The following is a 71641-nucleotide window of genomic DNA, read 5'->3' as shown; positions in this document are numbered from 1 at the left end:
TTAAAGTGTCCTGGCGGTTTACCGCCGGACGGGTCATAATGCCCAACATACAACCCGGGTTTATAACCAAGGCTGCACTTAAGAATAATCAAACATGAAATATATCATACCAGTAAGGGTGAATCACATCGTTGGTTTACAAAATTTTGTAGTAAGGGTGATAACCCCAATCTTGAGTACTGATAACTCCTTCCATATTTTGCCGGTTTATGATGAAACCGTACCGGGTTGTAATAAACACTGGATTATCCATATATAATACTGGCGACTTGTAGTCGAAACTAGACCGGGTCAATAAGCGCCGGATTATAACTAGTCATATATTGACAAATTGTAGTTGAAAACCAAGCCGGGTCAATAAAGTCGGTTTATCATAAGATATTATCAACCTCATCAAAGGAGAAAAAACTTGGCAAATAAAAGAAGAGAAAGAACATGCAAGGCTTTTCATGGGCTGTCAGGCCCAAAATCGAGGCTTTTCATGGGCTGCCAGGCCACTGAGTTAAACCATTTCACAAAGCCTTTTAAGATGGACCTCAATCATTAACCAATCATTGTTTTAATTTTGACAAGTTCAGGGTCTATGAGATTGACTTGTCAAACGTTCGGCAGGTCATACCAGGTTTACCTGGATGGAGTGGCTTACTTAAAGAAGGCAGGATAACCCGGGGTTTTAGGTGAATACACCTGCTTCCAAGCCTGGCTTGATAGCCTATTACAAGTGTAGACTCTTTGTTCGTTGCGAAGCAAAGAGCCCCCAAGCAATATTTTGAGTTGTGCTCAGTGGGTGCCTATGTTTGAGTTGTGCTATGCAACAGACTCTCTTTGGCCCCTGATGATAATATTGGCTTGATAGCCGGATTACCGAAGTAACCAGAGCTGTGCTCTTATGATAATATTGGCTTGATAGCCAGATCAAGAGGGTAGCAACGCTATGTTCTCTTTGGTGAGTACACCTATGTTTGAACAGGAAGCCCCCAAGCGATCAATAATATGATAAGCCCATAAGGCAGGATAACCCATGTTTGAGCCGCGCATCATGACAACAGGTCCTCATCGGCAACCTTTAACTTTGCAAGAGATAAATTCTTCCTGAACCGGAATTTTAAACCGGATTTTGAGAGCTTCAAAACTTTGTGGGAGACAGTTTCCTCTTAAACCGGATTTTGAACCGGATATTGAGAGCGTCAGAGCTTTGCAAGAGATAGTTTCCTCTTAAACCGGATTTGAACCAGACACTAAGGACTTCAGCGCTGTGTGGGGGACGGGATTTCCCTTAAACCGGACTATAAACCAAAAGCATCATTGTGAGCCGGAATACTTATGTCAGCCTTTAAATTTTCATCAATATAACAGTAGCCTCCGGAACCGGGCTATCTTTCCCTTCAACGTCCTGGGGCACTTGAATTTGCTGAAACTGGCAAGGCTTGCTGAGTCATATCATCGTACCCCCGAGTCTCAAGGTGACTCGAGGAGTTGGCTTGAGATTCTCCATATTTGACCGTGATATAAACCGGCATAAGTTGTATATCATTGGTATTGATAGCATGATGTGAATGCGGAGACGGCGGTTGATAATAATTTGCCTCCAATTTGTTGGAAGAAAACCAGGCTACCGAAACAGTGACTTGCTCATACGCAAGAAGCAGCCCATGCAGACAAGTGCGGCCCGGTGTGTTGATGTAGACAAGACCTCGGGGGCGGCAATTTGCGCACGTCTATTGAACAGCGAGCAAACGTGATCCCAGCAAGTCGATGTGGGCCAGACCGCAAGGACGGCAGCTTGTGTGCGTGCACTCATCACGTAAGATGTCCCGGACTATCGTGAGGCGGAATATTATCAGCCCGTGCTTCATAGCCATGGTACAAACCACATTTGTAATGAATAATGGTCCTGTATATAAAAATATAGAAACAATATGTGCTAGTAAAATAGGTTTAGAGATATATCACCTGATATATTCGGATGAACGATGATCCATATATACCGTCTTTGGATAATCTGGTAAAATTGTAATCCATCTTGTTTCTTTGTTTGATGCTTGGCCATCCCAACATCACCTGGTAGCCAATAAACAGACTAGCACAAACTGCTCACAGTAACTGTTTTCACCTCCGCAGACATAGGCAGTAGTGCTGCTTAGCTTTTAATAATGATTGTACTGGACCCTGCGCCCTTGTGAGCTTGTCCTCTCCATGTAGCAGGAGGATATTAAAAAAGTGCAACTTGATTTGCAGGCCTTGGTCTTTACGCCAGGGATCAGTACTCCATCTAGCCGGATTCCTCTGGACTTATGCGTGTACACAACCACACGCTGGCGAACAAGCCGAGCAGATGATCCGTGACCCAGTGATTTAATAGATATTGTATGCCTTTATAGGGTGGCGCAACAACGGAGATTGATTGTCAGTCTCGGCGGGTTACGGCTGCAGATGACACAATCCTTGATTGTTAGACCGCAACGTTCGCTAATTCCCTTCTCTTTTTTCTTCTTTGAAGTAGAGTCAGATTAGTAACGATGGTATGAATTAACAAGTCCTCCCTCCTCCAGGTAGTCACTTGTCTTGTTGTGTAGTACATAAAAGGCAAATCCCTTGGGAATCCGTAATGTACCGACAAAGCTTGCTTTTGGGAACCTAAACCGGGTCTGTGCAGGTCCTTGTTGGTTCTGTTTAGTGGAGCTGATCCAGCGCGGTTTACGCGCAGCGGACGTCGTTGCTGGCCCAAGTTCATCCAGTGCTCGTACTGTATGAGTGATGCCAACAGACATGACCCATTCAGGTAATGTGCTCAATCACTGACGAACCCTGTAGAGGCCAGTATTCTGATCTTTATATGCAGTCATTGATATGCCGCCGGTTCATAGCTGCGGTGGCAGCTCTCAACAAAAGTGGCAGAGGCGGGCTGAAACAACCGGCGGTTTAAGGCGCACCCATAGGCACAGAGAAGAGGCGCGAGGCAGCTTGCTTGGAACTGCAGAAAAAACCGTAGAGGCCAACAGATGTAGCAGGACCGGGTCGCAACGCGTGAGGCCGACGGGGGTCCCGGAGCGCGTCAACAGCGGTCGAGCTCAGAGGAGGAGCCCAGCAGGTCCGGGGCGGTTTAGCGCGGCTCAAAGACGCATCAGCAGGGGTGCCCCGAAATGATTTCGAGCAGCAACAGCCGGTCATGGTGACCCGGCAGGGCGGCTCACAGCAGAGGTGTCACCAAATCGGCGGCTGACAGCGTTGCAGAGGAGGCGGTTTCCGGCAGAGGTGAGCCAGGATGGTCGGCCGGCTCGCGGGCGGACTCGGCCCGCAGGAACGACGACGCCTCGGAGTAGGCAACAGCAGGTCGGTTTGATACTGCATCGCGTGGAGGCGGCTCGTCCGGAACGGCGATTTGATACTGCAGCTTATGGCAGAAGGAAACACTCGAGGCGGGGTCCAGGCGGCGGTTCACGGGTTGCCCCCGGCCAGGGCGGCTCGACCGGGCTGACCATTGCGGAGGTAGCCAGCGACGATTGAGGCGAGCGGCGGTTGATATGTGAGGCGGCGGCGGTTGTGGCCGGCTCGAGGAGGCGAGGCGCAGGCGGTTTACGACCGCAGTTTAGATGGGTAGCGGCTCAAGGCCGCAACGGCGCCTTGGAGGGAGCAGAGCGTGCGTGACGCGGAATGGCGCGAGGTGGAAGCGGTCTGCTCCAGGGACAGCGGCGGCGAAGACCACGGCGACAGCAGAGGCGAGCCGCTGGCTTGATATGAGGCTCGGGGTCCAGGTCAACGACAGAGTCGAAGCCCGTGGACGACCCGTTCCTGGGTCATGGGCTCGTGGCTCTCTTCTCTGTGTTTTTTTACTTCTTTGAAAATTACCCTGATGATGATCCGGCTGCCGCTCTTGGAATCTTCTGACTCATACGGAGGTAGTCATCTGATCTATTAGCACTTAAGTAAGAGTAATGCTAGTCTTGGACTTTGTGGACGTGGAGTAGTACTAGTCTTGGACTTCGAGTGAAGTCTAAAATAAACCTTGATGTTGTAGAGGCCAACACAAATAAACCCTCACTTTTCAATCCCTGAAGTTGATACCCCGTATTTACAGATCCCAGTCAATCATGACCCTACGTGAGTAAGATCTTATTTGGTGTAACAGGGAAGGCACAATCCCAGCCGGGATTGATCATTACTCTGGCTGACTACATTGGTGCACCTGCCATCTCAATCTTCTATCGCCAATCTCGTGAGACAGCATCAGTAGGCATCGGCGGCACTACCTCTCTCCGACAACAGCGAGAAGGAACTACGCGGCCTGGGCGAGAACCTGACGGGCCTGCATTGGAGTGGGGAACATGACGCTGACGCCAGCTACATCGGTAGTTCGGCCGGACCAACTTACTGCGGACGAGCCGACGGCGGCTGCGTGGCTACAGTGTTGCATAGACATAAGGAGGAGTAGCATGGTGAGACACATCACAACACAGTCAAACACCGAACAAGGACGCTGTCACACCCCCACCTATTACAGGGTGGTGTATAACAGGTCAGGTCCACCATGTTGCCATGTGGACTGAGTAGTAGGTGTGTGCGTGTGTGTGGTGCTTATCTACCCAACCCTTTGGTCTGTACTAATCCATCGAATGGAAAAGAGATGAACTGAGCTCAGCTCCTTCGTCCTCCTTCGGTCAACCCCGTACTCGCTCGCGAGTTCTGTGATTATCTAGCTGCTGCTAGGGACATCACAATTGGTATCAGACTTTGTTCGTTCCGCTACCCACAATGGCGCCGCGTTCACCACCAACCCCAAACGCCCAGACCCGATTCATCCTTCTTGAGATGGACGAGATGCAGAAATCCCTGCAGGAATTCTTCACCAAAGCGCTCGACGAGAAGTTTGCTCCGGTGACGGCCGAGCTCCGCGAGTTGCGCGCCGATCTGGAAGAAGTCAAGCGAGCGCGCTCTCCGGCTGCTCGTCCGCGCAACCCCGCACAAAATCAAATCGGCGGCACAGGCAACAGCGCCCCCCATCTGCACGCGTCGCTACCCGATGCCGACGACCCCGAGGATCACCTCCAGGGTCACGCCGATGAGGCGCGCAACCAGCAGTATGTACCTCGCGGTGAGGAGCTTCCACGCGGGCTACGCGAGGATCGCCGCGACGATGCCGGCTGCTACGAGCGCCGCCGCGACCGTGGCGATGTGAAGGAGCTCGACCTGCAGTTCGCCCCTCGGGGCAACGGGGTCCCGCGCGGACACCACGAGATCCACCGCGACCTCGAGGGCGCCCACGGGCGCCGCTTCCGTCGTGACGGTGACCACTACCGCGACCACCGCGACCATGGCGACAACTTCGACCCGGCGTACCCGCCTCGCGGCTACTGGTTGCCGCACCATCTAGTCCATCCCCACGACGACGACGCCTACCACGAGCGCCCCGTCCGCCGCGACGACGCCGGCTGCTACGACCGCCGCGATAGCTTTCACCTCAAGCCACCCAAGCATTCCTTTCCGGTCTTCAAAGGGCAGTTTCCATTACTCTGGATCGACAATTGCTACAATTATTTTGAAATGTACAATGTGCCAGATCGCCATTGAGTTAGCACTGCCACCTTGTACTTCGAAGATCACGCTGCTCTATGGCTGCAAGCATACAAGCGTACTCACCGGCAGATGAATTGGGATACCGATGACAAGGGGAACAACGTATGTTTTTATGCGGTTCGACCAATAAAGATCTTTGTAGAATATGTAGGAGCCAGTATGGGCATCCAGGTTCCGCTATTGGTTATTGACCAGAGAGGTGTCTCGGTCATGTCTACATAGTTCTCGAACCCGTAGGGTCCGCACGCTTAAACGTTCGTTGACGATATAGTATTATATGAGTTATGTATGTTGGTGACCGAATGTTGTTCGGAGTCCCAAATGAGATCACAAACATGACGAGGAGCTCCAGAATGGTCCGGAGGTTTCTTTTTTGAAAGTACGCCAAAGGCGTACCATATTTTTATAGAAGGCAGAAAGAAAGAAATATTTACAAGATACCAAGCCGAGATGCGAACATCTGGATGGTAGAAAACCCCACACCAACACCAACAAAACGCACTAGGTCCTCTCTCACAAAAGGATCTAAACCTCCTACACCAAAGCCAGCTAATTGCCAGTCCTTCACTTCAAGTAACACCTGGTCGACCAACTGTGGTGGTGACCTGTGTTCGTGCAATCTGTGGAACACCCTCGCATTCCGCTGCTTCCACAGGGACCAAGCGGTCGCAATCACGAAGGAATCAAATCCACTCTTAATCATGCCACTGCAGTTCCTTCTCTTGTTGAGCCACCATTTTGTGAAAGTGTCTGTCTGAGTGGGCGGTAGGATGTTGATGTGCAAGGCCTCAAAACATTTATGCCAAACTTCATGGGCGTACGGACATTGGGTGAGAATATGATCCACGTTGCCTTCCTCATATCTACTTTTCCAAACACTTTTGCCCTTGTTTTGGATTTTAACTTGTATGATTTGAATGGAACTAACCCAGACTAACGCTGTTTTCAGCAGAATTGCCATGATATTGTTTTATGTGCAGAAAACAAATATTCTCGGAATGACCTGAAACTCCACGGAACATCTTAGAAAAAACAATAAAAATCCTCGCCAAAGATGAAGACCAGGGGGCCCGCACCCTTCTCACGAGGGTGGGGCGCCCCCCTAGGGCGCCCCCCCTACCTCGTAGGTCCCCTGGAAACCCTTCGACGCCAACTCCAACTCTATATATTTGCTTTCAGAGAGAAAAAATAAGAGAGAAAAAATCATCGTGTTTTACGATACGGAGCCACCGCCAAGCCCTAAAACCTCTCGGGAGGGCTGATCTGGAGTCCGTTCGGGGCTCCGGAGAGGGGGACTCGTCGCCTTCATCATCATCAACCATCCTCCATCACCAATTTCATGATGCTCACCGCCGTGCGTGAGTAATTCCATCGTAGGCTTGCTGGACGGTGATGGGTTGGACGAGATTTATCATGTGATCGAGTTAGTTTTGTTAGGGTTTGATCCCTAGTATCCATTATGTTCTGAGATTGATGTTGCTATGACTTTGCTATGCTTAATGCTTGTCACTAGGGTCCGAGTGCCATGATTTCAGATCTGAACCTATTATGTTTTCATGAATATATGTGAGTTCTTGATCCTATCTTGCAAGTCTATAGTCACCTACTATGTGTTATGATCCGGCAACCCCGAAGTGACAATAATCGGGACCACTCCCGGTGATGACCATAGTTTGAGGAGTTCATGTATTCACTATGTGCTAATGCTTTGTTTCGGTTCTCTATTAAAAGGAGGCCTTAATATCCCTTAGTTTAACGAGTAAAGAGACTTGCCGGTAACTAATTGAAGAGAGGCGAATATGGCGTCTCCTCCCTCCCACCTCCCACCCCACCTCCGGCGATCTCCTCCCACCACCACTAAAACCCTAATCTTTCCCTACCAATCTCTCCGGCGTCTCCCCCTCACTCAGGGGTCATGGTTTTCTCATCTGGATCAACCCTTGGCTTGGACTTCTCCAAGGGTTTGGAGTTTGCGGATAAAGTTTTCAGATCTACTGGTTTTTCGGTCCACCCTACGGAGGACACAGGTCACTTCATGTTGGTGGTGTCCTTTAGCCGTCATGTTTTCAGGCTTGATGATCATTCTGTGGCGGCGGCTCTAGAGGCTGCTGTTGGTGGATCTGCGATCGAGTTGGGTGTCTCATGCTTACGTGACAAGGTTTATTCCTTCAACGTTTCTTCCAAGCAAGTTGGTTTTTCTATTGTTGATCTTCGATCTTTTGCTTGCCCGCAATTCAAATGTTATTTCAATCTTTGGGGCCATGGAGGACCAAATTGGGTTCGAGAGTTTAAACTTTGGAAGTTGCAAAGTGATGCGGAATGGATCTTAGTTAGCCCATCTAAGAGACGGGCGGCGCTTGGGATGATCGCTATGCATAAACCACCATCTAAGTCCTCTTTTAGATCTTCTGGTTCTGTGCAAAAGAAAATGTCTTTTGCAACGTTCCAAAGCTATGATGCATGCAAGGGTTATAGATATCCGGCCACACAGGATTGTATTGATACTCTTTCTGATGCTGGATATGTTGTCCCGGCAAATGAGCGTTTGATCATTCGACCATCGCCGCCGGTGAATCTCCAGTGGACTGTTGCTTCTCCGTCGATTACTTTCGGTTCTGTTGACCCGCCGCGGATTCAACGGAATTCACCTGAGGCGGTTAGTTTGTTCTCATCTGCTCTCGATTCTCCTGCATTCCATGTTGGGCCAGCCCTCCATGACGGACTACAGCCCACCACCCAGCCAATGGACATTCCGTCTACTCGGGAAGCTACTGTTTTGTTTGATGATATGGTCAATGACATGGTGGACCGAGTTCTAACTTGTTCCAACTGTCACCAGCGGGGCCACTTGTCGGTCTCTTGTCCTGTTTGCCTGGCTTGCTCACGTTATGGTCATCGTCGTCGGGATTGCATTAATTGGGCCTAGGATAATGGTTATGTTTGGAGAGTTAAACACACGAAACAAAATCCAGAAAAATCTCCACTGTTGGTTCCCATGCCCGCCACGAGTCATCCTACTACTCCATCGCCTAGGGACTCCTCGGGTATAGAGACGACCCACGCGCCGGCGCAGACGAGTCACATCACGTCTTCACCACTTCCCGTGCACCACCAACCTGCTCCACCTCCACCAAAGCAAGCCATGGCAAATTTTCCACTGGATCCTCTTGAGTTCCTTCCACCAGGGTTCGAGTTCATCGATGGAGGGCCAACCCGCGTGCCTCGGACTTTCTACTCTCCAGCCATTGCACCGGACCGTCGCCATGAGCAGTTTGCCATTGGCTTTGTTGAGCCTCCGCCGCCACCCGGACAGATCCATCACTTCAGGCAACTGGTTAGTGACTTTGTGATGACTCAGCTTCACCGTGATGTCCTTAGTGATCAACAATGGATTGAGGGTGTTGGTTTGTTTGAGTTCCGATCTCCTGCATCCAGGCATGCCATTATAAATCATCCTCCTTATGATCTTGGCAATGGTCACTTTGTTCTGTTTGTTCCTCATGATCAAGGCATCAATCACAGAGCTATTCAGGGTTTTCGTAGGGGCTGGATTATGATGTTAGGTGTTCCTTTGGACTACCGCACAACACAGCATATTTCTGAGGCAGTTAGCACCTTTGGTCGTTTTCATATCTGGCATCAGGATGATCCACGGCTAGTCAGGACTCTTGTTTATGTTTCTTTCCCAAGCCCTCAGCAAGTACCTAGGGATGTTGTCTATCGTGAGTATGCAGACTTTGGAGCTACGCATCTTTCTTGGACAGCACCTATCTATGCGCTCTCTGCAGAATTTGCTGACATTATGCCAGCTGATGAAGATCCGATGCCTTTCAATGGAAACCCTCATCCATTGCCCGGGAACATGCACTTTGAAAATGTTAACTTTGTCATGCCTGAGTTTCCAGAGCTGGGTTGGAATGAGGACCCTCATGCTCATAATGATGATCCACAGCCTCATAACCAGCATGACAATGTCATTATTAAGGAGATTCATGATGATGAAGCACTACCTGCTTCTCAAGAGTCAGTGGTTTTAGAGAACTCGGGGCCTGTTGATTCTACTGAGGGATCTGTCAATAATCAGCAAGGTGTTGTGGCAGCTTATGTGCCTCCTCTGATCCAGCCTCATGTTGTTGTTGGTCAAGTTCTGACAGTTTTCAGACCAGAGCTTCCTCCGGTAATGCAATGGACAAGATCTTTTCAGCGTATGATGCCAGTCTTTGATACAATGCACATTCCTCGAGGGTTATAGTTTTTCAGTCCTTTCAAACCAGTTCTACTGTCTAAGCGCTCTTGGGAGTTATCTTTTTCTTACTCTGCTATGAAGAACAAGCTGGTTTTCCATCCTTCACCTGTTCGTCGGATGGTAAATATTCAAAGGAAGCCTCATGTTGCTCGTGCACTTTGTTTTGACAATGTTGCTGAGGATTGTGCCATGGTTGACCCAGCGTTGTCTGTGGTTGAGATGTATGTCTTTAATTTCTCTGCAGCCCCAAGTCAGCGTCTAGCTCGTGCTCGTAAACCAAAGTCTGTGATTGTTGAGTCTGAGGTTAGGCGCAGTGCCAGGCTCTCAGCTTTACGTGATGGCTTCAGGCATTCTACTCCAGCCAAGTCCCCTATGAAGAAACCTGCAGCAAAGCCCCAGAAGAAGCGCAAGGTTACTGTGGATGGTGAACTACCACGGGCTCCTCCTCACGATGCAGATCAACCTACTGTGCCGCCGCCCACGCCAATCAATGTGCTGCAGCAGGTTGGTCTTCGCCTCGGCATTGGGCCAGAGAAGCTCACTAAGGAGAAGCTTGAGGCTTCTTCTTGCAAGTTTTCTGCTCCTCCTAGCTCCAATGATAGCTGATCATTTCATTTGGTGGGGTTTATGGTTAACCCTTGTGAAAACCATTTATCTGCACTTATCTTTTAGGCTTTGTCTGAACTTTTATGCTATCCCTTGGCTGAACTGGTACTGTCATTATGTGACAGTCTTTTGCTGTTACTTAATTATGGTCTGTAATGAACCACAATGATGTTAGAGATTGAAAAGTTCTCTATTGGAATGTGCGAGGTCTGAATTCAGATGACAGAAAGCGTGCAGTTCGTCAGAAAATCGATGAGAGTGATTGTTCCATTGTTTGCCTCCAAGAAACAAAATGTGAGGTCATTAATCAGCGTTTCATCCGTAAGTGTTGTCCACGAAGTTTTGATCAGTTTATCCATGTGCCTTCGTCTGGAGCCTCGGGTGGGTTGTTAGTCGTATGGAATACTACTTTGTTTGCTGGGAAGCTAATTGAGTCCAATAGTTTTGGTATTATGGTGGAGTTCATGTCTGTTCATAACTCCCAAACCAGGACTCTAGTTTCAGTCTATGGACCCTGTCAAAATCCAGCTAGAGATGATTTTATTAATTGGTTGCATGATATAACTATCCCTGATGATGCTAACTGGCTGTTACTGGGTGATTTCAATTTCATGCGATCAATGGATAATAGGAATAAACCAGGTGGTGATATTAATGACATGTTCATCTTTAATGAGGTTATTGGGCATCTGGGCTTAATTGAATTACCTATCAAGGGCAGAAGGTACACTTGGACAAATATGCAAACTGCTCCTTTGCTTGAACAGATTGATTGTTTTTTTACAACCCCTTCATGACATGTTCTTTTCCTAACACTATGGTCCTTCCTCTGGCTAGAACCACTTCAGATCATGTGCCTTGTGTAGTGCAAATTAAAACCACTATTCCCAAGGCCAAAGTGTTTAGATTTGAAAATTACTGGACTAATTTGCCTGGTTTTCTTGATTGTGTCAGTGAATCTTGGAATAGACCAGTTCATAAGAGATCTTCTGCTGCTATAATATCTGCAAAGTTCAAAGCTCTCAGGAAGGCACTCAAACACTGGCACATTAGCCTTTCTACCGTCAAGGCTCTAATTTCCAACTGCAATAAAGTAATTCTTTGTCTGGATGGTCTTGAGGAGTTAAGGCCTTTGTCTGGGCCTGAGGAAAATTTCAGGAAAATTGTAAAGTTACACTTGGAGGAAACTCTAAGGTTGCAATTTATCTACTGGAAGCAGAGATGTACCATTAGAAACATTAAAGTGGGAGAGGAAAACACCAAATTTTTCCATGCCATGGCCACAGAGAGATACATGAATAACTCTATTTCTAGTATAACTTCTGATGATGGGCAAGTGACCTCTGATCATGCATCAATTGCTGGATTATTTCTGCAGGAGTTCAAGCAGAGGATGGGATGCACAAATAATACACAAATGGGTTTTGATATGCCAAATATTATTAAGAAGGTTCAGGGACTAGATGACTTGACCAAGCCCTTTTCTGAGCAGGAAATTGATTGTGTTATTAAGGAAATGCCTCCTGACAGAGCACCTGGGCCAGATGGTTTCACTGGCCTTTTTCTTAAAAAGTGTTGGCACATAATTAAAGATGACTTTCATCAACTGGTCAAAGAGTTGTTTGAGGGGCACCTTGATTTGGAGTGTATCAACAGTTCTCTCATAACCTTGATCCCAAAAAAGCTTTCACCTGAGGGTTTGAATGATTACAGGCCAATATCTTTGACAAATACCTGTTTGAAATTCCTCACTAAACTTTTGGCAAACAGGTTGCAGAAGGTCATCCTTTCCTGTATTCATAAAAACCAATATGGGTTTATTAAATCCAGGTCTATTCAGGATTGTCTAGCTTGGTGCTTTGAGTATATTCACCAGTGTAATGCTTCAAAGAGACCAATAGTGCTGCTGAAATTGGATTTTACTAAAGCCTTTGACACTATTGAGCATGATGCCATTCTTAGAATCTTAAGATACAAGGGTTTCAATGAAAAATGGATCTCCTGGATGCAAACTATTTTGTCTTCTGGCTCTTCTTCTGTGCTTCTTAATGGTGTTCCTGGTAACCATTTTAAATGTAAGAGAGGAGTCAGGCAAGGAGACCCAATGTCACCTCTTCTTTTTGTCCTTGCCGCTGACCTGCTTCAGTCTGTTGTCAACGACATGTGCAGTAAAGGAATTCTGACTTTGCCAATCCCTTCCAACAGTCAGGATTACCCCATTGTTCAGTATGCTGATGATACACTAATTGTGTTGCCTGCTATTGATCACCAACTGCTTGCTCTTAAAGACATGCTCGATGTCTTTGCTGCGACAACAGGATTATCTGTAAATTTTACAAAATCCCTTATGGTGCCTATGAACTTGTCATCTGATGAAGCTAACAGGTTGGCCTCAATTCTTGGCTGTAGCATAGGAACCATGCCTTTTACTTACTTGGGTCTACCCATGGGGACTACAAGGCCCTCAATCCAAGACCTCATGCCCCTTGTGCATAGGATTGAAAGAAGATTGTCTGCCACTTCATGTTTTCTGAATCAAGGTAGCAGGTTGCAGTTGCTCCACTCTGTCCTAACATCAATGCCTATATACTTCCTGTGCACACTGGTCATCCCAACTGGAATTTTGAAGCAAATTGAAAGGATTCAGAGACAATGTCTATGGAGAGGAAACTCTGATACTCCGAGACAATCTCTGGCTGCCTGGGACTTGGTATGCTTACCAAAAACAAAGGGGGTCTTGGTGTGCTTAATCTCAGGGTGCAGAATGAGGCCTTGCTTATGAAGTTCTTGCACAAATTCTATAATCATCATGACATCCCCTGGGTTGGCCTTATTTGGAATGCCTACTATGCCAACTCTGTCCCTCATACTACCACGCTCTGTGGATCTTTTTGGTGGCGTGATGTGTTTAAATTGGTTGACAAATATTGCCAGATGGCTACTCCAGCGTTGGGTGATGGCAGGTCCATTCTCTTTTGGTCTGACAGATGGATGGCTGAGCTTAAGGGTTCCTGTCTCAGGGAAAAATTTCCCAGGATCTTCTCCTTTGTTATTGATGAGCAACTTTCAGTGTCTGATGCGCTTTCCCAGGAGTTTTTGTCAAATTTGCATTTGCCCATCTCTACACAGGCCTTTGCTGAGCTGGAATGTCTTCAACAGCTGACTCATGATTATTCTTGCTCTGCAACTCATGACGCATGGATTTGGCCTTTTCATAAGGGTTGTTTCAGACCCAAATCCTTCTATGTGTATGAGCATCAGCATATTGTTGTTGATCCAATCTTCCAATGGATTTGGAAATCTTCATGTACATTGAAAATCAAAATGTTTGGTTGGTTACTGCTGAGAGATCGTTTAAACACCAGAGACATGCTACTCAGAAGGCATTGGCATGTGGAAGATCATACTTGTGTCCTATGTCCATATCTGATCCATGAAGATCGTGCACATCTGTTCTTCTCTTGTAATTTTAGCATTAGAGTCTGGAATTACCTGCAGATTATCTGGGACCCACAGCCTGGGATGACAACTTACAACATGGCAGTAAAGGCTAGGAAGGATTTTGGGCATTCTTTCTTCACTGAAGTGGTCTTTACAGCAGCTTGGAACATTTGGATCTTGAGGAATGGCAATGTTTTCAGGAATGAGACACCTTCTTTCAGAGCATGGAGGCATAACTTCATCCATGACATAACCCTTCTTTCCCATAGGATAAAATGTAAATACAAGGATAGCCTTCTAACTTGGATCTCTAGCCTTCCTTAGGTAGTGTTTTTCTTTGCCCTGCTTGGGTTGTAACTTTGTAAGTATTTCTGTCTTCCTCTTTTCTCTTCTTGTATGGACTTGTAATAGGACTTTGTTCTTTGTTGTTTTCAATAAAGAGCTGTGAGGCTGTTGCCTTGCAGTACATATTCAAAAAAAATATCCTTTAGTTTCCAATAGGACCCCGCTGCCACGGGAGGGTAGGACAAAAGATGTCATGCAAGTTCTTTTCCATAAGCACGTATGACTATATACGGAATACATGCCTACATTACATTGATGAATTGGAGCTAGTTCTGTGTCACCCTATGTTATGACTGTTACATGATGAACCGCATCCGGCATAATTATCCATCACTGATCCGGTGCCTACGTGTTTTCCATACACCGGTTCTCGCTTATTTACTTTTCCGCTGCTACTGTTACAATCACTACAAAATACCAAAAAACATTACTTTTGCTGTCTTTACTTTTGTTGCCGCTACCGCCACTATCATATTACTTTGCTACTAAACACTTTGCTGCAGATACTAAGTTTTCAGGTGTGGTTGAATTGACAACTCAGCTGCTAATACTTGAGAATATTCTTTGGCTCCCCTTGTGTCAAATCAATAAATTTGGGTTGAATACTCTACCCTTGAAAGCTGTTGCGATCCCCTATACTTGTGGGTTATCAAGACCAATTTCTGGCGCCGTTGCCGGGGAGCATAGCTCTATTCTTTGAGTCACTTGGGATTTATATCTGCTGGACACTATGAAGAACTTGAGAGATCCAAAAACCAAGATCTATCCCTCAACTACGAGGGGAGGTAAGGAACTGCCATCTAGCTCTGCACTTAATTCACCTTCTGTTATGAGTAAGTTTGCGACACCTACACCTGCTTCTGCTATTCGTTCTGATATGCCGCATGTTATTGATGATGCCACTTCTGCTATGCATGATACTTATGATGAAACTGCTTCTATGCCTGATACTACTGTGCCCCTTAGTGAATTTCTTGATGAACAAATTGCTAGGGCTAGAGAAATAGAAATTATTGAATCTGAATACGATGATGATAGTGATGATGAAAATATGCCTGTTATTCCTGAGGGCTATCTTTTTGATACGGAATCTTCTGCCGCTATTTTTGCTTGTAAAGATAGATATGAGCTTAAGAGGTTATTAATTAAATGGAACAAAGAATCACTTAGAGGTAAAATGAAACCCGACCCTGCTTTTGCTACTTCACCTATATGTGTTCCTGATAAAGATTATGAATTCTCTGTTGATCCTGATATAATTACTTTGGTTGAATCTGATCCATTTTATGGCTATGAATCTGAAACTATTGTGGCACATCTTACTAAATTAAATGATATAGCTGCCCTGTTTACTAATGATGAGAGATCGCGTTACTTCTATATACACAAAATATTTCTGTTCTCATTAAAGGGTGATGCTAAGATATGGTTTAATTTTCTTGATCCTGGTTGTGTGTATAGTCCCCAGGATATGATTTATTACTTCTCTGCTAAATATTTCCCTGCTCATAAGAAACAAGCTGCTTTGAGGGAAATATACAACTTCATGCAAATTAAAGAAGAGAGTCTCCCACAAGCTTGGGGGAGGCTTCTCAAGTTACTTAATGCTTTGCCTGATCATCCTCTTAAGAAACTTGAAATACTTGATATCTTTTATAATGGACTAACCGATGCTTCCAGAGATTACTTGGATAGTTGTGCTGGTTCTATTTTCAGGGAAAGAACACCGGATAAAGCTAAAATTCCATTGAATAATATGTTGACAAATGAAAATAATTGGGCACCTCCTGAGCCAGCTCCTGAGCCATCTCCTGCTCTAATTACTGAGCCTATTCCTAAACCAACTCCGAAGAAGAGAGGTGTTCTATTTCTCAGTCCCGAAGACATGCAAGAGGCAAAGAAATCTATGAAAGAAAAAGGTATTAAAGCTGAAGACGTTAAGAATTTACCTCCTATTGAAGAAATACATGGTCTTAATTCACCGCCTGTTGAAGAAACATATGATCTTAATTATTTATTTACTGAAGAACCTCCTGATCCCGATATCCCGACACAGGTAGTAAAGGTAAATTCTCTCTATAGATATGATAAAGCTGAAGTCCCTCCTACTAAAATTGCTAGTCAGTGCTTGGATGAGTTTGATAATTTTATGTTTAAGCAAGACGACTTCAATGCTTATTTTGGTAGACAATTAAAAGAAAATGCTTATATGATTAGACGCTTGGGTGATTATATGGCTGATATTAAAGGTGAACTTAAACTTGTTAGCAAACATGCTTCTATGGTTACCACTCAAGTAGGACAAGTACTTAAGTCTCAAAAAGAAGTGCTTTGATGAAATGAATAGTAAGAAAAATGATTATGCTGTTAGAATGGCTACTAGAACTGGTAGAATGACTCAGGAACCTTTGTATCCTGAACGAAATAATATTGATGTTCCTAGTTCTTCTAAAAAGAAGAAAAAGAAAAATGATAGAACTGTGCAAACTTCTAGTGAACCTATTGCTGAACCACCTGATAATCCAAATGATATTTCTATGTTTGATGCTGAAACACAATCTGGTATTGAACATGAACCTAGTAAAAATATTAATGATGATGTTCATGATGATGCTCAACCTAGTAATGATAACGATGTAGAAATTGAACCTGCTGTTGATCTTGATAACCCACAATCAAAGAATCAACGTTATGGTAAAAGAGACTTTGTTGCTAGGAAACATGGTAAAGAAAGGGAACCTTGGGTTCATAAACCCATACCTTTTCCTCCAAAACCATCCAAGAAAAACGATGATGAGGATTTTGAGCGCTTTGCTGAAATGATTAGGCCTATCTTTTTGTGTATGCGATTAACTAATGTGCTTAAAACAAACCCTTATGCTAAATATATGAAGGATATCATTACTAACAAAAGAAAGATACCAGAAGCTGAAATTTCCACCATGCTTGCTAATTATACTTTTAAGGGTGGAATACCAAAGAAACTTAGAGACCCCGGAGTACCAACTATACCTTGCTCCATTAAAAGAAATTATATTAAAACTGCTTTATGTGATCTTGGAGCCAGTGTTAGTCTTACGCCTCTCTTTTTATATCGTAGACTTGACTTGAATAAGCTGACACCTACGGAAATATCTTTGCAAATGGCTGATAAATCAACTGCTATACCTGTCGGTATTTGTAAGGATGTGCCTGTTGTGGTTGCAAACGTTACTATTTTAACGGACTTTGTTATACTTGATATTCCCGAGGATGATAGTATGTATATTATTCTTGGAAGACCTTTTCTTAATACTGCAGGGGCTGTTATTGATTGCAACAAAGGCAATGTCACTTTTCATGTTAATGGTAATAAGCATACGGTACACTTTCCGAGGAAACAACCTCAAGTTCATAGTATCAACTCCATTGGAAAAATTCCATCGATTATAATTGGAGGTTTTGAATTTCCTCTTCCTACTGTCAAGAAGAAATATGATATACTTATTATTGGGAATGTGCATATCACCGTTGAGGTAACTTAGTGTTATTCAAAATTTCTCCGGTTGATTATCAGAACGAGTTTGTTAACAAGACTTGATCAACCTTGTTAGTGGATTCTTTTTGATGAGCATGAGATGGATGAAACTAGAAGTACAAACTTCTGTACCCCACTTTTACTTTCTGTTATTTATATTAAATAAAGTAAAAATAGTATTTTCTGTCTGTTTCCTGACTTATCCGTGCAATATAAAAATATCCCAAAAATAAAAGTCCTCAGAATGCCACACGCCTAGCTGCACATTTTAACATACCTATTAGGCATGCTGAGAAGGAAGAAAAGGTGATGCCCCGTGTTTATCTAGATCATAAAAGTATGGTGGCACATGATTTTATTGTTAAGAATAGGGCAGGAGAGCTTAAATATCAATTGTTCTTTAACAAACATCATCCTGAGACTATTACGTTGCCTGCTCCTTCTTTGTTTAATTTTGTAGGACCCTACCTCGTTACGTGGGCTGCCGTCCAAGCCTACAAGAACCCTGCACCAGCCCCGGAACAGGAGCCACAAGATGAGCCTCCACGACAATCTGTTTATTCTTGGGATCCAAAGATGACTGTCAGCCAGTGGCAGTCAGAGTCTTCTTCTTCATCACAGTATGATCCCAACTATTCCTCCTCATCACAGTACGACCCCAACAACTATTATTATGGATATCCGCCAGGCCAGCCGTGGCCATAGACCAACTTAGGCCAAAAGTCTAAGCTTGGGGGAGTACGTATTTCTCACCGACATTACATTTATGTTCACACACACTCATTGCTAGATGTCGGTGCTCATACTTTTTCACTGTAATATCCATGCTAGTTTATTTTCTTTTTCTTGCTTTCTTCTTGTGTGTTTGATTAAACCTTAAGAAAAACCAAAAAAATAGTAGTTGTTTATTTTTCTGCTGTAGTAGTAATAATTAAAAAGAAAACCCAAAAAATATTTCCCGTTCTTCTTTTGCTTGTTGGGAGCTTTCCCGTGTAAATAGTTTTATTTCTTTTCTTTGGGGATCCGTAGGAGAAGACCATAATTAAATTGTTGAAGTGGCTCTTATATGCATTATTGTTGATTTAACCAAGAGCCCATATTGCCTTGTCTTCTCCTGTTTATTGAATGCTCGCAGATTCCAGCTTAGTCCAATGCACGTGCACTCTTATTATTATTCACACCGTTCGGTCGTGCAAGTGAAAGGCAATTATGATGATATATGATGGACTGACTGAGATGAGAAAAGCTGGTATGAACTCGACCTCTTTTGTTTTTGTAAATAAGATGAGTCCCTCGTTCTGGATTCAGCTTATTATGAATAAACATGTTTGCAATGACAATTAGAGATCTTAGTTGCTTGTGCCATGCTTGATTAGCTATGAGTTATAATGATTTACCTTGTATGCCAACATGCTACTGAGATGATTATGATGTGGTATGATGGGGTGGTATCCTCCTTTGAATGATTTAAGTGACTTGACTTGGCACATGTTCACGCATGTAGTTGAAACAAAATCAACATAGCCTTCACGATATTTATGTTCATGGTGGATTATATCATACTCATGCTTGCATCCAATGTTTATTAATTTTAATGCATGTACATGGCTGTTGTCGCTCTTTAGTTGGTCGCTTCCCAGTCTTTTGCTAGCCTTCACTTGTACTAAGCGGGAATACTGCTTGTGCATCCAATCCCTTAAACCCCAAAGTTATTCCAGATGAGTCCACCATACCTTCCTATGTGCGGTATCTACATGCCATTCCAAGTAAATTTGTATGTGCCAAACTCTAAACCTTCAAATAAACATTCTGTTTTATATGCTCGAATAGCTCATGTATCAACAAAGGATGTCCTTATCTTCCGTGTTAGGCGGGTTATTCTCAAGAGGAGTGGACTCCGCTCCTCACTCACGAGAAAATGGCTAGTCACCGGGATGCCCATTCCCATGCTTTATGCAAACTAAATCAAAATTAATTGCAAACAAAACACCCCCTGGGACCTGATGTATGTTGGAGGCACTCGTTGTTTCGAGCAAGCCATGGATTGATGCTTGTTGGTGGAGGGGGAGTATAAACTTTACCATTCTGTTTGGGAACCGCCTATAATGTGTTTAGCATGGAAGATATCGCCATCTCTTAGTTGTTACGTTAACAATGAAAGTATACCGCTCAAAATACAATTTATCTTTCAAAATCAAGCTCTGGCACCTCTACAAATCCCTGCTTCCCTCTGCGAAGGGCCTACCCATTTACTTTTATGTTGAGTCATCACCCTCTTATTAAAAAGCACTAGCTGGAGAGCACAGCTGTCATTTGCATTCATCATTGTTAATTTATATTGGGTGTGACTATGATTGGATCTCTTTTACCATGAATTACAATGTCTAGTCAGTCCTTGATCTTTAAAGGTGCTCTGCATTTATGTTTTGCGGTCTTAGAAAGGGCTAGCGAGATACCATCTTGTTATATCATATTATGATTGTTTTGAGAAAGTGTTGTCATCCGAGATTTATTATTATGGCTTGCTAGTTGATTATGCTATTGATATGAGTAATTTTGAGACCTGAGAATTATTGCAAATGTGGTTAGTTATGATCTATGCTGAAAACTTGAATGCTAGCTTGACATAGTTACAACAACAAGAGCAAACAGAGTTTGTAAAAGTTTTTCTTTCTTTCAGTTTGTCAACTGAATTGCTTGAGGACAAGCAAGGGTTTAAGCTTGGGGGAGTTGATACGTCTCCGTCGTATCTACTTTTCCAAACACTTTTGCCCTTGTTTTGGACTCTAACTTGTATGATTTGAATGGAACTAACCCGGACTAACGTTGTTTTCAGCAGAATTGCCATGATGTTGTTTTATGTGCAGAAAACAAATATTCTCAGAATGACCTGAAACTCCACGGAACATCTTAGAAAAAACAATAAAAAATCCTCGCCAAAGATGAAGACTAGGGGGCCCACACCCTTCTCACGAGGGTGGCCCCCCCTAGGGCGCACCCCCTACCTCGTGGGCCCCCTGGAAACCCTCCGACGCCAACTCCAACTCTATATATTTGCTTTCGGAGAGAAAAAATAAGAGAGAAGAAATCATCACATTTTATGATACGGAGCTGCCGCCAAGCCCTAAAACCTCTTGGGAGGGCTGATCTGGAGTCCGCTCAGGGCTCCGGAGAGGGGGATTCGTTGCCGTCATCATCATCAACCATCCTCCATCACCAATTTCATGATGCTCACCACCATGCGTGAGTAATTCCATCATAGGCTTGCTGGACGGTGATGGGTTGGATGAGATTTATCATGTAATCGAGTTAGTTTTGTTAGGGTTTGGTCCCTAGTATCCATTATGTTCTGAGATTGATGTTGCTATGACTTTGCTATGCTTAATGCTTGTCACTAGGGTCCAAGTGCCATGATTTCAGATCTGAACCTATTATGTTTTCATGAATATATGTGAGTTCTTGATCCTATCTTGCAAGTCTATAGTCACCTACTATGTGTTATGATCCGGCAACCCCGAAGTGACAATAATCGGGACCACTCCTGGTGATGACCATAGTTTGAGGAGTTCATGTATTCACTATGTGCTAATGCTTTGTTCCGGTTCTCTATTAAAAGGAGGCCTTAATATCCCTTAGTTTCCTATAGGACCTCGCTGCCACGGGAGGGTAGGACAAAACATGTCATGCAAGTTCTTTTCCATAAGCACGTATGACTATATACGGAATACATGCCTACATTACATTGATGAATTGGAGCTAGTTCTGTGTCACCCTATGTTATGACTGTTACATGATGAACCGCATCCGACATAATTATCCATCACTGATCTGGTGCCTACGTGTTTTCCATACACCGGTTCTCGCTTATTTACTTTTCCGCTGCTACTGTTACAATCACTACAAAATACCAAAAACATTACTTTTGCTGTCTTTACTTTTGTTGCCGCTACCGCCACTATCATATTACTTTGCTATTAAACACTTTGCTGTAGATACTAAGTTTCCAGGTGTGGTTGAATTGACAACTCAGCTGCTAATACTTGAGAATATTCTTTGGCTCCCCTTGTGTCGAATCAATAAATTTGGGTTGAATACTCTACCCTCCAAAGCTGTTGTGATCCCCTATACTTGTGGGTTATCAGTTGGCTACTTGAATGTGAGCCGTGAAGGAGATTTCACCATGCACGTCTTATGCCCAGGCATTGTTGATGAGCGCCTGTTGCACCCTCCTGGTGTTGCGAGCGCGAGTACCAACCGGGTCGAATATAGCCGGGGCGATCTCCTATGCCGTGAAACCATGTATCCAGCGATCTTTCTAGAATAAGATCCTCTCGCCGTTGCCAACCTCAATATTTACCATGCTGTTGAAAACCATCCTGGCCTCCTTGTCTTCAATCATCGGGATGCCTTGCCAAGGCCTGGTGTGATCAACTCTTCGCAGCCACTCCCATCTAACACGTAATGCCAACGCTTGCAACCTGAGGTTTTTCACTCCGAGACCACCAAGGCAAGTGGGGTGAGCTACTACATCCCAAGCAACCAAACATTGCCCTCTGTTGACTTTCCATTTTCCTGCCCAGAAGAAGGAACGCAACCACTTCTCGATCTCCTCAAGGACCCAGACCGATGCATCAAGTACCATGAGTTGATGTATTGGTCGAGCGGCGATCACCGTCTTGGCCAAGATGAGCCTTCCCAATTTTTGAATAAGACCTCGCTGCCAGGCCGGCAATGACTTCCTAGCTTGATCCAGAAGCGGTTGCCAATCCATGTGACGAAGCTTCTTGATGGCCAGCGGAATGCAAGGTAGCAGCAGGAAAACACATTCAGCTGACAATGGTGAATGTCCATGATCCTCTGCCTATCTTCCTCTTCACCCTTGATGAGAATGGCTGCAGATTTCCCATAATTGATTCTGAGCCCCGATGCGACCCCAAAGAGATGTAGCACCTCTCTAACGCAGCACAGATCTTGCTCTGAGGGGCGAATGAACATTGCAATGTCGTCCGCAAAAATGGAGAGGCGCTGCACCGCAGAGATGCCATGAAAAGAACCAAGGACTCCTACCTGGCTCGCTCTGGAGATAAGCTGGGTCAAAACGTCCATGGCAATGACAAACAGCAAGGGGGTCCGGAGGTAAAGATTCATATATTGGATGATATGGTTAGGCCAAGGGGTCAGGCCCACGGGGCTATAAGTCGGTGTAAAAGGAGTTTTGCGGAGGCTAGGGGGCCAAACGCAGGAGACCGTGGCGTCTGGCCCTGGGCCAAACACCGAGGCCCATGGCGTATGGGCCAGATGCCAAGGATTGTGGCGTTTGGTCCTGGAGTCCGAGTGGGACTCTTGCCTTTCGGGTGAAACCGGCTTTGTGGAGGCTTTTACTCCAAGTTTCGACCCCAAGGCTCAACATATAAATAGAGGGGTAGGGCTAGCACCCAAGACACATCAAGAAACGCCAAGCCATGTGCCGGCTACCCCATCCCCTCTAGTTTATCCTTCGTCATAGTTTTTGTAGTGCTTAGGAGAAGCCCTGCGAAGATTGTTCTTCACCAACACTGTCACCATGCCGTCATGCTGCCGGAACTCATCTACTACATCGCCCCTCTTGCTGGATCAAGAAGGCGAGGACGTCATCGAGCTGGATGTGTGCAGAACTCGGAGGTGCCGTGCATTCGATACTTGGATCGGTCGGATCGTGAAGACGTACGACTACATCAACCGCGTTGTGCTAACGCTTCCGCATTCGGTCTACAAGGGACGCGCCCGGCCTATATCCGCCTCAGATTTGGGACGGATACGAGGGGTGTTGGTTCACCCGAGCGTTTGAGGTCGGTTTGAGGCGCCCGTGTAGGTCGGGTGTTTCTGACCGATCAGTGACTAGGCCACTCTCCCGGGCATTTGAGATTGGTTTGAAGCGCCCTGGCTGTTGATGCTCTAAGTATTGCACATCTAGATCCTATATTATTGATTTTACGCAAAGATTCATGTGGATATTTTTTTAATGTTTGATTGAGTCACTTATGTGCAATAACTAGGACACATCTTGTGTAGTAGTGAAAAAATCCCCTAGCGAAGAACCTAGGGTTTACATGTCCTCCGACGACCACCACTGAGAGTGTACTTTCTCCCTATGATCTTCCCTAGCTCTCCCTCGCCGCTACTCGGGCTGGTTCAAGGAGGCTGCTAGTCCCCTTCCCCGGCCTTGCTAACATAGGGTTAGGATTTTTGCGCAGATTCTCTATAGTTGCCATGGGCGACACGGGAGGATCAAGCAGTTTGGCCAAGAGAGATCAGATAGAAGATCTACCGGCATAGCTAATCCTAGAAGAGGATGAACATGAAAGTTTCATCCCGGAAGAGGAAATCGTCGAGCCACCGCCGGTTGTCAAGTGGTGATGGAGTCAAATCCAGCAGATCTCAGGTAGGGGGTCCCGACATGGTAGTCTTGGCACAATGGTAACAAGGACACATGAGTTTATCTAGGTTCGACACTCTTGAAGAGGTAATACCCTACGTCCTGCTTTGATTGTATTGATTTTGAGGGGTTACAGAGTACAGGTGATCTACCACGAGATCGTGTGTGTATGAGTTGTCGTCTACGGCCCTCACCCTCGGTTTATAAAAATATCGAGGGTGCCTAGTGTTTACATAGGTCGATTGCATCTAAGAGTAATCGTGTCGAAGACTATCTCTTAATATTTGAAGTACGCGCCAAGTCTTCAGAATCTTCCATCTTGGCTCCCCTAGTCCCGATGAACGAGGCCCACCGGTTTATCTTCATGGGAGGTCCTCGGCCCGGCCCACATGGCTGGGAGCCGAGGTGGCGAGCATTCCCTAGTCCAGGACACCCCTAGTCAAGGCTGTCGTCAGGAACCAGAAGGAGGCCGCAGAGAGCCATAAGGCGGCAAGCACGAGGGGGCTATGGCGCCCTTCCGTCATCTCAATAAGGAATATCATCGAGCCCCAGGATGCTGGATACCTCCCTGCGCCCAGGGATGTCGTGACTCACTCTCCGCTCATCAAAGGGTCGGTAGGCTGGTCCTCCATCCGAATTCCCGAGCCTCGTGCCAGTGAGCACATCATCTTCCTCTCTCATCTTCTCCAAGATCTCGGCTTTCCCATCAACCGCTTTCTCCGAGGACTGTTTTATTTTTATGGTATCCAATTCCACCATCTCGCACCCAACCCCGTCCATCACATCGCGAGCTACATCACTTCTGGTGAGGCATTCCTTTTCATCGAACCCATTTCGGTCTCTAGCTCAAACTCTTTTGCGTCAAGATGTACACAAGTGGCGACAAACCCAGGGAGTGCGAGGAAACCATGATTAGCAAGATTTCGTGCGCCAAATGGCTGCCCAAGAAATTCATTAAAACGGTGAAGAACTGGTAGGAGGGATGGTTTTATATGGCCGGCGTGCCTCTAGGCAACCGAGAAGGGATTCCAACAGCTTTCTCAGATGTTCCCTGGAGAGTCTTCACTCATGGAACCCTAAGAAACTCACTTGGCGAGCATGGTTCTGCAGCATAGTAATGTCGTTGTACCAGGTGGTGATCTCCCACGCATAGGAGAGTTCCTTGGTTTCGCCAACGAACATCTCCTCCAGAGCATGGTGCCATCCTAGGCCAAACGCCATGGAGACAGATGTTTTTATGTTGTGTGATGGTTTTCTATGGAAGTTGGATGGATAGGGCAGTTTTGGTGGAAGAAGAGGAGAGTGGAGAAGTGGAGTGGTCTTGTGTGTAAAGATGAGAAGGGAAGGGAGAAGTTAAGTGGTGCGGTTGGAGTGGAGTAAATGCTCGTGCTTATTTCCCAAAACAAAAGGTTAACTATGGAGAACATCTCAAGTAAAAGTAATTAAAATTGACACACAATTCAACCAAAAATCAGAGTAAATTTTTTGAACATTAAAAATCGGAGTAAATCCATACATGATTCAGACAACTACATACAGAAATGTAGACACAAGTTCAGACAGCTACAAATACACAGACTGGAACCCTATTTTCAGACCAACATTTAGAAAATGAGTATTCATTCCAAAGCAACATCTAGAAAGTACAAAATCAGACAACATTTCTAAATGAGTACTCATTCCAAAGCAACATCCATAAACTAGAAAATTCAGACAACATTTCTAATTTGTAGTCATTCCAAAGCAACATTCTACAACAGATTGAAACCCTATTTACATACCAACATTCAGAAAATTCAACCACACGGACAATAACCCTAATTTGACAGCAACATTCAGTAGCTTTAGACAGACAAGAACTCTAAATTAAGGGAAACATTGAGTACACTCAGACAGACATAAACCCTAAATTCAGACAGAAATAACACCCTAAAACATTCACACAACATTAGCTAACAGCAAATTCAGTCAAACATGATAGAAACATTCAATAAACTCATGACCCTAAATCATAAAAACATTAAATACCATTCATAAACTAGTATCAGATCAGCTCACAAGTAGTATTTCATACCCTAATTTACAGCTTTCAACCCTACATTCCAAATCTGGAATCCTAATTTGCAGCAATGAAATATAGACAGACGGGAGAGCTCGAGAGGGGAATGTAGCTCACGTAGGGGGGCACATTTGAAGTGGGTGGCTCCTCCACCACCCCGCGGGTGATATCCGCCGTCACCCATAATGGCGACGATGAACGGAATAAGCTGATGCTACAACAATCCTCCTCCTCGCTGTGGGTGCCCCTTGCCATGCTGCCATCCGCCCTTATCCGGTCTTGATGCTTTGTCCCCACCACACCATTGCCAATTGATCGTCTACGCCACCTTCGACAGATCTCATCGCCGCCATGCCCCGTGAAAGAGGTGAGGGAGAGCGAAGTGGGAGGAAGGGTAGTGCAAGTGAATGAGGGAAAGGGCGCGCGCTTTGGAGAGATAAGCCACATCAAAACATGCTCAATGATTTTTGCGATTGTCAGAAATACAAATAGATTTTTGCCACTATAAGAAATACGGTGTAGTGCAAAATGTCACAATTTGTAAAATGGTAGTTTTTCGCTAATCGTGACACGAATGTGGTGGTTCTATGCATTTTACTCTGTTTAGGCGGTAGTCTGACAGCGACGGTGACAGAACAACCCCATATACTGTGTATGCTTATGTTACATGCGTTTTGAACAATCACCCATGGTTATTGATCGTCACGACTAAAGAGGCTCTAAATTGCTAATGTGATCACATATAATACACTAGTTTCATAATTTGGCACGTAAACATATGTTAATTAGCTCGAATCCAAATGTCTAGAAAAGCATAAGAATCCCGCAAACAAGACACCCTTAAGGTAAAGAAGAGCAGGCGGAGTGTTGTCATCATTTGCACTTAACGCTCAGTCCTAACTAGCATCAGCATGACACCCAGCTGAAAATCCGCTGGTTGGATGCTTCATTTTACCCTCGCATGCATAACAACGAAGCGATCTCTTCCTCTTCTGCCCCACATCAACATTTGTGTTATACAAACAGCCTACAAAAAAGTGATTTCAGTAACTTAAAACATCTGCCCTCAAGAAATCAATCTTGTATTAGCAATCTACAAGATCCATAAGCTCTTCGTATAATATGACACAAATACAATCCTTCAAATGAGATCATCTAGTATGAACAAGTATCTAGCTTGCGCATTAGGTATCCTGGGATGAACACGACATCATAACATATTGTTTCAGGAGATGCCACTTTCGGGCCTTACTGCACATCCAACCATCCATACGGTTGGAGAACAGAGAAAAAGGTCTATTGAAGAACAGATGAGAGGCCTACTTACAGTGTTTTATCAACAAGAGAAAAAGGATATTTACAAATAAAATGATATTTCTACATAACCACCAGAATTATACCAAAATCTGAGCTCCATGATAATAAAAAGATGCGCAGAGATAACCTAACGCATTGTATCTAATCAAAGTACCAACAACAAACCATTGCCACACAATAGATATTCGCATATTTGGTATCTTCAAAGCAAAGTTAGCACCAGCTTCATCATCCACATGCTGTCTAGCTATTAGCATCACAGCTAAGAAAACTATATGATAATCAAGCAAAAGGACCTGTGCCAGTTGCTACAACAAGTTTGCATAAACCAATACACACCACAAACTAAAATTTGGATTAGGCTTGTGGATGATCAGGGTATTGATCTAATTTATTAATATGCCACCATCTCCAAAAACTTGGCTATATCGAAAGAGAAAATGAAGCTGAACATGGAAGACGAAATTGCCATGCTTGGATGAATTAAAATATATTCTTACACCCTGATTAGGAGCTTAGTTTTAGACTCAATACCCTTGTAAGTTACAGGCCCATTGTGAAGCACTCTTCTCAAAATATTTAAGAAAGGTTTGCTTGACACCCAAACAAGAACTTAGCTGTTCGGTTGGCCAGAAAGAAGGGCATATACAAGTGCAATGCTGTGAGAGGTATTTAGCAAAAGAGAACTGCTTCTCCATTTAAAACAGCATTGCTTATTTTGTACTGCCTCCATCATTCATCCTCAAATAGATGCAGTTCTAGAGTTAGTGCGGTCAACCATGATCACTGTCAGTGTGAATTCCAGCAGACCCCTCGGTAGGGTGCCATGACTAGCCAGAAACCCAAAAGGGAAACAGGAGATGATTTACCCAGGTTCAGGCCCTCGCTATGGAGGTAAAAAACTACTCCTGCCCTTATTGTATTGATTGATTGGATGGGGGTACAGAGTATAAGACAAACCTCAGGGACCGTAGGTATACCGAAGGGTGATGACTAAAAGCATGCATATCCACAGCTTATAAAGGATGCCAGGGGCCTAGGGTTGCAGACTCCTAGTCGGTTCTAAGGCTGGTGGTTCAACCTCCTTGTCTTGCACGGCAAGGATGCCGGCTACTTCCTTCTCGAGGCCAAGCCAGGCTGACGGCCCAAGCCATATAGCGGCCTAGGGTCCTGAGCCGGACTGGTGGGCAGACTTCCCGGGTCTTACTCTTGAGGCACCCCTGGGCAATGACACCGTTAGTAGCCCCCGAACAGGCTCAAGGATTTGGCATCTTCTAGTCTTCGGACAGTCTGAATATGCCATCTTCTGGTAGCTCGCCGAGGTCTTGGCAGGTTCATGAAGTTCCACAAAAGACAGGTTGCGCGTCAACCCGCCTTGAGGCAATGTGTGATGCAATGCACCGGTCTCATTTTGTTTCAATAAATATCCAACCTCCGCACATCTCTTCGTACGGAGTCAGCCTCCGCGAGCCGATTTGCCGGGATGCACTTTGAATTTCCGTGACGATGGCATGGGTCATGAGTCGCACCTAGCTTGCTCATCTAGTCAAGTCGAACCACCTCCCCTGACCGTCGGTCAAAGCGGAGGACGTGATGGGTCGTGGGGCCCACAAAGGCCACACCCAATCGACCAGAGGGATGAGACCAGAAGGTGACTCCTTAGGCTCAGGTGCCATTTACGGAGCACCTCGATTCCCGTGCCTAGTAGGCATATGGCAGAAGATTGTGGCCGCGTATCACGGCATTAACGGCAACATTTGGCCTCCCATCGGGGCTTTATAGGGAGATCGGCACCCAACCGTGCCACACCTCTCCCATTTCATCCCCCCCCCCCTCGTTCCTTTAGCCCAGGCTTCCATTTCCATGCCTCTGAGCTCAAGCTCCTACCTTTCTCCACTACCTACCAATGGCCCCCAATCAACCAAGGGTCGCGGCGACAACGAAATGAAGGGCAACACTTCGAGCAAGGGCAGCGGTGACGACAAGAGCAAAACCACCACCCCCTCGAATATGAAGGGGGAGTGGATGGCATCAACGGCATCCCCGCCTCAGCTCAACAGCCTCGTCAGACAGGGGCATAGGCTATTTGCTATCGCGGGACCACGTTGTCTGGAGGTCGCCGATGACAGCGATTAATGGCATGGCGAAGGTGTCTTCGGAGGCGCGCGATGTAGAGTGGATCTTGTATGTGCCCTTCCTCGTGCGATGTATGTCGCTGCCACAATTTTTTTGTGGCCTCCGTTACTTCTACTAGCTCCAACTTCATCACCTAACGCCAAACGAGATTCTACACATTATGTGTTTCATAATGGTGTGCGAGTGTTTCCCAGCAATCCAGACGCATTCGGGCTTTGGCGCCGATATTTCCAGGTCAAGCTCCAGACCAACGACGGCGAGAGCTGCGAGTGCGGCAGATTCGCCATCAGGAAGCGATACAGATCCAGGTACATCAAGTGCCCCCTGCCTGATTCCAATAGAAAATGGCAAGAGGGCGGGTTTTACTGGCAAACCTTCCCATAGGCGCTCCAGTCCGGCCCAGTCTATTCCCCTTCTCACCAGAGCCACGAAGCCGACATCAATCATGGAACCTAAGGTACTACCAAGGCAACACGAGGCGAGGTGCCTCTCCGGCGCTGGTTTGATGATGGCGGATGTGATGATGGCCTGCCTGGACACGCGGATCTAGCCGTCATGGCCCGGGCTTAACCGATGTATGAGTACACCAGGGAAACTGATTGTACCCAAAGCTTGACCAGGTTCTTCTAGGACAGATCGCTCTAGGCTACATAGAAAGACAAAGAATCTCCCTGAGGAACTCCGATTCCCGACTCATGTGCTCAACAAGGCGTCTGGCCATAAAGGCGAAGCTCGCCGCACGAGTCGGCGATGAATTCCAGGCCCCCGAAGAGGAGAATCTGGCTTGGCTTGTAGGTGTCAACGGCTCAATCTACCCCGCCATGTTGGTGATGCAGTTCATCGCCCGAAAGCAAACATCTGCCCAGGAGCGAAGGCAGCACGATTGATGTCAGATCCATCTGGATCTCAGTTCCGGCAAGCACGACCCGTGTCTGGCGCGCCACCGTTGGTGTGAATTCCGGGAGGCCCCTCGATAGGGTCCTTCAACTAGCTGGAAAGCCAAGAGGAGAAATAGGAGATAATTTACTCAGGTTCAGGCCCTTGCGCTATGGAGGTAAAATCCTACTCCTGCTCTTATTGTATTGATTGGATGAGGGTACAGAGGACAAGACAAATATCAGGGATCGTATGTATAATGAAGGTATCGATTAGCCCAACCACAAGATTATAAAGGATGCCAGGGCCTAGGGTTAAAGAGTCTAGTCACTTCTAAGGTGGTTGAAGGATCTCCTGGCGGTTTGGCCTCCTTGTCTTGCACAGCAAGGAAGTCGGTTCCTTCCTTCTCTAGGCCTCCCAAGTCAGGTTGATGGCCAAGCCGTATAGCGGCCTAGGGGCCCTCAGCAGTCTGGTGAACAAACTTCTAGGATCTTGAGGCACTCTGGGTCGTGACACCGTCAACCACTAATATATGTAAATCTATTTATATGCTTTATATGAAGATGGTACTACTCCCTCCGTTTCACAACATCAAACCCCTGGTCGTAACTACGAGATGGAGTCAAGTAATATTTGATGGAATCTTACCATACTTGATTCTATTTAAATAGAGAACGACTAATTTATCAATGAGAGCAAGTATGGTTGGATTATATCAAATCGTTTTTTAGTTCGGTACCTCCTAGATATGCATTTGGGATAAATATTGTGAAACCAAGTAATAGGTTTGTCAAAGTACTTTCATGTCATCATATTTTTTGTAACTTTAGTAACAAATGAATAGAGAAGGTAATGGTCGAAGATCCATATTGGTGAACATTTCAATGTCCAAAACAACAAGACTTTTGTAGCATTGGAGTAAGTCACATCAATACTTGAGAATACGCATGCTCTTAGTACGTTGCTCTTTAATAGCATGTCTCAGTATTTGAACAATTTTCTGGCAAAGTGAAAATTTCTGCAAGATTGTGGTACATAATTACTGCCGCTAAAATTTGGAACACTAATCGCTGCACAATTTGGTCACGATAGGCACAAGGCCTCAACACCTAACACATCAAAATACATAAAACTGCTTGCCATTTACTCCTAGAAAGAACTACTGTCATTAGCTCTTGGTCTTGTCTCTTAGCACACCATTAGAAGCTTGAGGGCTACAGCTTGTAGGGATCAGTAGTAACATTAAATTGGATTAAAGTACTAGGTTGATTTCTAGTTATAAGGCGCATAATAGTGAACAAAGGATGCATAGCTCAGCATCTAGTTCATCTAATATTCTGATGTAACCAAGTTCAACCAAGTACCGAACCATATGTTCATCTTAACTAGCCTAGTCCAACGAAGTACTGCACTACTGTTGTTGCAATATATTAATAAACTCGATAAATCTTTAATATTAGGAAAGTGCTCCTCTGTAAACTTTTACAAGTAGTGATCTAAAATGTCTTATAAAAGTTTACGGAGGAAGTACTTTTTTAGATATATCTACATCTACCAGTATCACGTGTGCAATCCTAATACCAAGAAAGATCTTAGGAGAAGTTCAGATTTTACAATTATTGACTATGTGTATCTCAAAATAACTCCCTTCTGTCAATATATGAACAAGGATTAATCCAAAATTAGAACTATTGAGAGGAAATAAAATATACCAGGACTGTTCTTGGTTATAGTTTTGCATGACAACAAATCCCAGGAACAATCATCATTCCTATTAGCTTCGACAAACTCCGCAAACACAAGCTGCGGAAGCCTTTCAGACTCTGTGTGAACATAGAAGTTCATATGGACATATTGCTTTCTGTGGGAAGTACTAGCCTCCTCCTCATCAAAATAACATACGCAGAGACGCTCAGACAATCTGAACTTGACCTTCTATAAAATAGCAAATGTCAATAACAAATCCAGTGCTTCAAATAGTATTTTAGTTTTGTTTTTACTATTGATTATAAGTTCAGAAACTTTTAGTCTTTCTATTCAAATTTCCACCATTAGCTACCTTGTACAGAAACTGAAATTGCGTCATATTGGTGCCTGCAGCAAACCTGTAACCGATGCAGAAACATCAGGAGACAAACCTGCCGGAGAGAGCGACACAGAGGAAGGCGGTGCATATGATGCCGGAGCAGAGTTTACGGGTCTTCAGCTACTCTTTTTGACACCAGATGAACGGATATCCCGTTGGAGGCGTCTATACAAGAAGAGAGCCAACATGTCCTTGGTTTTCTATCATAAGAGTCACCCTGTAAGCATTGCTTTATCTGTTCCTACATGTTTCTTCCTTTATCTGAAAAATATGTTCTGTTCATATCTGTGCTTTTCGCTCACATTCTCCATTTTGATTTCCAACTTATAATCTTTCCATCCGCAGGATCGCTATGAGTTTACACATGTGCGCTTGAACGATGTTTTTGATTTCATCGAGGGCTACTTCGCCTATTTGCACATGAACTTCAAGGCGAGGAACGTTGCCACAGGGTCAGAGCAAATCTTCTTTTCTGAGTTGATGGCAGAAATGGATAATAACGACAATGCCTCCAATGGATATTATCGCGTCAGTGCATGCGACATTGTTGATGATAACTGTGCTGGTAAGCTCCGTTTCTTTTTATCCGCGGGCTTTGATGCCATCATATTGTTTTTATTTTCTTTCCAGAAACTCTGGAATATGCATTGTTCTTGTACTAATTATTATGTTTCTGACCCTTGTGTAATATGCTAAACTAGTTTTGGACTGAAGTAGACCCTTTTTCTGTACCTAACTGTCATGAAAGAATACCATTTCCTTGTAGAGTACCATTGATGGAATGTTTGGCATGACTGGTTGTATTTACTTCTTGGAACCCTAACGCGGTTATTTTTTTCATAGGTGGCCGTAAACAAGAAGTTGAGTGTAAGTACATCCCAGGATATAAGAATGACATAGAAAATTGCTATGTATGTGCTGAGAAAATCAAGCACCCTGTCGGAAGTACATACAAAGGAGGCCATTCTGTTTCGGACTATGGTGTGGAAGAAAATTCTACCGAATGAACCATACAGAACTGCATTGAGGAAGAGTGCCGTAAGAAGATGTGCACACGGCGTCAGATAGTTTCGACGCCAGCTGCATCAGAGCAGAGAACTTTGTTATGTGTACTTGGGTCCGTCTTCCTTGTAATCGTGAAAAAATGAGGCCTTAAACTTTCTTCGAATAGAGAGGTTGCCTCTGGCATCCACATTGATAAAAAAAAGCATATTATGTGATTGCCTCTCTAACAAATTTACAAATTTACATATTTACATATACACATAAATAAATGGAATCAAGTGCGACGAAGTTCATAGTGTACAGTTGGCATATACAATAGTAACACCTTTGTCTCCCAAAAAAATCAAGAAAGAACAAAAACATTGGCAATACCGAAAGAGAAATAAGCCAACATTGTCTTCTGCCAATTAGATATGCATGTGCAGTACTCATTCTCACACTGTTGTCTGTCAATGGCTTCTCACTATCCCATGAACATCTGATGTTCTGTTCCTTGCGACATTATTGTTGGTTAAGGTTATTCCCAGGTGTGTACCTGTCAAAGTATGAATTCGTCATTCGCTGCAAGACTATATGGTATCACAAGCTCTCCAAAAATAGAATGCTCCACTAAAATATAATACTGTAGTACAATGTCGGTGATCACTCACTTGAATGTAATGCTCGTTCTGTTGAGGCCGATCGGAATGTTGCCCTGTAAATTGTTGTTCTGCACAAACCTGTTGAACAAGAATTCAAGTTGTCAGAAATTGCAACAGAGCTCAATTGCAACATAGCTCAATTGCAACATGTATGTCAATTGAGCAGCATCATGACTGGATAATGCAGCAACAGCCTGGCAAAGCATGGACTGCATGTTGAAGCCACTTACAGTTCCTGAAGTCTTGGAAGTTCTCCGAGCGACGGAGGAATCGGCCCTGCCAATTGGTTGTCCTCCAGGTGCCTTCAGGTCAGAAATGCAACCCGGATTAAGTAGTGAAATGGAACAGACAGCATCTTCATTTTGTCGACCAGTAGTAGTATAATTATGAACCTACAAAAATTCATTTTTGCGCAAATAATCATGTAGTATGTTTCTACTTACAGAGATGCCAAATGATGCAGGGAGCTCATAACTGGAATTTGTCCTGTCAGATTGTTCCCCACAAGCCAGCTGCAGCAAAACATTTCTTCAATCAAAACACTCAATCTTTCATTTGGCATGCAGATCTGACATCAGTTTGTGTCAAGAAGCTTACACACTGGAGATTGCAGTCAGATTAGCAATGTGGTCAGATATCGACCCTTCAACACTGAAATTGGTGAGGTTGCTGCAGCAGCAAATGCACAAAGCTCATTCTCCATAGTTGAGAGACTGAAATTGGCAAGAACATACTGATCTTGTTTGCAACTTACAGAGCAGTTACTCGAGCAAGTGCGCCTTGGCTGCAGGAAACACCGGTCCACGAGTTCCCCACGGGCAAGCAAGGATCGCCGCTCCAGTCCGACGGCGGGTTGGCGAAGCCTCTCGCGAGCCCCTCCATGCCGATCACTGCAGCAAATCGTTCATAAAATGCACGAATGGTTTACAGAGTTGTCGTGAGGAAAGGGACTGGATCAGCCATGGCGAATGGAAGGTGCTGCTGCATTGATCGGATCTGTTAGTACTACCATCTCTAGGATGCGTCCTCCCTCCGAGCGGAACAACCATCATGACCTCCGCCGCGTTGATCACCGGCCCGACCGGCGACCCCGGGGCGGGCGTCAGCGTGATCTTGGTCTGCCCGGACAGAGGCCATGCGGCGCCGTACAGCATTGACCCCGCCGTCGAGACATTCAGGCCGGCGAAGAAGGCCTGGCCGTTGACGGCGACGTCGAAGACCCTCCAGCTGAGCGGGCTCGGCGCCCGGTTGTCCTGGAAGTAGAGCGCCAGGTAGTAGCTGGCCTTGGGCAGCGGCGCCGGCGGCCACTGCAGCTCGAGGGTGTCCCCGCGGCTGGCCGTCAGTCCTCGCCGGAACACCTCCTCCGGTGGCTTGTTCCAGAACGCCGCCGGCGCCACGCTCCCCTGGCTCTCCACCACCGGGGCGCCGTCGCTGTACGGCTCCCAGTACCGGTTGAACTCATCCCCTGGCTGGCTGCAGAATGGCGCATTTCGCGTGATCAAGAATTCGTGGATGATCGAACACCTGTGATGCGGATTGCAGCGGAGAACAGAGGCATGGCAGCCATGGTGACCGACTGTTACCTGAGGGCGTCGCCGTGGTGGCCGAAGCTGTGGCGCGCGATGGTGCTGAGGGCGTAGGAGGAGAAGTCGGTGGCGTTGTACACCGAGTCGTCCAGCGGCACCACCTCGAGCGCGGAGATGAAGGGGCTGGACGTGGGCGCGGTGGCCGCGTTCCTGGCCAGGCAGACGCTGACCTGCCGGCCAGTGGCGCGCACGACGGCCTCGAAGTAGGTGGCGCGGCCGCGGGCGTAGTCGGCCGCCGTGTCGACCTCGCTCCACCGCGTGCCCTCGATGATCTGGTCGAACACGGGCGGCCTGTCGCCGCCGTCGAACCCGCCGTAGTAGTACGTGGTGCGGACCAGGTACGTGGCCTTCCTCGCGGCGGGGAGCACGTAGCAGTGCTTCCCGGCGGACGCGTCCGGGAAGTAGCGGAGCGAGGCGAGCATCGGCGGCATCCCGGGCGGCGGGGACGGGACGGCGGCGGCGTTGCCGGCGCGCACGAACGGCCCGTCCGGGACCCATGTCACGTTGCCGGCCACGCGCTCGCCGCGCGCGCCGCAGTTTATCTGGTACCCTGCGGCGAACGAACGAAGGAATGCCGGTGAGGTCCATGAACGGATGCCGATGAGGCTGGAGCAAGAACCTGGGATGATGGCCGGATTACTCCACCTGAGAGAGCGTGGGCGGCGTGGACATGGAGGCCGATGACGAGGAGGGCGGCGAGGACTCGGGAGAGCGGGGCGACCATCGGGGGGAAAGCGCCAACCGCGGGGGCGGCAACTGCGATGAGGGTCGAGGAGCCGGCGACGACTGGACAAGAGCTGTGGGCTGCCGGCTCGCGACCCCTGCGTCGTTTTGCCTCGGCGGGGCGGCAGTTTCTTCAGAGGTTCTCCGTCCAAATAAACAGAATATTTCTCGGTGGTTGGTGGCCCACAAGTTGAGACCCGTTCCGGGTGAGTGCGTCCCACAGCTAGGAGTCTGCTGCCGTGCGACGCAGTGTCCACGCACGATCTGCGCCCAGTTGGCGTCTCCCTGGTGTTTGCTGCTGCTGTGCGTGTGACCGTAACGCTGGGTTTGGGTGTCGTGGAATCGCCATTTGCCGTGAGGGTGAGGGTGAGGCTGCTGGGGTTGATTCGTTGCGTCTGGCGTTCCTCCCTGGACGTGGGTTTTTTGTTCCTTGCTTGTATCGATTCCATGTGTATTTTCCCCTTGCTTTTCTGTGATACGTATATGTGTAGAGGGTGCTCGTCCGATCGTTGGTTCCGTCTCAGGAGCAGGGCGACGTGCTCGCATCAACTGCCCAACGAACCTCCAGTGACCAAGGCAGGCAGGGCGTTCGCCGTGCGCGCGGCAGCCGAATCTCTGTGAAGATACTAGACGCGGATAAGACTTTGCACAGGCAGGCAGGCAGCAGCAGCGGCTCGGCACGCTGTACGCGGCGCGGAGATGTGTCAACACGACCCCCAGGAGGGTTCCATCGGTTCAACTGAACGTGGCAATGATTGGCACCGCAATCTCAGCCCCGCTGCCGCCGGAAACGCCGGACTAGGGCAGATTTTTGGGGCCAATTCAGCCTTGGACCCTCACCGGCCACCACGAACCCACTTTTTCCTCTTCATCCTTCTCCTCTCCTCTACCCATTAGACAAGCGGCCGACATTTGATGAACTAGAGGGAGGGATCCAAATCAGAATGAGGCAGGTCATCAGTAAGAATGCTAGAAACACCGGCATTAGAGAGGTTGCCAGAAATCTAAATCTTATACATATCAAAAGCATCAAATGCATACCCATAAGTTTCAGAAGGGCCACGAACCCTTGAAAGAGCCACGGCCTTGCATGTCTCTATGTCCTTAAAATGTTGAACGGTAAACTTTTGAAATCATGCAAAACAAAAATGTCTTGGCTATCAAAAGCTTTTAAACATTAAAAAAGAAACTAAAGCTGGAATAGCTCAGTTGGCCAGAGCGTGTGGCTGTTAACCACAAGGTCGGAGGTTCAAGCCCTCCTTCTAGCGTTTTTGCTGGTCCAATATTTTACCCCGCAGGAAAAACAGTTGGTCTTATAAGTAAATGATTTTTTCTCCCAATAAGAAACATAACGTTTTTGCTGGTCCAATATTTTACCCCGCAGGAAAAATAGTTGGTCTTATAAGTAAATGATTTTTTCTCCCAATAAGAAACATAACGTTTTTGCTGGTCCAATATTTTACCCCGCAGAAAAAACAGTTGGTCTTATAAGTAAATGATTTTTTCCTCCCAATAAGAAACATAAAAGTTGAAAATAATGTCTAAAGAAACTGTAAATAGTTCTTCAAAGGGCCGTAGTTTCATGAGCCGAACATTCCAAATTATGAGCAGGAGCATACGTAGGACTATATTCTAAATGAACATGAGTTCATCCTGTAGCTGTGCTAATGTCCAGGGAGAGGATAAATAATTTATCAGCAAGAACTTAAAAACAGTTGGTCTTATAAGTAAATGATTTTTTCTCCCAATAAGAAACATAACGTTTTTGCTGGTCCAATATTTTACCCCGCAGAAAAAACAGTTGGTCTTATAAGTAAATGATTTTTTTCTCCCAATAAGAAACATAAAAGTTGAAAATAATGTCTAAAGAAACTGTAAATAGTTCTTCAAAGGGCCGTAGTTTCATGAGCCGAACATTCCAAATTATGAGCAGGAGCATACGTAGGACTGTATTCTAAATGAACATGAGTTCATCCTGTAGCTGTGCTAATGTCCAGGGAGAGGATAAATAATTTATCAGCAAGAACTTAAAAACAGTTGGTCTTATAAGTAAATGATTTTTTCTCCCAATAAGAAACATAACGTTTTTGCTGGTCCAATATTTTACCCCGCAGAAAAAACAGTTGGTCTTATAAGTAAATGATTTTTTCCTCCCAATAAGAAACATAAAAGTTGAAAATAATGTCTAAAGAAACTGTAAATAGTTCTTCAAAGGGCCGTAGTTTCATGAGCCGAACATTCCAAATTATGAGCAGGAGCATACGTAGGACTGTATTCTAAATGAACATGAGTTCATCCTGTAGCTGTGCTAATGTCCAGGGAGAGGATAAATAATTTATCAGCAAGAACTTAAAAACAGTTGGTCTTATAAGTAAATGATTTTTTCTCCCAATAAGAAACATAACGTTTTTGCTGGTCCAATATTTTACCCCGCAGAAAAAACAGTTGGTCTTATAAGTAAATGATTTTTTCCTCCCAATAAGAAACATAAAAGTTGAAAATAATGTCTAAAGAAACTGTAAATAGTTCTTCAAAGGGCCGTAGTTTCATGAGCCGAACATTCCAAATTATGAGCAGGAGCATACGTAGGACTGTATTCTAAATGAACATGAGTTCATCCTGTAGCTGTGCTAATGTCCAGGGAGAGGATAAATAATTTATCAGCAAGAACTTAAAAACAGTTGGTCTTATAAGTAAATGATTTTTTCTCCCAATAAGAAACATAACGTTTTTGCTGGTCCAATATTTTACCCCGCAGAAAAAACAGTTGGTCTTATAAGTAAATGATTTTTTTCTCCCAATAAGAAACATAAAAATTGAAAATAATGTCTAAAGAAACTGTAAATAGTTCTTCAAAGGGCCGTAGTTTCATGAGCCGAACATTCCAAATTATGAGCAGGAGCATACGTAGGACTGTATTCTAAATGAACATGAGTTCATCCTGTAGCTGTGCTAATGTCCAGGGAGAGGATAAATAATTTATCAGCAAGAACTTAAAAACAGTTGGTCTTATAAGTAAATGATTTTTTCTCCCAATAAGAAACATAACGTTTTTGCTGGTCCAATATTTTACCCCGCAGAAAAAACAGTTGGTCTTATAAGTAAATGATTTTTTCCTCCCAATAAGAAACATAAAAGTTGAAAATAATGTCTAAAGAAACTGTAAATAGTTCTTCAAAGGGCCGTAGTTTCATGAGCCGAACATTCCAAATTATGAGCAGTAGCATACGTAGGACTGTATTCTAAATGAACATGAGTTCATCCTGTAGCTGTGCTAATGTCCAGGGAGAGGATAAATAATTTATCAGCAAGAACTTAAAAACAGTTGGTCTTATAAGTAAATGATTTTTTCTCCCAATAAGAAACATAACGTTTTTGCTGGTCCAATATTTTACCCCGCAGAAAAAACAGTTGGTCTTATAAGTAAATGATTTTTTCCTCCCAATAAGAAACATAAAAGTTGAAAATAATGTCTAAAGAAACTGTAAATAGTTCTTCAAAGGGCCGTAGTTTCATGAGCCGAACATTCCAAATTATGAGCAGGAGCATACGTAGGACTGTATTCTAAATGAACATGAGTTCATCCTGTAGCTGTGCTAATGTCCAGGGAGAGGATAAATAATTTATCAGCAAGAACTTAAAAACAGTTGGTCTTATAAGTAAATGATTTTTTCTCCCAATAAGAAACATAACGTTTTTGCTGGTCCAATATTTTACCCCGCAGAAAAAACAGTTGGTCTTATAAGTAAATGATTTTTTTCTCCCAATAAGAAACATAAAAATTGAAAATAATGTCTAAAGAAACTGTAAATAGTTCTTCAAAGGGCCGTAGTTTCATGAGCCGAACATTCCAAATTATGAGCAGGAGCATACGTAGGACTGTATTCTAAATGAACATGAGTTCATCCTGTAGCTGTGATAATGTCCAGGAAGAGGATAAATAATTTATCAGCAAGAACTTAGACCATAAAGTGTTGCCATAAAGTGTCCAGGGAGACCATAAAGTACAGCTAATTGGCTGCCGATCGATTAATTGATCTGTGTTTACTCGTATCTCTGTATGATTGCTCAGTGATCTTGTGGAGCGAATGTGGATCCACGCTGGAAATCATTGATCTTGTGGATATCATTTCGTGATGAAATTTGTCAAAGTTACAAAACATTTGTTGAAGTTTGCCCAGAAGAAATTTAGATTTTTTACTATTCATCCCCGAGCTCGGGGGCGCAGAAGAGGACTTTCACGAGCTTTGGCCTTTTTGAAGAAAGAGAAAGCAACTGCGTGCGACATGACAGCAGCTCGATGTTCACAGAGAACACCGGCCACTCACTCAGCTCGAGGCGCTGAATTCACTGCGAAGCAGTTGAAAGAAGAGAAATGCGAGAGTCTACGCATAAACAACGCAAGTTTGCATCTGACACAACGTCGTATACGTCCGTCGTTACTTGGATCGGCAAAAAGGTGAAACCCCAAAGTCTGCATTCCCCGTCAACTTTACTCGGCTGGGCTAGTGACTTCCAAGCATGCTCGGTTGAGCTCCTGCACAAGCAAGGCGCTCCATCGCGGCGAAGGAAGAATCCAATCAATGGAGAGCAAGCCGGCGACGACGCGGGTGTCCCGCCGGCCGCCGCCGCCGCAGCCACCGGCAGCCACGAGGAGCGCCGTGTGGCTCGTCGTCGGGCTGCTCCTGGCGCTCTGCTTCTTCTCCCTGCCGCTCTTCCTCGCGCTCTCCCCCAACCTCTCGGACGTGTGGCATCTGGGCGTCAGCGTCACCTCGCGCCACGGTACATGACACAACGATCGCATTTTCACACATGACCATGATCATATGGCATATATATGTCCACTCACTCACTCACTCCTTGACGAACGATGGTTTCCTTCAGAGAATGCGACGGCTCAGCCAGAGTCTTCAGCGGCGAGCCGGGACAGGCTGCTCGGCGGGCTCCTGTCGCCGGACATCAGCGAGGGCGCCTGCCTGAGCCGGTACGCGTCGTCCCTCCACCGCCGCAGGGCGTCGCCGCACTCGCCGTCGCCGTACCTGGCGTCCCGGCTGCGCAAGTACGAGGCGCTCCACCGCAAGTGCGGCCCGGGCACGCTCTCCTACAACAAGTCGCTGATGCAGCTGCCCTCCCCGCACAGCATGGGCCTCGTGGAGTGCCGCTACCTCGTGTGGGCGCCCACCTCGGGCCACATCGGCGACCGCGTGCTCTCCATCGCGTCCGCCTTCCTCTACGCGCTGCTCACCCGCCGCGTCCTCCTCCTGCAGCTCGCCGACGACATGGCCGGCCTCTTCTGCGAGCCCTTCCCGGGCGCCACGTGGGAGCTCCCCGCCGGGGGCTTCCTCGCCGACCGCATCAAGGGGCTCCGCCGCGGCAGCGACCGCAGCTACGGGAACTTCATCCGGCCCGCCAACAAGGACAAGAGCGACGGCGAGCCCACCGCCGGCTTGGGGTTGCGGGCGGAGTCGCTGCCGCCGTACGCGTACGTGCACCTGGAGCACGACTACCGGCAGGCGGAGCAGCTCTTCTTCTGCGACGACGACCAGGCCGTCCTCGGCAACGTCAACTGGGTGATCCTGCGCTCCAACCTCTACTTCGCGCCGGGGCTGTTCCTGGTGCCGCGGTTCGAGGAGGAGCTCCGGTGGATGTTCCCGGCGAGCGACACGGCGTTCCACCACGTCGGGAGGTACCTCTTCCACCCGTCCAACGAGGTGTGGCAGCTCATCACGAGCTACTACACGTCGTACATGGGCAGCAGCTTCCAAGAAAAGATCGGGCTGCAGATCACCACCTTCGCCTGGAACCCCGTGCCGTTCGAGGAGTACTTCAAGCAGGTCTCGGCATGCACGACGAGCCAGGAGAAGATCCTGCCGGCGGTCGACACGACCCCGGGCGTCCTCCATGAGGCGGCGGCGTCCAAGGCGGTGCTCGTCAGCTCAGAGCACCCGGAGTACGCCGAGAAGCTCAGGTCCACGTACTACGAGCACGCGACAGTGACCGGGGAGACCGTCAGCGTGCTGCAGCCCGTCGGCGGCGGCGCTGGGAACCTCTCGCGCAACCAGAAGGCGGTGGTGGAGATGTTCCTGCAGAGCTACTGCGACGTGTCGGTGGTGAGCGGCTGGTCCACCGTGGGGTACGTCGGGCACGGGCTCGCCGGGGTGAAGCCGTGGCTGCTGCTGGCGCCGAGGAACCAGACGGCGGCCGACCAGCCCTGTGTGCAGGCGGCGTCCATGGAGCCGTGCTTCCACGCGGCGCCGAGCTACGACTGCAGGGCCAAGAAGAAGGGGGACCTCGGCGCCGTTCTCCGGCACGTCAGGCACTGCGAAGACGTCGGCGATGGCCTCAAACTATTTGACTGATTTTTCAAATGGCCCCATAAATTTACAAGCAGGAAAGGGCTGCAGAGTGATTCAACGGTGTTGTGTGAACTTCTCTTGTTCAACCAAAAATAATAGTGTAGTTGTTTTGCTAAATGTTCTTACTTACTTTAAGCAAAAGGAATATAGACCCAACACATTTCATTTTATTATGGCTTTATAAATTCTCAGACAGCTCTGATGCCTTACTGTTTTTTGGACTTATTAATTTGCATTCTGGGAGCAGTAGAGCCTCTGGAAACCATCAGAGACAGAAATGCTCATGTGAAAGATAACAAATCGTCAAGCTAAATGACGAAAAGAAAACACTGTCAACAGGTTCAGAGGTATGCTTCTTCTGATTCTAACGAAGACAGCTTCATTGACAAAGAGAAAAGATTGCAAGGTTGGTGACAAGCTCAGACCGACGAAATCAGATTTCATTTCTGAACGATAAGTACAATCGGTGTGAAAAAAATTGTGTAACCTACTTGATACATGTACAGAGGGATCATACCATAGGAAATCAGCAAACTACGGAGGTTCACTTCGAATGTGTCTTCTTCCTATTCATGAACATCATCGCTATGGAGCGAGGGAAGAAGGACTTCCGCGCCTTTGGCTCTGCTGCTGCAGTTGTCGCGATGGTGTCGGCTCTACCTAGGCCTCCTCCTTGCGCATGAGAAGCAGACGATCCCGCTGCATCAAAAGAGCATGCACTATCATTCAGAAGGCAGACACCGGGAATCGCGAGATCGGCATCGCCCGCCGTGTAATGTTGGCCATGCTTGGCTCTTCTTTTCCTCAGCTCGTTCTCCATTGTCAACTTGTTGTCTTGTGCTGTGATGACTTTCTCATGCGCGTCCCTCAGCGCCTCCCTCCTTTCATCAATCTGTTTGGTCAGCTGATGCAACTTATCCAAGCTCCTCACCTCTCCCTCCTTGGCCTCCTTGATCTTCTCAACTGCCTCCATAACCCGCTTCTTAGCTCGGTCATCGGCTTCCTTTGCTCTCTTGTTCAACGCATCGTAGTCTTCAAGTGGTACCATCATGCTCTTGTCACTTCCTCGGTTAGCTTGGGGATCTATTTCTCCCTCCTCTTTGTATTCTTGCAGTGCATTTGCTGAGGCCATTGCAATCTCTTCTGATGCTTTAACCGCGAGTATCTCCCTTGAAACTGCTTCTTGCTTCAACTGGACAATGTTGACATCTGCCTTAGCTCGGTCTGCCTCTTCACTAGCCCTTGTAACCTCATCGCAGGCCAACCGAGCCTTCGCCTTTGCTAGTTGTGTTTCTTGAGTAGCCTTCTGTAGCTCTATGGGCATTTTAGCCGCTTCTGTTCTCTCCTGTACAACGCTGAGTTCACGCATCGTCTTTCTCAGTTCTTCCTGGAGAGACGAGACAGAAACTGTTGCATGATGCACTTTATCTTTCAATGCTGTGAGGTCTGCCTTCTCCTTCTCTAGATCAGCTCGTAATGCAGCAGCAGTATTCCACAGCCCTTTCACCTCATCCTTGTCCGTTTCGATGTTTGTCCTCATATCGTCAAGCTCTTTCCTGGTCTTTGCCAGCTTCATCTGGACACTAACCATGGATCGCACTTTCTCTCCAACCTCGCTTTCCTTCTCAGGCAGTATCCCTTCCATATAAGCAGTAAAGTCACTTTGCAGATTTGCCAGCAACGCAGAAGCAGCTTCTAGCTTAGACTCAAGATCTTTATTGGCCGAGATCTCGCCATTCAGCTTTTGAATCTCCTCCTCAGCTTGCTTCAACTCATTCTGCGAATCCAGCTTTTCTTGCTCATACGCCAAAGCCACATTTATTCTTCGCTCCTCTGCTATAATGTGGGTAGCGTGCGAAGAGGTAAGTGACTCTTTCAGTGAGATGAGCTCAAGGGTAAGGTCCTCCACGATCTTCTCAATCTCCTGAGACGCGGCAGTGGATTCATGTGCTCTAATCTCAGCATTCTCCCTATGTGTAATTAAAGCTGTGTGTTCCTTCTCAAGCTGCTCTAGCTCCTCTTTAACTGACTGCAAGTCTGCTAAGGCAGTCGCGTAGCGTTCTTTGGCAAGAACAATCTCTGCCTTCACTGCAGCACTCTCTTTGCGAGCAATACCCTGTTGTATCTCTTTGTATCGTATCTCAGCGAGCTCTGCATCTTGCTGTGCTTGCAATGCTCCAGTTTGTGCTTTCTCCAGGCTTAATTTCAGCCCTTCTATGATCCGCCTGGTGCTACACAGCTCCTGCAGAACTTTGCTTTTCTCAACTTCTTCAGCTATGAATCTTCTCTGGTACTCGGGGCCTTCTTCCCGCACCTTGTCAAGTTTGAGTTGAACATTTTTACGCCTCTGAAAAAGGTATTAAAATCATAAGCTTGTAGAGCCAAGACAAGGCAATAAGAAGTACAATAAACATTTGAGAAAAAGAGCCATCACCTCTTTCCAGTCAAGAATCCCTCCAAATTTGCTAACAGCATCTTTAACAGATTCAATCGGTGCTGCAGTTTCAACAAGAACTCTATTATCTAGAGCCTGAATGAAACGTTCGGCGATCTCCGCTGCCTTAAAAATGTTTCTTTCAGCTGAGTTATGGCGACTAATTTGTTGTTGTTCCTTCCCTTCAAGCTGGTCATGACAATTTTCCTCTACTTTGTTTGCACGACATTCATTAATTGTAAGGGAACCTATATCTTCACTGAAATTTCTATTGTGACCATTCCCCTTAGATTGGTTGTGGCAAATCTCCTCCCCATTCACACGTATATTATTAATTGTAAGCGAACTTAAATCTTCACTTAAATGTCTGTTATGACCATCTGGGGAACTTTCAGTAAAAACAACAGAAACAAGAGGCTTTGAATCAGTCAAGTTTTCCAGTGAGCCGGCAGTGTCTGGAACAACAGCTACTTGATGTACCCCTTTAACATTCAGTTCCTCCTCTTGCTGCACCCCTTTGACATTCAGTTCCTCCACTTTCTGCGCTCCTTCAACATTCAGTTCCTCCATCCCACGGCATGCAGGAATTACGCGATGGTGAGTTCAAATAATTATCATGGATAGCATTACTATTGGGTACCTGAAAAGTAACTAGCAAGTTAATAAATGAAACATTATGCTGATATATGTTCAGGAATCATGACTACCAAAATTATATGAGGTAGGTTAGCATTGCTTGACTGGCAACCAGAAAGGATGCATACACTTATAAATCTTAATAATTTCGTATGAGTTCAGCACTTCTCATATATCAAGTCAATTTATGTCAACTTTCATAAGAGGACAAGAGCAGTAGAGCTCTACCAGAAAACTCCATGCGCACTTTTAGTATTTACATCAATAGAATTAATCAAATATATATATATATATATATATATATATATATTTGATGGCAGAGCGTCTGCCCAATTCTTATTTGTGTTGTTAGTTGGCCCTTTGTGCTGGCAAAAATACACGTCTAGTCAAGTTGCTAGGTGAACTGCGTGCTGGCCATCTGATCTCCAAGCAGACGAGATAAGCTATGCATCTCGATGAACTCAGGATAAGGCACTTATATTTTGCAAATACTTTAGTTTCTAAGACGATAGCCACCATGACCTTTTGAGGGCTACTCTGGCTTATCTAAGCTTGTGCATTCACTTACATAAGATTGTGTAATACCAGGTAAAGAGCTTATAGTTTGAAAAGCATCAACCTGTACAATGTAATATCGTGTGCAATCCTCATCTATCATTTCACATTCTTCCTTACACTTAAAATTGTTGCCGAGATTGTTAATTTTGTTTGAAAAGGACTAACCAGGGGTCCTAGGCCGAGTGTTTGACAAAAAACTACCACTTTAGGGGTCGTCGTCCCACAGAACTACCACTTTTTAAAAAGTGGTCGAAAACTACCAAAAAATCTTAATTTTGTGACTAAAAACTACCAGTTTCAGGTAATAGACAGTTTAAACGATTTAAACATGTTGACCGTTCAGTTGACCGTTATTACAGGTGGGACCCACACGTTATTCTTCTTCCTCCTCTCTCTATCTTTCTTTGGCATTTTCACAAACAGCTTCTGTGCATGGGAGGAAAGGAGGTCAAACTCCGGTGACACGCCCGCCGGGGAGACGCCCCTGCTGCACGCTGTGGTCGCCAGATCCTTGCTGCCCGGCGAGGCGTCCTCCACGTCGTCGTCATCCTGGTTGCCACCGAAGGCAGGCTCTCCCTCCCCCGGAATCAGGACCACCGTCGCGGCGAGCCCTTGCTGCCGGAAGCTAGTCCGTCGGGGCTGGCGGCGAGCAGGTTGAGCAGCTCGTCGCCGACCAGATCCGCTGCCTCGCGTCCGCCGCCTCGCCGGAGTTCCCTTCGGTCGCCCCTCATCTCCGCCTCCCGTCGCTGGTGCCTAGCGCCGTCGCCCGCTTGTCTTGGTGCGCGAGACAGCCCATGCCCCTGCGCCTGGAGAGCTATCGCGTGTGGGCACTGGGCGGCGGCGGCAAGTCATCGGACTCGCGTCCTTGGCAGCCGGTCCGGGCGCGTCCGCTACAGGCCGGTGGCGCGCCTGCTTCTTGGGAGCCTTGGGCGCGTCCGTGACAGAGACGGGAGCAGGCGTCGGACCCCGGGAGTCCATCGGCGGCGAGACGGGGGGACGGGTCCGGCGGCGAGACGGGGGACAGGTCCGGCGGCGTCGATCTGCAGCGCGGGTGGGGGTGAGAGGTGGGAGGCGACGGCTGCGGGTGGGCCAGTCTCCCCTGGCATTGACTTTTCAGCCACATTAGCCCTGACGGGTGGGCCAGTTTTGTCAGTTTTCTGTTTAAATCGTCTAAAACGATCATCAAGTGAAACTGGTAGTTTTTAGTCACAAAATTAAGAATTTTTGATAGTTTTCGATCACTTTTTAAAAAATGGTAGTTCTGTGGAACGACGACCCTTAAAGTGGTAGTTTTTTGTCAAACACTCGTCCTAGGCCCAACTGAACAATTCCCATTAGGCCAGTGAAACGGCCAAAGTTAACAACAAAAAAGAGCAATTATAGCACAAAAAGGCAAGATTGTTAACTTCGCATGGGTCTTGCAACGATTTGACAGTTTCCAGCAAGAGAAAGCCCCACTCTATCCAGGTGAACTGCACAAATACATGGAATTTGTGCCCGGATTGAACAAATGCAGATCATGTTGTAACAGAAAACTACAACGAGCAAACAAATCAAGCTAATAGAAAGGCAGGACATGGAGAAAATTGCAATACCTCACATGAATCCCTTCTCCTTCCTCCCCATCTTGCCAAGAAGCTCCTCGATGGATGGGGAAAGGAGACGATTTGGGACTGGAATCGGGGCTGGGGGAGTCGGGCGGAGAAAGAGAGGGGGATGGTGAGGAGGCAATGCCGCGCGCCAAGCATGGAGGCCCCCGAATCCACCAAAAGATAAGCGTTCGCCTATTCTTGGGGTTCCACAATTTAACCATGCGAATATGGGCAGGAGGCTGCCTTGTTCGCCCGCTTGTTCCATGCTCGAACTCCACCACAAGCCTAACCCCATGTGCGGAGCGAACGGAGACCTTGAGATGCGCCGCCGCTTCCCAGGCCTTCGCCGCCGTCGCACCCCCCCCCCCCCCCCCCCCCCCTACAACATTAATCCCTCCTGTGCTCTCCGCCGCTGCTGATACTGCCCCCCGCCGCCGCACCTGCTGCCGATGGGTGTAGTGGCGTCTGTGCTCGGCATCGGCGCCGATAGCGTCGGCGAGGAGATTTGATGGGTGGACGGGGAGAGTGCGGCTTTAAGAAGTGCAACATCGGGCGAGGCAGCAGGCCGGCGTCGTGGGACGGCATGAGAAACATCGGCGGCGGCGGCGGCGGCCCTCGCTCCCTTCTTCGCGATTGGGCGATGTGGGGGAAAAACAGGACATGGAGTCGAGACGCTTAAGGTCCACACTGTTTTTTCTTTTGGCAACATAGCCAAAAATATACTTCTACCACTCCAAATATGTCTATATATTCCTAAAAATATTTGTCTTTTTAGATATTTTAACAAATGACTACACACGGAACAAAACAAAACGAGAGAATCTACACTCTAAAATATGTCTATATAAATCTGTATGTGGTAGTCCATTTGAAAACTCTAGAAAGATTTATATTTAAGGACATAGGGAGTAATTAATTAGGGTGAGCTGATAATGTGAATTTAGTTGGCCTTTTAAAAAGGATTGAATAAATAAAAAAGTTATTTCCATTTTGTTAAGTTATTTCTAAATCCATCAAAATTTACACCCTCAATATTGTTTTTTTTTAAACGAAGGCACAAGCTTCACCCTCAGTACCCATATAAGTCAGGGCTAGGCTAGTCGATAAGAGAAGAGCCATATAGTTAATACTTAATCTCTCCATCGTTATTGTACAACCATATACTCAGTCAATACATGCGAGAAAGAAGTAGGGTTTTATCTCCACCGTGAGGGCTTGAACCTAGGTAAATCTTCTCATGTTCCCTCTATGCTCTACTCGCCTAGCCATAATACCATAGGGAAGGATCTACCAAAAAATATTTCGACGGTGGCGCTCCAGGAACGAGACATGCTAGGCGAGCTCGGAGATCAGATGAGTTATACAGTTCACGTCGGCGTCTTCGCGCTAGGGCAGATGTTTGCGTCCAACGTGATGTGCTACATCACTGATTTGGTGGGCCGTATCGGGCTCGCCAAACCCTTCGTTGTAGGCCGGATTGTCGACTTCGGCAATCAGGAGTTCATCGCGGCGAGCTCATCCTCCAGGGCATAGCTTCTAGTCATGGCTAGGAGGAGCTGACAACCTTCAGAGTGTAGAGGGAACCAACAGGGTGGTCAGTGCAGTCCTAGTGGTTGAATGCGAGGAGGAAGGACACACATACAAAGTCTAGAGACCAGTACTATGTTTTCAGAGATGCTTTCTCCGTGCAAAACCAGATATTTGCAATATCAAAAGATCACATATGTGGAGTTTATGGCATCCCGAAAACTGTAGCACTTTTTTTCAGGCCTGCCCCATAACGGTAGAAAGCAAAGTCCCCCTGTCTGATGTAATCAACAACAGGGATGCGGCTGGCCTAACCGCTAAGTGGGCCTTGGAATTGCTGCCTTTCGAGATCAAACTTCTGGATATACTCAAAACCTAGAATTTTATCTCTCTGCATTTGCCATGGCTAATTTACGATAACAACATTTTATAGTTTGCCAAGTGACCCTCTTTTTCTCAAAATATATACATTTACCATGTCACCAATGATTTTTATTTCCCCATTACCATGTCCTATATAGATTATTTTTTTAAAAGTTGCCATATCTATTTCGTGATCTGTTTTTCCTAATTTTGCCATCATGTGTCCTACTCACATGGCAAAATTTACAATTTTTTTGTTTTCTACAATTGGCATGGCAATTTTTTTAAAGTAGCCCATGTGAACCTATTTGTCAAAATTTATACATTTGCCATGTCATTGATCGAATTTTTTTCCGCATTTGCCATGACTTATAAAGATTTTTTAAAGTTGCTATATCTTTATTGTTATTTTGTGTTTCCTAATTTTGCTATCATTTTAGAGAACATAAATTATAATGTTGGATTTTTTAAATAATTGTGTACTACTCAAATGGCAATTTTCATAAATTTTCCACATGGCAAAAATTATTTCCATAAATCATTGCAATTTGTTTTGTGTTCTTTTGTGTGTTTTGCTCAACGTATGAGTTCTATAGTTTTTATTACATATATAATGGAAAATTAATCATCACAATGATGGCAACTATTATTTCATGGCAATGTCCTTGTGCATGTTTTTTTGTATCTACTGGACCACGGGCAAATTATTTGTAAATAACATGGCGATTGATTTATTCATACCATGGAAATTGCAGATATCATAGTAATAATTACTGCATATGTCATGTGTTTTTTTATAGGGCATAGTTTCAGATATATTTGTCTTGTCTATTCTCAAAATGAACTTCGGGAAGGGTGAGAGGGGGAGAGGGAGGGCAAGAGTTTTGGTGATGGCAATTTTTCCTTGAGATCGGGCCCTGGTGAAGAATAAATCAGACAAAAATAAATTTACATGGGCAAATCTCCCATTTTTCCCAATGGAAATGGCTTTTTGTAGGGAGTAATCACCTCCATGCTACATTTTTCAGGGATGATTAAGGGTGTGTTCGGATACCCTATAAGTTCACAAAACTTCACAGATCCAGCTTCTCTTCGTAGCTTCTCACTCCATGCAGCGATTTCCTTCCGTTCAACAGCTAAATCAGCTTCTCCAACTGGCAGTGGTTGCTGAACTGTCTAGCACCATTTTGGGCCGGACAGCCCCAGACGACCGTCGAGGAGAGATGCGGTATCGATTCGTGGCGATACGTGGCCGGTGAGGTGTAACGCCCTCGATGCGGCTATATCTCCCACGTGTCGAAGCACGACTTAGAGACATAACCGCATTGAAAGCAATGTCGTAAGTGAGGTAATCTTCACACAACCCATGTAATACATAAGGGAAAGAGATACATAGTTGGCTTACAATCGCCACTTCACACAAATACAAGAATAAAGCATTACATCATTCAGATACAATCAAGGTCCGACTACGGAACCAAAATAAAAGAAGAACCCCAAATGCGACAAAGGTCTCCGATCGACCCCAACTGGGCTCCACTACTGACCAACTAGAACGAAACAACACAAAGGACAAGATCTTCATCGAGCTCCTCCTGAGCTTGGTTGCATCATCTACACGGACTCATCGACACCTGCAAGCTGGTTTTGGAAGTATCTGTGAGTCACGGGGACTCAGCAATCTCACACCCTCGCGATCAAGACTATTTAAGCTTATGGGTAAGGTAAAGGTATGAGGTGGAGCTGCAGCAAGCGACTAGCATATATGGTGGCTAACATACGCAAATGAGAGCGAGAAGAGAAGGCAAAAGCACGGTCAAAAATCTATGATCAAGAAGTGATCCTAAAACAACCTACGTCAAGCATAACTCCAACACCGTGTTCGCTTTCCGGACTCCGCCGGAAAGAGACCATCACGGTTACACACACAGTTGACTCATTTTAATTAAGTTAAGGTTCAAGTTATCTACAACCGGATATTAACAAATTCCCATCTACCCATAACCGCGGGCACGGCTTTCGAAAGTTCAAATCCCTGCAGGGGTATCCCAACTTAGCCCATGACAAGCTCTCACGGTCAACGAAGGAATAGACCTCCTCCCGAGACATTCCGACCAGACTCGGTATCCCGGTACAACAAGACACTTCGACAAGTTAAAACAAATCCAGCAACACCACCCAGATGTGCCGACAAATCCCGATAGGAGCTGCACATATCTCGTTCTCAGGGCACACCGGATGAGCAAGACGTCGGGTAGGCCAGCCCAGAGTTGCCCCTGGTAGCCCCGGACATCGCTCGGTTGGACCAACACTCAGAGGAGCACTGGCCCGGGGGGGGGGGGTTAAAATAATGATGACCCTTGGGCGCGCGACCCCCAAGGGAAAAGAAAAGGCTAGGTGGCGAATGGTAAGACCAATGTTGGGCATTGCAGGAAAAGCTTTAATCAAGGCGAACTATCAAGGGGTTTCCATTATTACCCAACCGCGTAAGGAATGCAAAATCCGGGACCATAACACCGATATGACGGAAACTAGGGCGGCAAGAGTGGAACAAAACACCAGGCATAAGGCCGAGCCTTCCACCCTTTACCAAGTATATAGATGCATTAATTAAATAAGATATATAGTGATATCCCAACAAGTAAACATGTTCCAACAAGGAACAACAACTCCATGTTTCGACAAGGAACAAACTTCAATCTTCACCTGCAACTAGCAACGCTATAAGAGGGGCTGAGCAAAGCGGTAACATAGCCAAGCAATTGTTTGCTAGGACAAGGTGGGTTAGAGGCTTGGTTCAACAATATGGGAGGCATGACAAACAAGTGGTAGGTATCGCAGCATAGGCATAGCAAAAGAGCGAGCATCTAGCAAGCAAAGATAGAAGTGATTTCGAGGGTATGGTCATCTTGCCTGAAATCCCGCAAGGAAGAAGAACGAGTCCATGAAGAAGACAAATGGACATAGACGAACGGGTCCTCACAAAAGCGACGTTACCGGAACCAACCCAAAGAAGCAAACACCGGAAAGAAGCACACAATATGGTAAACAACCAACATATGAACATGGTATGATATGCGGGATGCGGTATGCGATGCGTATGCATGATTTGCAAGGGAATGAAAGAACCTGGCCTCAACATGGAAATCCAAGTGTGTCACTGGAAAGATGAGATGAAATCGCTTGAAAACGATATAAAGAATGCCGGGATCGGAGTTACGGTTTGGAAACGGCAAGAAATTCAAATATGACCACGTACTGTGATTTACAGCAAGTGGCCACCTAAATGCAACGAGATGAACATGCTACAGCACTCAAACATGGCATAAAAATACATGGCAGGGATGCATTCAAGATGCTTAAAGATGAACACTGAGCTACGGTCAATTCATCCCTTAACAGGTTCAAACAAGCATGGCAAAAATGCAAACGGTAAACAGATCTCAGACTTAGTGAAATTAACACTTGTCTGGAATTTCAGATCAGGTAGCACACTTTGGAGCATGAAAACTAGATGCTACAGGAACTGAACATGGCAAAGTAAAGCATGGCATGGAGCTCCTCAAAGAGCTTAACAAAAGTCCCTTAGTGACCTTGAGCCAAAAGGGATCAGAAAATACAATTGCAAGCATGTGAACATGGCAAAAACACAATCAGTTCTCAGACTTAGTGAAAACTGGAGCATGCTGAAACAGATATCAAGTAGGCATGTTTACGAGCTCGATGCACTTACTACAGAGCAAGTCATGACAATCTAAGCATGCACCCATCAAGAATACACAAAATACAAGCTAGACATGGCAAGAACAATAACATGGCATACACGGATCAACTACAACATCCTCGGCAAAATCGCTAACAAGTAGACAATCTGCCCAGATTCACGAAATAGCAAAAGTAGAGCTCGATTGGCTCAAGTTAGGGTGCTCCATAATTGTAAACAAAGACATGGATGGATAGAGCACTACAATATTAACAAAACATCCTTACTGATCATCCTCAAAAGAGGCACGGATCACTAGGAAACAACATGAACATATGGCATAATGAGATAAACAGATCAAGGACTTAGTGGAAATGCCAAGTCCCTGAAATCAGCATTACCAAGTGCCTCACTTTGCAAGCTTGTGCTAGTCACCACACACATCACAAAAATACATGGGTTTCACCTCTGGAAAGATGGTAAAACCCTTAACAAAACATATGTAGAGCTCATGGGCATATCATGCACACAATAATCATGGCAAAAATGACAAATATCTAAATGGAGCAGCAGATCTGACAAATAAATCAAGTAGCACTCTTATAACAGAATTTCGGACATCAAGATGCACTCAAATGAAAATGATGCAATGAGATGAAATGATGTGCTCTCTGAGACAAACATTTTGATATGCTATATGCCCAAAACGGAGCTACGGATGCAAAGTTACGGCACGATGAACAAGGGCATATGGATCTGGGAATTTCGGGGACTTAGTGGAATTTATACCTCCGCGAAAGTCAACGCGGGATGGAGGGATCCGGGACATGGGGAAGGAGCCGTTTGGTTGGAGGGATGGGTGGATCTGATCTATCCCGACGAAATCTCGCCAGAGTTGGCCGGAGTTGCGCCGGAGATGGAGAAGGAGGCCGGAGACGAGGAGGAGGCCGGAGGAGGGCCGGATCCGGTGGCCGGAGAGGACGCCGGCGACGAGGAAGTTGCAGGCGGCCATGGCGAGGCCGGCGGCGCCGGAGTAGCGCGGTCGGGGCGGCGGATGGCCACGCCGGCGATGGCGCCCGAGGCGGCGAAGGGGCTCGCCCGCGAGCGGGAGGCGGCGCAGGCATGGGAGCCGGGCGGCGGTGGTTGCGGGCTCCTCCGCGGAAGGCGGTGGCGGCGGGCCATGGCTCCAGTGGCCGCTGGCGGCGGCGGCGAGCACGAAGGGGCGCGGTGGCGAGGCACCCCGGCGGGCGGGCGACGGCGGCGGTGTGGGCTCACGCGGGCCCGATCTGGGCTCCGCGGGCCGGCGACGCGAGGATGGCGGCGGAGGACAGGTGGCGCGACACAATTCGCTGCGGCGGGCAGTTGGACGTGTCCGGCCGCCGGGCGGACATGTCCGGCGGCGCGGGGAGGAGTGGATCTAGGGTTCATCCGCGAAATGATCCGAAATTTCGGGGAGGGGTGCTCTTTTATAGGTAGAGGGGGCTAGGAGAGTCCGAATGAGGTGCGGTTTTCGGCCACGCGATCGTGATCGAACGACCGAGATGATGGAAAGGGTTTAGGTGGGTTTTGGGTCAAATTGGAAGGGTGTTGGGCTGCAACACACACGAGGCCTTTTCGGTCCCTCGGTTAACCGTTGGAGCATCAAACGAAGTCCAAATGGTACGAAACTTGACAGGCGGTCTACCGGTGGTAAACCAAGGCCGCTTGGCAACTCTCGGTCCAATCCAGAAATGTTTAATCCCCACACACGAAAGAAAGGGTAGAAGTGACCACGGAAGGAGAACGGAGCGCCGGAATGCAAAACGGACAACGGGGAAAATGCTCGGATGCATGAGACGAACACGTATGCAAAAGAAATGCACATGATGACATGATATGCAATGCATGACACGCAAGCAATGACAAGGCAACAACAGCGAATAACTGGACGACACCTGGCACATCGGTCACGGGGCGTTACAACACTCCACCACTACGAGAGGATCTCGTCTCGAGATCTAGAATGGCACCGGAGGGAGAACGGAAAAGAAAGAGAAGAGGTAAAACTAAGTTGCTTCTTTGACGAACGAGTGAAACCCAAGAACCTTGGAAAGGTTAAGCCATTACGAGAAAAGAATACAACGGAGATGAACGAAGTTGAAAACATTCTGTTAGAAAAGAGGGACAAAACATTGTGAAAACCTTGAGGTTGAAGGGAAGATATATATAGAAAACACTCCGGTTAAGGAAGGGGATCAAGGAAGACCAAATTCGGGCAGCACACCGGTTGAAAAGAAAGAAATTGAATAAGAACATGGTAAGATGAGAAGATACTTGATGACATTACAAAACACTGCCTCCGGAACGAAGGGAAACAATATCTTGAGAGAGCATGGTTATAACAAATGCTAGAACGGAGTTGTTGAAAAACCAACAACGAAAAGAATACGCTTGATATGGTCTTATGGAATACATCTCAAATTATGAGGTGACAACTTGCCACTCACGGGAAAAGAATTGGATTGATATGAACAAGGAGACGAGAAACTATATCACCGGGAGGATAAATGAAGAACGTGGGTCATTTATAAGCACCATAGATAGCAACAAACCTTAGGGAAGGCTTTAGGTGAAATATAACCCAAGGTAATCCCAATGACGAGATTGGTGGATTTAAAATACCTCATTCTTAACAACACGTGAATCATGAAACATGAACTCAAATTATCAAGAATGACATAATACCACCTCCAATGATTCGGAAGAAAGAATTGCACTCCGGATAGCAAGAAGAAGAAAACTTGAGTTCCCCTGAAAAGAATCTTGACGAACACTTCGAGAAGGAATTAAATCCTTGATGAACCATCATGTAGAACCTTCATGAAGAACTCCGGTAAACAAAAGATAACGAAAGGAGAGAGAAGTTGACAACACAGGGTGAAACCTTGTGATGATTTAGATGGATCTCCGTGATAATTAGGGCTTGGAACTCCAGGAAACAAAGATGAGCACTTGAAACCAAGAATAAGTATAATGAGCCACTCCGGAAAACAGGAATTGAATAAACTCGATGAAGCAAGAATAAGAATTACATTATGCTTATCCTTCACCAATTAAATTGATGACAATCAATGGATTCGACATATTACTTACTCTCGTAAAAAAGATTAAGAGAGATATAGCGTCAAACTTGGGAAGGTCTTCAACAAACCACCGGTAGAATTGAAACGACCAATAAATTGATATGATACACGAAGGAAGAAGAATCTTGAACGAACCACCATAGGAATTGCAAATGAACGAATAAAAGATAACGAATCACCGGAAAGGAATTAGAGAACGAATGAAAATACTTGATGGAAATTAGATCCACGAGAACAAAAGATCATGAGCTGATTAGAGAATATTGAATGATGCACCGGTGAGATTTGGGGAACGAGAGCTGAAAGCTGAGAATGAACAAGTCTTCTGAAATGATGGACTCCGGATAATCGAACTGAAAATACCCTTGAAATGCTCCGGATGGGTGAAAAGAATTCTCACAATCGAATATCATTATGAGAGGATGGCAACAAGGTGGAATCACGAATCTTGAAGAGAATGGAGCAATATATGGAAGAACAAGCCTTCTTCGGTCTTCAAAATCTGAGAATGACGACGAGAAATACCATTATGACTTATTTAGGCACTCCGGAAGAATCAAAACGAAGAGGTTGAGCCAAGGATGAAAAGAATCTGAAAGATCTTGGAGAAAACATAAGACCGATGATGAATCATTCTTACGTCAAATTTGAAATGAATTTAGGATAGCTCCGGGAAAATAATAAGAGTCAGGTAAGATCCTGGAAAAAGACCTGTGGTTTAGGGCCCACTCAAAAGAAACACCGTTTAGGGATTTAAAAAGAGAGAATGCACCGGTTGAATTAAATGGCTTGAATGAGATAAAAAACCTCGAAATAGATTGAACGGATCTTGAATGACAACACGAGCCTTTTGAGAAAGCTTTGAGCACGCCGGAACAAATGAATAGTGAGAAGTGAATTGTTATGAGGTACACCGGTATGAGAAGGCATTGAAATGAGGAAAGGGGTAAGATCAACAAAGCTTGAATTGAAACCACCGGAGAAGATAAAAGAAAGAAGAATGATGAACTAGAAGCTCCGTTAGTATCTTCATGAGAATCACCGGATAAGAACATTGAAGGAAAAGAATGGAGAGGCTTCACATCAATAAGATGGATACTCGATTAAGAAATATGAGTCCTTGAAGAAAACAAGGGAGGGAGGGAGGGAAAACAAAGACAACTTGGGATGTGAAAGTGCGTTATATCGACTAGAGGGGGGGTGAATAGGCGATTTTTATGAAAGTCTTCAAAACATGGGAGTTATGAAGACAAACAGTGGAGATATGCCTATTACTATGCAGCGGAAGTTAGACTACACTAGGAAAGCCATGGTCAAGTATCAACAGAGTGAAAGCATAGTGACAAATAGCTGTAGTGTGATAAGGATCAGGTAGGAAGATACTATGAAGCCAAACAGATCATACACTCACGTTGTGAAGACAAAAGATAGAACAGACACGCAATGACTTCACAATGAGTGATCGGTAAGTAAAAGGAAGTGAAGATGAAACCAGTGACTCGATGAAGACAATGATGTGTTGGACCAGTTCCAGTTGATGTGACAATTGTACGTCTGGTTGGAGCGGCTAGGTATTTAAACCTTAGGACACACAGTCCCGGACACCCAGTCCTGAACACGCAGCTCAGGACACCAAGTCCTCACCGTATTCTCCTTGAGCTAAGGTCACATAGTCCTCGCCCAATCACTCTGGTAAGTCTTCAAGGTAGACTCCCAAACCTTCACAGACTTCGTTCACTGGCAATCCACAATGTCTCTTGGATGCTCTGAACGCGACGCCTAACCGTCTGGGGATGCACAGTCCTCAAGTGTAATAAGTCTTCAGATCACACAGACAGGAAGACTTAAGTGATGCCCAATTCTCTCTGGCTCTGGTGGTTAGGGCTTTATCCTCGCAAGGAATTCTCTCTCTCAAAGGCTTCGAGGTGGGTTGCTCTCAGACGACAAAAGCCGTACTCTCAATCTGAGCAGCCAACCATTGATGGTTGTAGGGGGTGGGCTATTTATAGCCACTTGGCAACCCGACCTGATTTGTTCGAAATGACCCTGGGTCACTAAGGAACTGACACGTGTTCCAACGGTCAGATTTCAAACTCACATGGCAACTTTACTTGGGCTACAAGCAAAGCTGACTTGTCCGACTCTGGACAAGATTCGCTCTCATTGTCTTCACTCGAAGACATAGGTTTTTGGTTTAGGCATCACTTCAGTCATTCTGACTGGTTCTCTTAGACCCCACTTAACAGTACGGTGGTTCATATGACTCAACACAAAAGAAAAAGAACTACGAAAGATCTAAGTCTTCGAGCTCCATAGGCTTCATATCATGTCTTCTCTTGTCATAGTCTTCAATGTGAATATCTTCATATACCACCTTTGACTTCAATGTCTTCATACATTTTTAGGGGTCATCTCTGGTAGTAAAACCGAATCAATGAGGGACTTCTACCTGTGTTATCCTGCAATTCTCACAAACACATTAGTCCCTCAACTAGGTTTGTCGTCAATACTCCAAAACCAACTAGGGGTGGCACTAGATGCACTTACAATCTCCCCCTTTTTGGTGATTGATGACAAACTAGTTGAAGTTTTCAACGGGAAATATAGTCTGTGAAATTGTAAAGGATAAGGAATTGTCTTCATAAGTTGCAAGGGCTCCCCCTGAAGATGTGCATATAAGTTAATTTGCTTTTGGAATGCAAATGCACATGGCAGGTTGTACTTGTGGAGATCCACTTCAGCTTATGATGACAATCCACTATGCATGTGAAAGTATATGAAGATAATGACATGCATAATGGAAAATGGACGTCTGCAGAATGAGATAAGTGCGGAATTTATCTTCGCAAAACAGGGTGGCAAACAAGTAGCAGACGACCATCTGGTTTAAGTGTTACAACTCATAAGAACCAAATGTAGCAAAAACGAGAGTTGTAAGCACGAAGCAAAATATAAGACACCCGCCCATATGAACCCGCTTGAAGACTATCAATCTCATATGCTTCTCCCCCTTTTGTCAGTAATGACCAAAAAGGTTTGAAGACATAGAGCCTCTACTCGTTCCCATGAGGAGTAGATGAAGTAGCAGGGTTGTTGTTGATGTTGTTTGGCGGTGCAGAAGAGCTTGGAGGTGCTGAAGAAGATGGTGGTGAAGTAGCATCGTCTTCTTCCTCAATGATTCTGGCAGTGACTGTGGCAGCAGAGGAAGAGAACTCAGAGTCTTCAAGTGATGGAGTTCCTAGCAGCACAGCTCTTCGAGGAGGTGTGGAGTCAAATTTGAATCTCTCAGTGAAGCCATCCTCTTGAAGATCAGCTTCAGAAAGCATCATCGTTAGCCCTTTCCATGTGCGGCGACAGGTTTCATGTGCAACGGATGCATTCTTGGTGGCAAGATTTCGGATGTGATTTACATCCACCAAGAGGCTTTTCATCTGTCTCTTCAACCAGTCATGATTCCTATCCTGCTTTTGATGAAGGGCCACAAGAAGCTCTCGGTCGTTGAGAACACGAGTGCGCTTATTGGGTCTTGAAGCAGTGGCACTGTCAGTGGCTTCAGTTGAAGCAGGATGTGGTGCACGGGTAGTGCCAGCCAAAGGATACACCCTGGAGATGGCTTCAACACCTTCAACGTTTTGAGTGAAGCTTTGGTGTTCTGCATTCTGAAGACTCAGAGGTTGCTTGGCAGGTTCAGGATAGGTGGCTTCAGCAGAGGTATCCACATCAGGCAAGAAGATCCGATGGTTGCGGGCTGAGGGCTGATACGAGATGGCAGAGTGAAGTTTGATCAGCCTCATTACCCAAGGAGCATACAACTTTAAACCAAACAGATCTGAGCCTGATGCAGCTAGTTGGCGTATGAAGAAATCCCGTGCGTTGAAGCATTTGCCATGAAGGATACAGAATATCAGAGTCTTCATTGCACCCTCGATCTTGGCATTTGGAGAGTGTCCTTTAATGGGCCAGAGAGTCCGCCGGATGATGTGATAGATGGTCCTGGGTAGGTACTCAAGGTCTTCAACGAAAAACTCTATGGGATAAGGAGCATCGTGGGGCAATGGCTTCATCATGGAGAGCATCTGACTCATATTCGGTTCAGGCCTCTGAAATATGCTCTCAATAGCTTCAGTGTGTAGCCGACAACCTTGCTCGAAGAATTCGCCTGGAGTGGGCAGGCCAGTGAGCTCAATGATATCAAATGCATTGGCTTCGTGATGAACATTGCCGGTCATCCACTCCAGGACCCAAGTCTTCGGATCTCTGTTGTATCCTTTGATGTGCAGTGTGGCATAGAATTGTAGCAGGAGCTCTTCGTTCCAATGCTCTTCATCAGTGACAAACTGCAGCAGACCCACTTGTTTGAAGCAATCCAACGCTTCCTCTAGACAGGGCAGACCAGCAATAGCTTCAACATCAAGGCGCTTGTGCGGGAAAATGCGACCTTGGTTGTACAGTATGCAAGAGTAGTAGCTGCGCTGAGGATAGCTCCAGAACCTATGTGATGAAATCCTTTCCCTTGAATAGGGGTTCTTGGAGCTATTGAAGAAAGTATTATCTTCCCTGAAGCCATTGATGTTGAAGGAGCCAGGTGCTGATGCAGGACCTGAAAACCTTGGCAGTCTTGGGATTGGCTTCTGGACCTGAGGCCTGTGCTCAACATGATAGTTGAATTGGGGACCTGCAGTAGACTCAGGAACAGAAGTTGTGGGTTCAGTGGCTTCGTTGTCATCTGAAGCTTTGGTTGGGGAGGGCTCCACATTAGCTTCGTTGTTGGTTGTGGCAGCCTCAAGATTTTCATCCTCCGCTTGACTAGCAGGAGGGTCTGTCACAAGCACGTTCTCCTGGAGAACTGCTTCTTGGTGGAGCAGAGGAGTGGGTTCTTGTGGTACTTCTTCTGCGGCTGATGCAGCCAGAATGTCTTCAGCATAGACTTGAGGCCTTGGACCTTTGCGAAGCCTGCGGAACACAGACGACGCCTGTGGGGTTGGAGTGGGCTGGGCCTCATAGTCTTCTTCCTCTTGAGGGCGATCCGCCCATGAAGCATCCTGTGCAATTGGCGTCGGTGGACGACCAATGCTGATGAGTTCGCTGTGTTCTAACTGAGGAAGGGTTGCATCATCTTCTACATTGTCATGATGACCAATGTCTTCAGCAGCGATGGGATCAGCTGCTGGAATATCTTCAGCTTCAGGAGTCTCTGTGGAAGCAGGCTCATGAACCGTCAGTTGACGTTCATCGTCAGGGTGAACCATAGAGATGGGTTCAACTATCAAGGGCTCTGTGGGAGCAGCCCGAGTTTTCTTGATCTTTCTCTTTTTCTTGCTGGGGGCAGTAGGAGAGGCTTCAGAGCTTTTCCTCTTCCTGGCTTCAGCCTCAGCAGTTCTTGTCTTCTTGAGCTCTGAAGCTGTTGATCGGCTCCTTGGCTTCGAGCCAGTCGTTGCAGTTGGGAAGACAAGCGGATCTACTTCCTGCCTTCGTGCCTCTGGTTCAGCTGGAACAATCTTCTTCTTTTTCTTTGTGGCCATCTTGGGGTCGATGCTAGGACGCCCAAGCGCCTTGCGCTTCTCAGCCTCATTGTAGGCTTGCACACATCTGTCAGCCAGAGTCTTCATCCGCTCACGTGAACCCTGAGCTTCTGCATGCTTCTTCAGAAAGTTTTCCTTTAGCTCATGCAACATGATCTTGAAGCTCTTCACTTCTTGCACGCTGAGCTTGGCCATATGCTTCTTGAACTGAGCCTTTTCATGATCAATTTTCTGCTTCAGTTCAACTATGTGCTGGGCAATAGCAAGTTCTGAAGCAATAGCGCCTTAGAAGGCGATGCTGAGGCCAATGGGCAGCTGTAGATCTTCAAAGCTGATGTTTGGTGTGGCAAACCACTCGTCAATGAAGTTGTGGATGATGGCGACATCAAAGAGAGGCAAATTGTTGAAGATTTCTGCTTCTTCTTTGCTCTTGATGAGTTGCTCAAGAGCGTCATCTCCAAGATCTTCATCACTTGACAGATCAATGGCTTCGCTACGCAGGATGTCAGCAGCTGTGAGCTCTTTGCCAGTGTGAGACAGAGGCATCTTGGCCTTCTGGTGCCTTGAGACGCGAGATAAGTCTTCAGACTGCACACTGTCTTCAGGAGGTGCAGTCGCCAATGGCTTCACCCTTGAGATATTTGGTGAAGGGGCCGACTTTGAAGCTTTTGACTTCTTCGATAGCTTTGGCTTTGGTACTGCAGGCACTGCAGGCGCTTCATGAGACTCAGTATCAGCTGCATGCTCATTCACTGCAGTCCCTTGAACCAAGATGTAGGTGATGAGGCCTTCAAGGTTGGCATACGGACCGATGACATTGGGTTCTGCTTCTCGTGTGCCATCCGCCTTTGGTGCTGAGGGACCAGGGTTGAAGTCTAACCCAAATTTCTTCTTGTTCTGCTTCGCTGAGTTTTGGGCAAACTGGAAGTTGTGCTTGAACAGATTGTCGTCACGACACGAGAGTAGTGACGACGGATGTGCATCATCAGGCTGTGGCCCACGAACCATGCATGGATAGAAGCCTTGGGCAATAGCTTCATCTCTAGACCTGGGTACAAGATTCTTGTATAAGATGTCTCCCCACGGTCTTTTTATGGCACTTTTCTCAGCATACTCTTGGGTTGTGAAGCGGTATTTGAACCATTGTTCTGCCCAATAGCGTCGAATCCATTGGATTCGGGTCTTGCGCTAACCATAATTCTCTTCAGGATCTGTTTTATACATTTCTGCCAGTTCATCAGGCAGATCTTTGGATGTTCCTCCACGTCGCTGTCTGCCCCCCTTCCTTGCTGCTGTTTCTGAAGCCATAAACTTTAACTTGGAAGGCTTCAAGACGTTCAAAGGCTTCAAAGGCTTTCTCTTGCTGGACCAACAGGAACTGGCTTCAGGAGAATTTATGTGATGCTGTAAGAATTCTGCAAATGAATGCAGACTATGAAAACCAAAGGATTCTCCCATGGACATGTACCTGTGACAGCATTAAGGTGCGAGGGAAGGGGAAGAGGTCATATGCATTCTCAGAAGATTTTGAAGATAAATCAGTTTAGAAGACATTGACCTCATCGTGCGAAGACATTCACTCATAGATAAGAAGTTGGTTCCAGATTTGTACGAATCCACAGATCAGTACAAGTGAGGAATCTAACTACTTTGTGAAGCACAAGTGAATATACTAGGCATGTTAAGAGATGCAGTTTGAGAGAGATCTAGCTTGTGTGAACAGAAACTACTTATGGTAGAAAGTGACAGATCAATAGGATCAACGGTGCTGTAAAAGGGAGTTTTATTTACCACACTGAGAACTGCTAGACGAAGTGGGAGATGAGGCCGAGCAGTTCACTCGTCCATGCCCTACCTTGGCGACGGAGGAGACCTATGGTGACGGCGGAGAGGATGATGTCCGCGGTCGGCGTGAAGACGGCGTCGGAGAGGTTGCGGCAGCGAAGCGCTTCATCGCCGGCATCGTCGAGAGCTAGCGGTGGCGCTAGGGTTCGTGCGAGGGTGGAAGAAGAGATAGTTACCGGAGTGAGTGTGTATTTATAGGCACAGTTACCGGAGTGAGTGTGTATTTATAGGCACAGGGGCGGCACTGTGCTATTACACAGGTGCCCCTGGCGATTCGCATCTGAGGAACGCGTGGCCAGTTTGCGGAAGTTTGGGGTTTGTTCCACGTCCCACGCACGCCTGGATTGTCGGGTGGTCGTTCCTACTTCTCCGGATTTTATGTGGAGGAATGAGCATTGAAAACGGACTTAATGGTTGTCTCTGTATCTTCTGCTGACAAGGACGCAGTGAAGACATTCGACAGTTTCAATAGAATGCATATGACTTGGAGAGATAGTATTTGAGATAGGAAGCATAGAGAAGTTGGGGTCCGATCACATTCACTTAGTTCAAAAGATTCAACACGAAGACATAGCTATAAGTGAACGCTGTAGAGGACAGAACACTAGCATATATATATATATATATATATATATATATATATATATATCTAAAATCAACATAGTGAATATAATCATGAAAGTATGTTGAGTTCGAAGCCAAACCAAATGTGAAGACATTGCAAGGTAACGCCATGAGTGAAACACTTCAAAATAGAACGTTTGGTGGTGGCGTTACCCACCGTATAGGAAGTATTAGACCGAGACACGGCGCACAATTATCGTGGCGCTCCGAAGTCAAATTCCACATTAATGTATTCACACTTAGAATGTATGTCTTCATTGTTTGAAGATATACTTCACTTCGTGTGTTGCACATCTAAGTCATCAATATGCATAAGGGTTAGGATGTGTGCCTGATCACAGGACATTTGAGGATTCCAGGATATTTAGCTCACACCGTAACTTGCAAAACCTCTTCTCATCCAAGGGCTTGGTGAAGATATCTGCCAATTGCTCTTCAGTGTTGACGTGTATGATATCAATGTCTTCCTTCACAACATGATCTCTGAGAAAGTGATGACGAATTTCAATGTGCTTTATCTTCGAGTGCTGAACTGGGTTGTTGGCAATCTTGATGGCGCTTTCGTTGTCGCAGTAAAGTGGCACTTGCTTCAGATGAATGCCATAGTTCTTGAGTGTTTGCTTCATCCACAGAAGCTGAGCGCAGCAAGATCCAGCAGCAATGTATTCAGATTCAGCAGTGGAGAGGGATACACAGTTCTGCTTCTTTGAAGACCAACATACAAGTGATCGTCCCAGAAAGTGACATGTGCCTGATGTAGACTTGCGATCAACTTTGTCACCAGCATAATCAGCATCCGAGAATCCAACCAAATCAAACTCTGAGCCCTTTGGATACCATAATCCTAGAGTTGGGGTGTGAGCCAAATATCGAAGAATTCGCTTCACAGCTAAGTGATGCGACTCCTTTGGTGCCGCTTGAAATCGAGCACACATGCAAACACTAAGCATAATATCTGGCCTAGATGCACATAGATAAAGTAAAGAACCAATCACGGAGCGGTATACCTTTTGATCGAACTCTTTACCATTGTCGTCAGGACCCAGATGATGTTTGGCTGGCATTGGTGTTGTGAAGCCTTTGCAGTCTTGCATACCGAACTTCTTCAGACAATCTTTGAGATACTTCTCTTGAGATATGAAGATGCCATTGCGTTGTTGTCGTATTTGAAGACCAAGGAAGAACTTCAGCTCCCCCATCATGGACGTCTGATATTGCTCTTGCATCATATATCCAAACTCTTCACTGTACTTCTGATTGGTGCAGCCGAAGATAATGGCATCCACATATATTTGGCACACAAACAGTTCACCATCATATGTCTTCGTGAAAAGAGTGGGATCTAGGGAACCAGGTATGAAGCCTTTGCTTTTCAGGAAGTATTTGAGTGTGTCATACCTGGCCCTAGGGGCTTGTTTGAGGCCATACAGTGCCTTGTTGAGCTTGTATACCATGTCAGGATGTTTTGGATTTTCAAAGCCAGGCGGTTGTGCAACATACACTTCTTCTTCAATCTTGCCATTGAGAAAGGCACTCTTCACATCCATTTGATACAGAAGTATGTTATGATGATTTGCATAGGCCAGCAGTATGCGTATGGCTTCAAGCCTAGCCACAGGAGCAAACGTTTCATCGAAGTCAATGCCTTCCACTTGAGTATATCCTTGAGCAATGAGACGAGCTTTGTTTCTGACAACTTGACCATGCTCATCTTGCTTGTTGCGATATATCCATTTGGTGCCTATTATGTTGTGCTTCCATGGATCAGGACGCTTAACTAGTTCCCATACATTATTCAGCTCAAACTGTTGAAGCTCTTCTTGCATAGCTTGAATCCATTCAGGTTCCAAGAAGGCTTCTTCAACTTTCTTGGGTTCTGATATTGAGACGAATGCGAAGTGCCCACAGAAATTTGCCAGTTGAGTTGCCCTTGAACGAGTGAGTGGACCTGGTGCATTGATGCTGTCAATTATTCTATCAATCTGCACTTCATTGGCAACACGAGGATGTATAGGGCGAAGACTTTGCTCTTGCTGATCTATGTTGTCGTTGGGAGGAATGTCTTCAGGCTGAGCATTGTCTTCATATGGATCAGGTGCTGAGATGATAAGTTCTTGTTCAGGATGAGCTTCAGAAGGTATAATCTCTCCAGTTCCCATAAGCTTGATTGATTCACTAGCTGGAACTTCATCTAGCACATTTGGCAGTTGCTCTCTTTGTGACCCATTGGTCTCATCGAACCGCACATCCACTATTTCAACCACTTTGTAATGAAAGAGATTGAAGACTCTGTAGGAGTGCGAATCCTTTCCATATCCAAGCATAAAACCCTCATGTGCTTTTGGTGCAAATTTTGAGGTGTGATGTGGGTCCTTGATCCAGCACCTTGCGCCAAATACTCTGAAGTAACTGACATTTGGCTTTTTTCCAGTAAGGAGCTCATAAGATGTCTTGTTCAGAAACTTGTGAAGATAAACACGATTGATTGTATGGCATGCAGTATCAATGGATTCAGTCCAGAATTTTCTTGGAGTCTTGTATTCATCTAGCATCGTTCTGGCCATCTCAATGAGTGTTCTGTTCTTGCGTTCGACGATGCCATTCTGCTGTGGCGTGTACGGAGCTGAGAATTCATGTGTGATGCCCAAGGTATCAAGATATGTATTAAGGCCAGTGTTCTTGAATTCAGTGCCATTGTCACTTCTGATGTGCTTTATCTTGGCGCCGTAATTGTTCATCGCTCGATTGGTGAAGCGTCTGAAGACATCCTGCACTTCAGTCTTGTAAAGGATTATGTGCACCCAGGTATATCTAGAGTAATCATCAACAATGACAAAGCCATAGAGGCAAGCACTAGTAGTAAAAGTTGAGTAGTGAGTGGGACCAAAAAGATCCATGTGAAGCAGTTCGAAGGGTCGAGTAGTGGTCATGATTGTCTTCGAGGGATGTTTTGCCCTCGTTATCTTCCCTGCTTCACAGGCACCGCATAAGTGATCTTTCTTGAACTTGACGCCCTCAATGCCTGTGACATGTTTCTTCTTCGCAAGGGTGTGGAGGTTCCTCATGCCAGCATGCCCAAGCCTCCGATGCCAAAGCCAGCATTCTGAAGCTTTTGCAAGAAGACATACTGCAAGTTGTGGCCCTGCTGAGAAATCTACCACGTACAAATCATCTTTTCGATACCCTTCAAACACTAGAGACTTGTCAGATTCCATTAGTACAAGGCAACGATATTTTTCGAACATTACAATCATGTTCAAATCGCAAAGCATTGAGACAGACATTAAGTTGAAGCCAAGGGATTCAACAAGCATGACTTTATCCATGTGTTGATCCCTTGAGATTGCAACTCTACCTAGACCCAATACCTTACTTTTACCAGTGTCAGCAAATGTGATGTGGCTCTTGTCGCATGGACGTAAGGTTGAGTCCATAAGAAGGCTTCTTTTGCCAGTCATGTGATTTGTACACCCACTGTCAATAATCCATTCTGAAGACTTTGAAGACGCTGGTGTCGTACCCTACAGTGCAGTTAGGGGGATAGGCTTCACGAAGAGAATTGTGAAGCAAAAACATTTGACGAACCAGTGGGTTATGAAAACTTAGATCCAGATTAGGACTAATAGGGAGAGTAGCATGCGATTTTATCTTGTGCCCTACAAGATTTTTAAGGTCCCCAGCAATAGCGTCAGAAGATTTTGTTTTTCTGCTGGAGACCTTTCCCTGCAAAAGAGAGTTAAGCTTTTTTAACCACCCACATCTTCAAGGGTGTCTTAGAAGCAATAAGTCTAAGTGCAACATCTGAGAATTTTGGTTTTGGAGCCCTAGCAAATAGTCTAGCAGGCGGACAATAGTACTCATAAGAATGGGCAGAATAATTTTTGGTCATATGAACATGACGGTTTGATGAACCGCTCTCATATTCATATGCCTGAGTATGGTTTCCCTGCAAAACATTTGCGTTAGTGTGACTCAGGTGAGTCCTCTGTCTGCATGAAGCCTTTGGACTGAGGTTTGTCTTCTTCATGTGAGGTGTCATGAAGACATTCACAGGAAGATTTTCCAGACACTTTTTCGGAACCCAGATCTTCTTCATAGGCGGTCCATTCCTGCAGTTAGTACCAATGTACCTGGCAAACACTACACCATTCTGATTTTTAAACAGTACATAGTTTGCATCAAAGGATTCATCAATGATAATGGGGTTAGCACAGGTGAAGCCAGATAAATTGGATGGATCTGCTGAAGGTTCCTTTGCAGCAACCCACTTGGTTTTGGGGTACTGCTCAGGTTTCCAGTAAGAGCCATCTGCATTTATTTTCCTTACGAACCCTACACCCTCTTTCCTAGGGTTTCGGTTCAGAATCTGCTTTTTCAGGACATCACATAGCGTCTGATGCCCTTTAAGGCTTTTGTACATCCCTGTTTCAAGCAATGTCTTCAACCTAGCATTCTCATCAGCAATAGCAGTGGTATCCTCAACAGAGGGGTTAGTTACCACATCAACAGTTGAAGATATTGCAACAGCAGTAGCAGTGGAACATTTAGCAACAGAAGTAGCATTATCACGCTCAATGCATTTAAGACATGGTGGTTCAAATCCTTCCTGAGCGGAACTGATCTGTTCGACGCGAAGTGACTCGTTTTCCTTTTGAAGATCTTCATGAGCCGCTCTCAATTTCTCAAGTTCTTGCTTCCTTTGAAGATAATCATAGGAAAGCTTTTCATGAGTTGTTGAGAGAGTATCTTGACGATCTTCAAGTTCCTGATACTTAACGTGAAGATTTTTTATGTCTTCAATTAAGGATTCAGATCGAGTCATTTCAGCACCCAACAGATCATCGCTTCTGTCTAACAGTTTTTGAATATGTTCCATGGCTTTCTGTTGTTCAGTTGCAATTTTAGTGAGTGTTTTGTAACTGGGTTTCGAATCACAATTAGAGTCATCGTCACTAGATGTTTGATAGTAACTAGTGCGTTTGTTTACCTTGGCACCGCGTGCCATGAAGCAGTAGGTAGGAGTGGAGTAGTCCTTGTCATTTGCATCAGTGTTGGTGATGAAGTCATTGTCTTCAGTGTTGAAGATGGACTTGGCGACGTATGTTGTAGCCAGACTTGCAATGCCAGAATCAGACTCCTCCTCAGACTCGACCTCTGCCTCCTCAGAAGCGGACTCCTCCTCTGAATCCATTTCCTTGCCAACAAACGCACGTGCCTTGCCAGATGAGCTCTTCTTGTGTGATGAAGACTTTGAGGAAGACTTGGAAGAAGACTTTGTGTATTTCTTCTTCTTCTTGTCGTCAGAGTCATATTCCTTGCTCTTCTTCTTCTTTCTGTTCTCATTGTCCCACTGTGGACACTCAGAGATGAAGTGTCCAGTTTTCCTGCACTTGTGGCATGTTTTCTTCTTGTAGTCATGAGCAGAAGCTTCATTATTCCTTGAGCTTGATCGTGAAGACTTTCTGAAGCCTTTCTTCTTGGTGAATTTTTGGAACTTCTTCACTAACATTGCAAGTTCCCTTCCAATGTCTTCAGGATCATCAGAACTGCTGTCAGATTCTTCTTCAGATGAGGGAACAACTTTTGCCTTCAAGGAACGAGTTCGCCCATAGTTTGGACCGTAGATATCTCTTTTCTCCGAAAGCTGAAACTCATGTGTATTGAGCCTCTCAAGTATGTCAGACGGATCGAGTGTCTTGAAATCAGGACGTTCTTGGATCATCAGGGCCAGGATGTCAAACGAACTATCAAGTGATCTCAGCAGCGTCTTGATGACTTCGTGTTTGGTAATCTCAGTGGCGCCGAGGGCTTGAAGCTCATTTGTGATGTCAGTGAGTCGCTCAAATGTGTGCTGGACATTCTCATTGTCATTTCACTTGAAGCGGTTGAAGAGATTGTGAAGGACACTGATTCTTTGATCTCTCTGGGTTGAGATGCCTTCATTGACCTTGGAGAGCCAGTCCCAGACCAGCTTGGATGTCTTCAAGGCACTCACACGACCATACTGTCCTTTGGTCAGATGACCACAGATGATGTTCTTGGCAGTAGAGTCCAGTTGAACGAATTTCTTGACATTAGCAGCAGTGATACCTTCTCCAGCCTTGGGAACGCCGTTCTCGACGACATACCATAGGTCGACGTCAATGGCTTCAAGATGCATACGCATCTTATTCTTCCAGTAGGGATATTCAGTTCCATCGAAGACGGGGCACGCAGCAGAGACTTTAATTATCCCTACAATCGACATAGCTAAAACTCCAGGTGGTTAAACCGAATCACACAGAACAAGGGAGCACCAGGCTCTGATACCAATTGAAAGTGCGTTGGGTGAATAGGCGATTTTTATGAAAGTCTTCAAAATGTGGGAGTTATGAAGACAAACAGTGGAGATATGCCTATTACTATGCAGCGGAAGTTAGACTACACTAGGAAAGCCATGGTCAAGTATCAACAGAGTGAAAGCACAGTGACAAATAGCTGTAGTGTGATAAGGATCAGGTAGGAAGATACTATGAAGCCAAACAGATCATACACTCACGTTGTGAAGACAAAAGATAGAACAGACATGCAATGACTTCACAATGAGTGATCAGTAAGTAAAAGGAAGTGAAGATGAAACCAGTGACTCGATGAAGACAATGATGTGTTGGACCAGTTCCAGTTGTTGTGACAACTGTACGTCTGGTTGGAGAGGCTAGGTATTTAAACCTTAGGACACACAGTCCCGGACACCCAGTCCTGAACACGCAGCTCAGGACACCAAGTCCTCACCGTATTCTCCTTGAG

The 71641-nt window shown here is 45.8% G+C and overlaps 3 protein-coding genes and 1 non-coding gene across 4 annotated transcripts; 2 read left to right on the top strand and 2 right to left on the bottom strand.

Annotated features, from left to right (window-relative positions):
• Nucleotides 1-33870: 33870 nt before the first annotated feature.
• LOC123107154 (probable LRR receptor-like serine/threonine-protein kinase At1g67720) lies at nt 33871-36784 on the bottom strand. The gene is made up of 9 exons (XM_044529158.1): nt 36496-36784; nt 35848-36400; nt 35274-35737; nt 35019-35154; nt 34862-34933; nt 34708-34776; nt 34495-34566; nt 34274-34342; nt 33871-34158 (listed from the first exon to the last, which is right to left on the bottom strand). Exons 1-9 carry the CDS (start codon nt 36572-36574, stop codon nt 34125-34127), a joined length of 1548 nt encoding a protein of 515 aa, XP_044385093.1. The 5' UTR covers nt 36575-36784; the 3' UTR covers nt 33871-34124.
• A 983-nt stretch (nt 36785-37767) lies between these two features.
• Nucleotides 37768-37841, top strand: TRNAN-GUU (transfer RNA asparagine (anticodon GUU)). Its single transcript has one exon. It is a non-coding gene; the product is annotated as a tRNA-Asn (tRNA).
• A 3243-nt stretch (nt 37842-41084) lies between these two features.
• LOC123107153 (galactoside 2-alpha-L-fucosyltransferase-like) lies at nt 41085-43117 on the top strand. Its single transcript, XM_044529157.1, has 2 exons — nt 41085-41355; nt 41458-43117. Exons 1-2 carry the CDS (start codon nt 41157-41159, stop codon nt 42930-42932), a joined length of 1674 nt encoding a protein of 557 aa, XP_044385092.1. The 5' UTR covers nt 41085-41156; the 3' UTR covers nt 42933-43117.
• A 206-nt stretch (nt 43118-43323) lies between these two features.
• LOC123103968 (protein WEAK CHLOROPLAST MOVEMENT UNDER BLUE LIGHT 1) lies at nt 43324-48499 on the bottom strand. The gene is made up of 3 exons (XM_044525674.1): nt 48153-48499; nt 45364-46003; nt 43324-45276 (listed from the first exon to the last, which is right to left on the bottom strand). Exons 2-3 carry the CDS (start codon nt 45931-45933, stop codon nt 43474-43476), a joined length of 2373 nt encoding a protein of 790 aa, XP_044381609.1. The 5' UTR covers nt 45934-46003; nt 48153-48499; the 3' UTR covers nt 43324-43473.
• Nucleotides 48500-71641: the final 23142 nt, after the last annotated feature.

This window comes from Triticum aestivum, chromosome 5A (assembly GCF_018294505.1).
Source record: "Triticum aestivum cultivar Chinese Spring chromosome 5A, IWGSC CS RefSeq v2.1, whole genome shotgun sequence".
In the NCBI taxonomy this organism is placed as follows: domain Eukaryota; kingdom Viridiplantae; phylum Streptophyta; class Magnoliopsida; order Poales; family Poaceae; genus Triticum; species Triticum aestivum.
This window is presented reverse-complemented; position numbering and strand designations above follow the sequence as displayed.

Excerpts from the sequence above, each read along its gene's own strand:
- LOC123107154 (XM_044529158.1), bottom strand. The coding sequence starts at position 36,574 with ATGGTCGCCCCGCTCTCCCGAGTCCTCGCCGCCCTCCTCGTCATCGGC. Across the intron at positions 34,567-34,707 it reads CTGCATCATTTGGCATCTCT|GCACCTGGAGGACAACCAAT; the intron begins GTAAGTAGAAAC and ends TCTGACCTGAAG. Across the intron at positions 34,343-34,494 it reads CTTCCAAGACTTCAGGAACT|GTTTGTGCAGAACAACAATT; the intron begins GTAAGTGGCTTC and ends CTTGTTCAACAG.
- LOC123107153 (XM_044529157.1), top strand. The coding sequence starts at position 41,157 with ATGGAGAGCAAGCCGGCGACGACGCGGGTGTCCCGCCGGCCGCCGCCG. Across the intron at positions 41,356-41,457 it reads CAGCGTCACCTCGCGCCACG|AGAATGCGACGGCTCAGCCA; the intron begins GTACATGACACA and ends GGTTTCCTTCAG.
- LOC123103968 (XM_044525674.1), bottom strand. The coding sequence starts at position 45,933 with ATGGAGGAACTGAATGTTGAAGGAGCGCAGAAAGTGGAGGAACTGAAT. Across the intron at positions 45,277-45,363 it reads GGATTCTTGACTGGAAAGAG|AGGCGTAAAAATGTTCAACT; the intron begins GTGATGGCTCTT and ends TACCTTTTTCAG.